The sequence below is a fragment of the Bos javanicus genome, chromosome 6, assembly GCF_032452875.1.
Source record: "Bos javanicus breed banteng chromosome 6, ARS-OSU_banteng_1.0, whole genome shotgun sequence".
Taxonomy (NCBI): domain Eukaryota; kingdom Metazoa; phylum Chordata; class Mammalia; order Artiodactyla; family Bovidae; genus Bos; species Bos javanicus.
In genome coordinates this window covers 85222207-85283154 of record NC_083873.1, presented here as the reverse complement: position 1 = coordinate 85283154, position 60948 = coordinate 85222207, and the positions used below count along the sequence as shown (strand labels likewise).

The 60948-nt window shown below is 37.5% G+C and overlaps 1 protein-coding gene and 1 pseudogene across 1 annotated transcript; both read left to right on the top strand.

Moving 5' to 3' along the window:
- The first annotated feature begins 2791 nt into the window (after positions 1 to 2791).
- Positions 2792 to 39816, top strand: LOC133249628 (UDP-glucuronosyltransferase 2C1-like). Its single transcript, XM_061420353.1, has 6 exons — positions 2792 to 3586; positions 14115 to 14263; positions 17964 to 18095; positions 35259 to 35346; positions 36940 to 37159; positions 39289 to 39816. The coding sequence occupies exons 1-6, from the start codon at positions 2866 to 2868 to the stop codon at positions 39566 to 39568; spliced, it is 1590 nt and encodes a 529-aa protein (XP_061276337.1). The 5' UTR covers positions 2792 to 2865; the 3' UTR covers positions 39569 to 39816.
- Positions 39817 to 51167: 11351 nt separating this feature from the next.
- On the top strand, positions 51168 to 55738 carry LOC133249169 (UDP-glucuronosyltransferase 2C1-like; annotated as a pseudogene).
- The last annotated feature ends 5210 nt before the right edge of the window (positions 55739 to 60948 follow it).

Genomic DNA, 60948 nt, shown 5'->3' with positions numbered 1-60948 from the left:
AGTTCCAAAGAATAGCAAGGAGAGATAAGAAAGACTTCCTCAGCAATCAATGCAAAGAAATAGAGGAAAACAACAGAATGGGAAAGACTAGAGATCTCTTCAAGAAAATTAGAGATACCAAGGAAACATTTCATGCAAAGATGGGCTCAATGAAGGACAGAAATTGTATGGACCTAACAGAAGCAGAAGATATTAAGAAAAGGTGGCAAGAATACACAGAAGAACTGTACAAAAAAGTTCTTCATGATCCAGATAATCATGATGGTGTGATCACTGACCTAGAGTCAGACATCCTGGAATGTGAAGTCAAGTGGGCCTTAGGAAGCATCACTATGAACAAAGCTAGTGGAGGTGATAGAATTCCAGTTGAGCTATTTCAAATCCTAAAAGAGGATGCTGTGAAAGTGTTGCACTCAATATGTCAGCAAATTTGGAAAACTTAGCAGTGGCCACAGGACTGGAAAAGGTCAGTTTTCATTCCAATTCCAAAGAAAGGCAATGCCAAAGAATGCTCAAACTACCACACAATTGCACTCATCTCACACACTAGTAAAGTAATGCTCAAAATATTCAAATCCAGGCTTCAGCAATACATGAACTGTGAACTTCCAGATGTTCAAGCTGGTCTTAGAAAAGGCAGAGGAACCAGAGACCAAATTGTCAACATCTGCTGGATCATCAGAAAAGCAATAAAGTTCCAGAAAAACATGTATTTCTGCTTTATTGACTATGCCAAAGCCTTTGACTATGTGGATCACAATAAACTGTGGAAAATTCTGAAAGATGGGGGAATACCAGACCACCTGACCTGCCTCTTGAGAAACCTATATGCAGGTCAGGAAGCAACAGTTAGAACTGGACATGGAACAACAGAGTGGTTCCAAATAGAAAAGGAGTACATCAAGGCTGTATATTGTCACCCTGCTTATTTAATTTATATGCAGAATACATCATGAGAAACGCTGTGTTTTAAGAAACCCAAGCTGGAATCAAGATTGCTGGAAGAAATATCAGTAACCTCAGATATGCAGCGGAGAAGGCAATGGCAACCCACTCCAGTACTCTTGACTGGAAGATCCCATGGACAGAGGAGCCTGGTGGGCTGCAGTCCATGGGGTCGCAAAGAGTCGGACATGACTGAGAGACTTCATGTTCACTTTTCACTTTCATTCATTGGAGAAGGAAATGGCAACCCACTCCAGTGTTCTTGCCTGGAGAATCCCAGGGACGTGGATCCTGGTGGGCTGCCATTTATAGGGTCTCACAGAGTCGGACATGACTGAAGTGACTTAGCAGCAGTAGCAGCAGCAGATATGCAGATGACACCACCCTTATTCCAGAAGGTGAAGAAGAGCTAAAGAGCCTCTTGATGAAAGTGATAGAGGAGAGTGAAAAAGTTGGCTTAAAGCTTGGCATTCAAAAACTAAGATCATGGCATCCAGTCCTATCACTTCATGGGAAATAGATGGGGAAACACTGGAAACAGTAGCAGACTTTACTTTGGGGGGCTCCCAAATCACTGCAGATGGTGAATGCAGCCATGAAATTAAAAGACATTTGCTCCCTGGAAGGAAAGTTATGACCAACCTAGACAGCATATTAAAAAGCAGAGATATTACCTTGCTAACAAGTGTCCACATAGTCAAGGCTATAGTTTTTCCAGTAGTCATGTGTGGATGTTAGAGTTGGACTATAAAGAAAGCTGAGCCCTGGAATTGATGCTTTTGAACTGTGGTGTCGTAGAAGACTCCTGAGAGTCCCTTGGACTGCAAGGAGATCCAACCAGTTCATCCTAAAGGAAATCAATTCTATATGTTCATTGGATGGACTTATGTTGAAGCTGAAACTCCGGTACTTTGGCCACCTGATGCAAAGAGCTGACTCATTTGAAAAGACCCTGATGCTGGGAAAGATTGAGCGCAGCAGGAGAAGGGGATGACAGAGGATGAGATGGTTGGATGGGATCACCGACTCTATGGACATGGGTTTGAGCAAGCTCTGGGAGATGGTGAAGGATGGTGAAGCTTGGCGTGCTGTAGTCCATGGGGTTGCAAAGAGCTGGACACAACTGAGTGTCCAACAGTGGAGACTTGGCAGGCCAGGAAAGAGTTGTTTGATTTGTTCAAAGTTCTGAAAGACAAAATATGTGACCTAAAATATTTTACTTGAAAATAAATTCCTTCTTAAATAATAAGAGATAATTAGTTTCCAGACAATCAAAATATGAGTGTGTATAAAATTATAGACAAATATTGGTGGTTCAGTGGATAAAGAATCTGCCATCAGTAAAAGAAATATTAGAGAGACCATTCTGTTCAATGAATATTCAAATCAAATCAGAGGAAAAGATCCAAAAAATCTAGTCTTAATTGAATATTCATCAAATGATGATGAACTTTCTTAACATTATTTAGAAATTACTATGAATTGATGTCTAACTTCATGTCCTCTGTTTTTGATATCCATGAAAAGAAGTTTTGAAAATCTCATTCTGAAGTTTTTTGTTTGTTTTGTTTTTTCTGTAGCTATTTCCTCCTGACCCTGGGATTGAATCCAGGTCTCCTGCATTGAGTGCAGATTCTCTACCATATGAACCACCAACGAAGCTCATAAAAGAAGTTTGGAAACTCACTCTGAGGTGTTTCTCTTTTTCCCTTAATTATTTTATTGACATTATCGACTGTTTCTTTTTTTTTTTTTTTCCATCAAGGCAGTTTCATTTTGTTTTCATCTTTAATACAAAGTACATAAATCAAAGTTCAATCCTACCTAGTATAAATTGATTGGGAGAGTCAAGGAGAGATGTTTGGATTTTGAGTTTCATGCACTTCGTCCAAGCCCAGATTTAGTTTCAGTGAGTTGATTATGAAGACTGTGAACGGCTTCTATGTCCTTTTCATGCTGCATCTATGGTTCTTTGACTCTGGAAGGACCGGAAAGATACTTGTATGGCCCATGGATTTCAGTCACTGGATTAATTTAAAGATTATTCTGGATGAACTCCACCTTGGTGGGCATGAGATAACTGTCCTCATACCTTCAACAAGTTCTCTGCTTGATCATACCCAGATTCCCTTTAACGTGGAGATCCTTGAAAGTCCAATAAGTAAAGAAAGTTTCATGGAAGAATTCACTGCTAATCTCTACACACTTTCTTTTGAACTGCCGAAAGTTTCATGGTGGGAGAGGCAAGTACGACTGACAAAAATGTTGAAAGAGTTTTTAGCAACAACCAGAAGCATTTGTGACAGTGTTGTCACAAACAAGGAGTTGCTCACCAGGCTTCAGGCAGCTAAGTTTGATATCTGTATTGCTGACCCTTTAAGCTTCTGTGGAGAGTTAGTGGCTGAGCTTCTCAACATTCCATTTATATACTCCTTTCGGTTTTCCTATGGGAATGTCATTGAGAGATTGTGTGCTGGGCTTCCTATGCCTTCTTCATATGTTCCTGGAGCCGTATCAGGACTGACAGACAGCATGACTTTTATACAGAGGCTGGAGAACTGGTTATCGTATACAATAAATGACCTGATGTATTCATATTTTGTATTTCCAGAATGGGATGAATATTACAGCAAGGTTTTAGGTAAGAGATATTTGCATGTAATAATGATTCTTATTTCATATGGAAAATGTAAATGTTTATCTGACTGTATGAAAACTTAAAAAAGCTTTTCCAAGCTCATATTTCTTAACTGTTTTGAGTAACAACATAATAACAATTCTTTATCTTTCTTTATTCTTTTCTTAAACTTTTTCTTTTTTGTTTTGTTTTAGATTACTGAGTACTAAAGATTTATCAGAGAACAAATATTCTCTATATTTATCCATAAATCCTATTCAATGCTGCTAATTTTTTTTTTTTTTCAGGATATCTACAAAACCCAAAACTGACAGTGTTTAAGTTCCATAACCTTGGGCTACTTCTCTCTTGTTTATTTCTCCTTTCATATGCAGGTTTCCCAGGTGGTGCTAACTGTAAAGAACCTGTCTGCCAATGCAGGAAACATAAGAGACAGGGGTTTGATGATTCCTGGGTCAGGAAGACCCCCTAGAATAGGGCACTATACCTTCCATTTTCTTTTTGATTAATCTGCTGTTTCTCAGGCCTTCTGTTTGCATCCTCTGAAGGCTTGGTTTGCTGATTCCCAGGCTCGTAAAGTGATGAGTAAAAAACTGGAAAATAAACATACATGGGTTTCATCTGCTCTTTGCCTTCCAAAAGAGAAAGAAACAAGAAATGTTTTTCTCTAACTAGACTTTTAAATGTATTTTATTGTTGCTGTTCCATTCATAATTGGATTAGAAGTGAACTATTGAGCTTTGATCCTGAGCTCAAAGATTTTATCCGTTTCAGCAAGTCTTTTTATGCTTTCATTTTGCATAACTGATATGCTTATTTTTTAAATAAAGTTTATATAATTGTGTTAAGGAGGATTTTGCAGAAGATACTTTGAGAAAGCCATTGATAGGGCCCACATGGGGTCTCATTGATAAGATGGATCCTTATGTCGACCTCACAAACAAAGAATACAGCACAGTGATCTGTGAGACTGACCAAATTGCCCAAATGACATCCGGTTATCTCACTGGCACCTATCTTCTAAAGCTGTGAGACCACCAGATTCCAGACCGCCAGCTATGTGACCATCCCTTTAGAGAATTTTTCTTTGGTTAGGTATAAGAAGGATTCCATCAAAAGGGAGAACGCTGGTTCTCCTTAAGAGCCAGTCACCCTCTCTTTTCCCTCTAATAAATTTCCCTTTTTTTGTCTGACTGCCCGGCTCACTCTCTTTTTCTCTGCACTTGCCTTACATTTTGGTGCCGAAACCCGGGAGGGAAGATCCACCGCAACTGGGTGGGCTCCTCTCACAAGCCCACCTCCGGTGGTCCCCTGCCTTGGACCTTGCCAAGAAACTGAGATGAGCTTTGGGACGGGACTCTCCACTCGCCTTGCTGGACTAACATCCACACACCAGCCCACATTTCATCCATCGGTCACCATCCAAGGGTGAATGAAATCCCATTCCCTTGGATCCTCTCTTTCTCGCCTCGTTTCTAAGTCCTAGCGATAGGCGGGAGGGGAGGATCCCCACGGCCCTCAGCCCCTCGGCCTTGTGCCCCGTCTACTTTGAAATGGGGGAAGCCCATTTCAAAGCAGACTATTATTTTTTTTTGTTTTTCTTTTTCTTTTTTTTCTAATTTTATTTTATTTTTAAACTTTACATAATTGTATTAGTTTTGCCAAATATCAAAATGAATCTGCCACAGGTATACATGTGTTCCCCATCCCGAACCCTCCTCCCTCCTCCCTCCCCATATCATCCCTCTGGGCCGTCCCAGTGCACCAGCCCCAAGCATCCAGCATCGTGCATCGAACCTGGACTGGCAACTTGTTTCCTACATGATATTTTACATGTTTCATTGCCATTCTCCCAAATCTTCCCACCCTCTCCCTCTCCCACAGAGTCCATAAGACTGTTCTATACTCAGTGTCTCTTTTGCTGTCTCGTACACTGGGTTATTGTTACCATCTTTCTAAATTCCATATATATGCGTTAGTATACTGTATTGATGTTTTTCCTTCTGGCTTACTTCACTCTGTATAATAGGCTCCAGTTTCATCCACCTCATTAGAACTGATTCAAATGTATTCTTTTTAATGGCTGAGTAATACTCCATTGTGCATATGTACCACAGCTTTCTTAGCCATTCATCTGCTGATGGACATCTAGGTTGCTTCCATGTCTTGGCTATTATAAACAGTGCTGCGATGAACATTGGGGTACACGTGTCTCTTTCCCTTCTGGTTTCCTCAGTGTGTATGCCCAGCAGACTATTATTATTCTCCAAGAAAGTCCTGAGAACGAGGAAGCTCTCAGGTCCGAGGTCTCCTCGCTTTCTCTCGCCCTTGTTTAACTTCCCTATTCGGCCACAATGGGAAATTCTCAATCCCAGCCTTCAAAGTCTACTCCTCTGGGATGATTTCTCCGAAACCTAAAAGCTTTGGGCTTCCAAGGGGAGATAAGACCAAACAGACTTACTTCCTATTCTAACAGTGTCTGGCTGCAAAACCAACTTGATAACAGGTCCCAGTGGCCAGAAAATGGAATTTTCGATTATATAACTTATGCTGCCGCAATGGCAAGTAGTTAGAAATCCCTTATGTTCAGGCTTTCTTTGCTCTTCACTCTCGACCCCTTCTCTGTGAATCCCCTTCTATTTCTCAAATACTCTTAGCCCACTCTGAACCACATCCTCCTAAACAATGTCTCCCAATCCTTGTTCAGACTTTCCTTCTTCTTCCTTCCACCTTTCCGACCACAGCCTACCCCCGATAGCTCCCAATCCCCTCGTAGCCGCTCTAGATCCTGTTCCACAACCTCCACCTTACGTCCCCTCCTCACTCCCTCCCTCTCAAGGGTAGGTCGCGGCCACCACGGCGCCCAACAACCCTCTCCTGCTTGTGCCTGAGATAAACCCTGAGACCTAAGCCCCACCCTCTGCCCTGAGGGTTCCAAGGCTTTACCCCAGTCTCCCTAGATCCCCTCTCCGAACAACTTTAAAACAGGAAACTTCACCAGAGGACCCCACTCCACTCCTCCCTTTACCTGAAGTAGCTGGAGCAGAAGACATTGTTCAGGTTCGTGTCCCATTCTCCCTCACCTATCTGTCTCAGATTGAAAAGCGTCTTGGCTCCTTCTCCTCAGACCTGGATAATTACTAAAAGAAACCTAGCATGATACTTACATCATACTTTCCTCCACTCTTCTTCCAGAAGAGAAGGAAGGAGTATGGAGTATGGCAAGCCTCTCAGGTGCATGCTGATGAGATAAACAGGGTACTAAGCCCATAGGGGCAATGGCTGTCCCCCGAGATGATCCCAACTGGGATTATCAGGTAGGGAGACCTGCCTTACTGTGGGCCTTCAAAAGGCAGGGCATAAAGTCATCAGCTTTGATAAGCTGCAGGAAATAACTCAAAGACTAGATGAAGACCTGGCACAATTTCCATCCAGGTTAATGGAAGCACTACAAAAATATGCAAAATTAGAACCCACTTCAGCAGAGGGCACCGTTGTCCTTAACACCCATTTTATCTCCCAGTCATTCCCAGATATCCGAAAGAAACTAAAAAAGACAGAAGAAAGCCTTCAAACCCCTCAACGAGACCTTTTAAATTTAGCCTTTAAGATTTTTCAAAAATTGGGAAGAACAGGCAAAGCTAGAGAAGGCCCAACCAGATCAGGCCAAATACCACCTTTTTAGCCACTGCCCTACATGGCTCCAAGCCTCCATCAACCAACAAAGAAAGGAAGCCAACTGGTCCCTGCTTCAAATGTGGCAAAGAAGGCCACTGAGCCCGCTCATGCCTAAAGCCAAGGCCCCTCCAGGTCCATGTCCCAGCTGTGGCATAAAGGGACATTGGAAGGTCGATTGCCCAAATACCCCTCCAGGGATCCAGATATCCCCTCTTGGTCCAGAGCAGGAGTCCTCTGACCCAGCTCTGCCCAGGCTCCTCAGACTTGGCACTGAAGTCTGAAGGTGCCCAGGGCCCCAGGCCCCAACTCTCATCACCTCTACGGAGTCCAGGGTAACTCTTACAGTGGCAGGTAAGCTGATCTCCTTTCTCATTGACATGGGCCACTTACTCTGCTATGCCTGCCTACTCTGGAAAAACCAAGGCCTCTCAGGTCTCTGTTATGGGGGTTGATGGTTTAACAGCTACACCACAAATAACAAGCCATCTTATCAATGAGACCCCATGTGGGCCCTATCAGCCATGTTCTGCTTGCATTACTAAGTTAGATTTTTTAAGATATAATTGACATGTTACTTTGTATTAATTTTAGGTGTCAACAAAATATTGTGAATCTGTAGAAAAAATTGAAAATTGTAATTGAGCCAACCTTAAGATTATAACCTGGGAGGCAGTTTTTTAGAAAGTTCTGAAATAAGTCCTCCCATTAGAAATCAAAACACAGTTATATGAGTTTTTGAGATAGAGGGTTATACATCAAAAGTTTATGTATCAGAGTAATGCCGGCAACTTACATAGGCCAAAGTGAGTGGTGGGTCACTGTGACACCTTATAGGATTAAGGAAGAAATGTTTTCTCCTAAAGAGTTACCTTGCTAGCAAAAGGAAATTGTTTTGTTCATTTGTTTGTTTGATGAGTTGGTATTCCTGTGTCTTCTAAGGAAACCTAATTAATGTGGAATATAGATATGCTGCTGCTTCTGCCAAGTCGCTTCAGTCATGTCCAACTCTGTGTGACCCCATAGACGGCAGCCCACCAGGCTCCCATGTCCCTGGGATTCTCCAGGCAAGAACACTGGAGTGGGTTGCCATTTTCTTCCCAATGCATGAAAGTGAAAAGTGAAAGTGAAGTTGCTCAGTCATGTCCGACCCTCAGCGACCCCATGGACTGCAGCCTACCAGGCTCCTCTGTCCATGGGATTTTCCAGGCCAGAGTACTGGAGTGGGGTGTCATTGCCTTCTCCGTATATGGAGATGAGATGAAGGCAAAGCATAAGTACAGTTTTAACAGTTGATGTATGGGGGTGAAGGCTGGTGCTCCCTCTAATATTCTTTCAACTCTTCTGTAGTTTGAAAGTTTCCAGATTTAAAAAGTTGGGGGAAAAGAATGTGTAGGATCAGAATAAAAACAGGAATCGTGGTTGCTGTCCTTTGGGCAGTTTGTAAGTCTAACTTGTCTAATCTCAATAGGTGAGGTAGATCTGAGAGCTCGATGACTGATAATAATAAGCCTAAGCGTACCATCAACATGCAAGTCCTGACTGACGGCCTGCCAAGGAGCAGCAGGGCGCTCAGCGCTGTTTGTACTGGGTCCACAAAGCACTCGCCCTGGGCATGGGAGCCAGTCTCCCAGCCTCCCCCGCCTGTGCTCAAGGCACCACCGTCTTCCCCGGACCCCTGAGCCCTCTCAAGCAGCCCACACCTCAATCAGTGGCCAAGGTCTCTGCTTCCAGTACTCTCCACCGCTCTCCCCTCTCCACTCTGAGGCCACCAACTGCCCCCATCCTAGGCCCACCTGCCCTCCCACCTGGACTCTGCGGCAGGAGTTCCACACAGCCCTTGCATATAGATATGCAATATACGCTAAAGAAGAGGGTGGTGAGTGGCTCAAATGGCAGAGAAAAATTTATGTTGCTTTTTTTTTGCCCTGCTTTAAATTCACTTTTTTTTAATCACAGGCATATAATGTAATTATTTTGTATTTATACATATTGTGAAGTGATCACCACAAGATCTCTAGTTAATGGTCATCACCTCACATAGTTACAACTTTTTAATTTTGAGATGAGAACTTTTAAGATCTACTCCCTTAACTCATTTCATATATACAATACAGTACTGCTAAATATAGTCAACATGTTGTACATCATATCCCCAGGACTTACTTATTTTACAAGTGAAAGCTTGTACGCTTTCACCACCTTCACCTACCTATTGTACCCACTTTCCAATCCTGGCATTTGGCAACCAACAATCTGTTCTCAGCTGCTATAAGTTCATTTTCTTTTTTGTTTTGTGTGTGTGTGTGTGTGTGTGTGTGTGTTTTAATATTCCACATTTAAGTGATTTCACATAGTTTTTGTCTTTACCTCTCTGACTTCTCTTACCATGATTTCCTCAAGTTCCATCCATATTGAGGCAAATGACAGGTTGTCTTTTTTTTTTTTCTTATAACTTAATACTATTTCACGGAGAAGGCAATGGCACCCCACTCCAGTACTTTTGCTTAGAAAATCCCATGGACAGAGGCGCCTGGTAGGCTGCAGTCCATGGGGTCGCTAGAGTCGGACACGACTGAGCGACTTCACTTTCACTTTTCACTTTCATGCATTGGAGAAGGAAATGGCAACCCACTCCAGTGTTCTTGCCTGGAGAATCCCAGGGACGGGAAGCCTGGTGGGCTGCCGTCTATGGGGTCGCACAGAGTCACACACGACTGAAGCGACTTAGCAGTAGCAATACTATTTCATGGTATATATAATTATATTTTCTTTATCCATTCACTCATAGAAAAACATTTAGAGTTTTTCCATGTTTTGGCTACCTTAAACAATGCTACAGCACTGCAGTGAACATGGGAGGTGGTAGTAGTTTTACAATGTTATTTGTTGATGGACCTACATACTGTTTTCCAGAGTATTGCACCAGTTTACATTCCTATCAACAGTGCACCAGGGCTTCCTTCTCTCCATATCCTCACCAGCATTAGTTATCTCCTGTCTTTTCATGATAGCCATATAAACAGGCATGAGGTGATATCTCATTGTGACTTTAATTTACATTTCCCTGATTAGCAGTGGGGAGCACCCATTTATGTACTTGTTAGCTATTTGATATGTTCTTTGGAAAAATGTCTATTCAGGTCCTTTGCTCATTTTCACTAGAGAAGGGCATGGCAACCCACTCCAGTATTCTTGCCTGGAGAATCCCATGGACAGAGGAACCTGGTGGGCTGCACAGTCCATGGGATCACAAAGAGTCGGACACGATTGAAGTGACTTAGCATGCATGCACACATGCTCATTTTTATGTTAAATTATTTGTTTTTTTTATTTTTGTACTGAGTTTTATAAGTTCTTTAGACATTTTGAATGCCAATCCTGTATCAGTTTATTGTCCCTAATTTTATAGGTTGCCTTTCCATTTTGTTGATCATTTATTTTGCTGTTCATAGTCTTCTAGTTTGAAGCAGTCCCATTTGCTTATTTTTAATTTTGTTGCTTATGCTTTTGGTATCATGTTTAAAAAATCACTGCCGAGACTCATATCAAGAAAAGTTTCTGCCATGTTTTCTTCTAGGAACTCTATGGTTTCAGATCTTACATTGAAATCTTTAATCCATTTCCAGTTAATTTTGTAGTGGAGTAAGATTGCAGTCTAGTTTCATTCTTTTCATTTGAATACCCTTTTTCTTTTTTTCCAGGATTATTTATTATTTATTAAATAGGATTATTTAAAAGATGATCTTTTTTATTTGAATATTTTGGCTCCCTTGTGAAATATTAGTTGATCATATATGTATGGGCTTATTTTGTGGCTTTTGATTCTGTTCCACTGGTTCATGTGCCTGTTTTTATGCCTATACCATATGGCTGTGATCACTATAGCTTACAATATTGCCTGAAATCAGAAATGTTATGTCTTTAGGTTGCTTTGGCTTTTAGGAGTCAGTTTTAGTTTTATATACATTTTAAAGTTGCTTTTTTTTTTTTTACTATTTTGGACAGAAATATCTCTAATAATGTGTCATTACTAAAAGATTAGTTTATTACTAAATTTAAAAATTTTCCTTTATAGTTGTAATCTTTTGTTTTATATAGATCTTTTCATTTTCCTTATTTTTAGCACATTTAAATTTCTATGAGAAATCATTTCTTCAACAATTCAGAAACAATGTGAGTGTTTCTAATGAAGTATTCTGCCCAGGAATATGCTGTGTGTTCAACAAGGCATAAGACTTAATCCAGGTGGACATGTAACATTGAGACAGTTTCTAGGCATTTTGTGACAGAAACAGGTGTTTATTTCTCTAGACTTGACCCTAAACATAGGCAGAAACTGTTGCACCCATCACTCACCTATGTCCAAAGTACAAGGTACAAAAGGCAAAACTGAGAAAAGGTCATTGACATCTCATCCCGGTAACATTTTCTGAACCGTGGATCAAGAAGTGACTGACCTACAGCTGGATCTAAGATTTTTGTTTACTCCTAGTTCCAGCAGTTTGATACTCAGCTTAGGAACATATTTTAGTGTGAAGTTAGTGACAGGACATAACTCTTGTCTCTGATTCTTTCCTAGCTCTTGGCACCTGAAATATTCTTTGGGGAATATATCAATAATCTGAAAAAAAATAATAAAGTCATAAAATAAAAGGAAAACATTTCTTTTACTTATAAGTTTAAAAATACTATTAGATATAGCCTGCCATTCAGAATAAATTTATAATCTCCATTGTATAATGAATTCCAAGCATATTTTTTCAAATTTAAAATATAACATAATTTATGTAATTATTAACTTTATTATGTATGAATTTGTTCTAATAATTGATGAGGAAACAGGTAAGATGGCGTCTGCTTCAAAATATTTTGAGAAACTATTTATAAACAGTTCTGGAGGAAAAAGAATGTTAGGAAAATACTATTAGGTTAGATACAAAAATAGTCAATGTTTAATAAGGCAATAAGATCATAATTTAGGAGATGATTTTTTCTACTAAATAGAAATATGCAAGTTAACATTTAACTTCACTTCAATCTAAAAACAAAAATCTGCAGTAAATCACTAACAAATAGCAATATAGAATGTAGATACATTTTTCTAAAGATATAAATAATCTTTGAATTGTCCAGTATCCAACAAATGCCTCATCATAATACAAAAAGTAGTATTGCTTTGGAACTTTGGGAAATGGTTTTCCAAATTTGAGATATTGGCTCACAGTCTTTATTCAGATCAATTATAGTTTTTGTACAATATTGTCTTCCTTTCAATAAGATGCTTGAAACACATTGGATTAATAACAAAAGAGTGCAGATTTTAACTAAAGAAGGTATTATTTGGATAACAAAAGAAGGCAAATCAATGATATGACCCCATAATTCTACTCATAGGCTTATAACAAAGAAAAATGAATGCATTTATCCACACAAACTACATACTTTAATGCTCATAACCACATTATTCATAGAGCCAAATATGAAAACAACACAAATATTCGACAATTACTGAATGGATTAAAAAAATGAAGTATATCTGTACAAAAGTATTATTCAGAAATAAAATATCTTGAAGTACTGATACATACGACCTTAGGAATCAATCCTGAAAACTTGCTAAATAAAAGAAGGTAGCATAAAAGACCACACAGTGTATTTAAAAGGAAGAATTGTATGGTGTAAATTGTATGTCAATAAAATTGTCATTAAAAGAGTAGAGGAGCAAAACATTTCAGAAAGAAAATAAAAGTATACCCATAGCTGACACCTAAGGTTCAAATATGAGGTCTATACTAGATCTGAAACTGGAATTTGAATACCTTGGACCTTACCAGAATCAGACCCCTAAATTACTGAGATTTGCTTGTGATCTTTTAAGCAGAGAGGTTTCCCTGACAATTCAAAAATCCCTCATATTTTTTAATCAAAACTTCAGCACTCTTAGAATATCAAGGAAAATATTTTTTAAAAAAATCATGTGGTGAGAATCCAGATAGCTATAGTTTCTTTTTATTGGTTATGTGGAGTACATATTTCAAAAGAACACTTACACTCTGAATAAGGTTCCTTATACCACAGTAATTATATAAATTCAGAAATGAAACTTTTGCTCCAAACTAAGGAACGTGATTTAATTCAGAGTCACTAATTTGAGCTGCTATTATGTTAATGTTTACATGCTTTCCACTTCTTTTGAAAGGGGACGCTTTTGTAAGGAAGTAGGTCAAAATAGCAAATATTTTGCCACCAGATTATGATGCAGTGCTCTATCTTCACCAAAGAGGACAAAGTTTTGTGAAACTAATTTTGTAAAGGAGATAATTACTTTAAGATTTTTATTATAAGATTTCCATTCTGGATAGGATGTACTTAGTAGTAACAGAACATTTCCAATACCAGAAAAGAAAACAATGGTTCAATTTAAAAAGCTGCTTATTTTTAAAGCTATCAGAAGCTTTTGGAGCAATGAGAATGAGATAAATTGGAATTCCAGAAGAGGAGGAGACTGTACCACAGTAGGCTGAGGATCACTGGCTGAGTTTCTTGTTCATTGCTAAGAGCACCTGCTGATTCTGAGCATGGAGTAGGGCTCAGGTGTAGCTCAAGCTGAAAGATTTTGTTGGTAGAGATAAAGCAGAAGATCTTTGGTTATTCCATCCTTATTTCTTTGTTTGGTTCTTCCTAGTCTCAGTATTTTGTACTCGTGGAGGAGGAAAAGCCTATTGATTTATCTTGGGTTGCATAGAATTAATATTGGTTCTTTAAAGATTCTTCACAGGAAATTTGATGGTAAAACATGTCCCACCTAGCATATCAAATGTTTTTCCCTTTATCATCTTTCATTTTTGTTCAGGAAAATCTACCAAATTATGTGAGATTATGGGAAAAGCTGAAATGTGGTTGATTCGAACTAACTGGGATTTTGAATTTCCTCACCCTTTCTTACCTAACTTTGAATTTGTTGGAGGACTGCACTGCAAGCCTGCAAAACCCTTGCCTAAGGTAATTAAATGTGTTTCTTTTTGCCTCTCTCAGTATTTACCTCCTGAAATGATTTGTAGTTTATTATTTCTAGTACTTGATATTCAAACTGAAAACCTAGACACAAGAATTAAAGGGACTTATCCACATTAGACTTTTATGCTACCATATTTTCTACATTATCATAGTAATCATTACTGATGCTAATCAAATATGCCAGATGTTTAGCTAAAATAAAATTCCCAGCCCCTAAGTTTAGTGAAATTGTCCAATATTCTCTGGGCAATGAGTATGAGCTGAAGAGGCATGTATAACTTCCATGTCCAACTCTTAATTGTCAGATGCACTTACTCCAGAGTTCTCTTTCCCTTTGTGATGTGAATGGCATGTGTCAATCTGAATCCTGATTAAAAATACATGTAATAATAGATGGATATATGGTAAAAGAAAGAAGCCATTGCTTTAGGGTACTAAGATACTTGAGCCTCTTATTTACGTATTTACTTTTGGCCATGCTACTGCAGCATGTGGGATCTTAGTTCCCTGACCTAGATTGCACAGGTACCCCCTGCCTTGGAAAGCAGAGTCTTCATCGCTGGGACAGCAGGGAAACCCCAAGACACTGAGATTTTTGAGTTGCAAGTTATTCAGCATAACCTAGTCTAAGAAATGGACATAATAGAGAAATTACGATACTTTGAGAAAAGATCAAATAGAGGTGTGATGGCTCACCCAAAATCCTGGCAGAACATACAGTAATCATTTGTTCGGTTTAAATAGAGGAAAGAAATTACCTGGAAAGATGACCATAGGATAAGTTATGAAAAAAGCAAATGAGCAATACTAAGTAGTCTTTGGGCTTCCCTGATGGCTCAGAAGGTAAAGAATCCGCCTGGAGTGGAGGAGACCTGGGTTCAATCCCTGGGTAGGGAAGATCCCCTGGAGGAGGGCATGGCAACCCATCTCAATTCTTGTCTGGAAAATCCCCATGGATTAGAGGAGCCTGGTGGGCTACAGTTCATGGGGTCACAAAGAATCAGACATGACTGAGCAGCTAAGCACAGCACAGTACAAGTATTCTTCACCTCAAATTTAATATCAATGACAAATCAATGTACAAGTTTTAAGCAATAAGGTGATACAGCTTACCACTTCATATAGTTTGGTTATTGAATTATTTGGAATGGAGTACAATTTAAATGGGCTGAGAAATAGGTGCAGTAGTTTCAGAAGACTTTATAGAAATCTAAATGCGATATGATAATAATTTTGAGCATAAGTGGAAAGATTTGGAGAATATTTACAAAGAAAGTCGGTAAGATTTTCAGATAGGCTGGAGGTGGCAGTTAAGAGTGACAATTTCAGAATTAATTCTTAGCTTTTTATTTCTTGTATATGTCATCCTTTATATTTACTATTTTGTGTGGGAATTTAGTAGAGAATATTGTCATTTACTAAGTGAAGAAGGAGAAAGGAGCAATTTTGAGGGAAAGTGGTCAATTCATGTTTGTATATGCTGAATGAGATACAATGAAGTATCTAGCAAGCAGCTATTAAACACACTGTTTTAATCACTGGAGACAGGTCAATTAAGTATTTATGAAGTTTTTTAAATTAATAAACTATTTTTAGAGACATTTACATTCACAGAAAAATCTTAAAGCACAATGTTCAATATTTTGAAAAGATAGATGATGTTGGATATCCATTCTACATTGTCGTAAGCCATTTTTTCAGCTTAGAAAGTAATCCTTTAAGTATTCTGAGTTTGTTTTTTTTTTTCTCCATAATTTTTAATAAAAGATCTATGCCTTGTAAACATTCAGTTCTAAAATCCTAGAAATCAAATGTTGGAATAGTGCGAGGCTTGCTTATAAACATATTAGATATATTTAATAGCTCAAAAATATGAAGAATTCTTCTATTGTCTTAGTATTGATCAATAACACATATGTATGTGTAATGTTTAATGTGTATGTGTATGTATGTGTAATGTGTGTATTTAAGTATTTATTTATCAATAATGTGGCACCAAGGATCAATCTGTTATTTTTTGCAGGGTGTCCAGGAAGTGTAAGGGCTTTGTAGATTTTCCAGTAAATCTATCTTCCTGTCTCCACCCACCAGAGAACACTAGGGCCCTGGGGACACTACAAAAGCACAATCACATCTCTGCAGTCATGTATAATGACATGCTCTCACACATATGAAAAACAAAAGATTCTTAAATCTATGATGTCAGTAGGATTCTTCATTGTAGCAAGCATTTTCATAACATTGAATTATTTGAACAATTTGTATTGCTAATGTTGGTTCAGTAATATCCCTAATTTAAAAAATTAGACAACAAAGGACACTAAATCAACATATTATATGCTAAATCAACATATTATATACAGCTACAAGAGTCAATGCAAATGTGCAAAGTGAGGCATAAAGAGGGTGAAGAGTAAAGTAATCATGAGGATTGAGGCTCTAATAGAAAGGAATATGATGGAGAACCTGGTGAAACTTGAACCTTTTCATGCACAAGAATAACTTTTGTGGGCTGTTTCAGAGTTAGTGCATGTACAAAGGTAAATGATGAGTAAGCCAATGACTTCAGTTCTCTTTATTACCTTTTAGCACCCTCTCCACAATGCTCCAAATGAATAACATTTGATTCTTAAGTAGTTCTGGTGCTTCACCTCATATTTAGCCATGGATGCTAATAAGATTTATCTTTCATTTTCTACTGAAGCACAGTCAACATAATGACATACTTTGGTACAGTTACTTTTTTCTGTTTTCTAAATTTCAGTTTTGTTTTATATTGCCTATTTTTTCTCTTGGTAGAAGGTTCCACAGAACATTTAGAAATGAGGTAGCTATATAACTTCCTGACTGGACAAGTAATGCAGAAGTTCTTATAATGCATACTCTGAGAATGACAGTAATAGACACATACAGCATCACATTCAAAGTAAAATGGCATATTTGATCCTGCTGAAGTAACTTAGAAATTTGGCTGTAACACCTACAGCTGTGTGAAAGTGAAAGTCACTCAGTTGTGTCTAACTCTTTGGGACCCCATGGACTGTAGCCTGCCAGGCTCCTCTCTGTCCATGGAATTCTCCAGGCCAGAATACTGGAGTGAGTAACTGTTACCTTCTCCAGAGGATCTTACCAACTCAGGGACCAAACCCAGCCCTCCCACATTGCAGGCAGATTCTTTACAGTCTGAGCCACCAGAGAAGCTCAAGAATACAGGAGTGGGTAGCCTATCCCTTCTCCAGCATATCTTCCCACCCAAGAGTGGAACTGGGGTCTCCTGCAATGGAGGTGGATTCTTTACCAGCTGAGCTACCAGGGAAGCTCTACAGCCTTGGACAAATTGCTTAACCTTTCTGAAATAGCTTTCTCATCTGCAAATGTACACATATTACTTTAGTTACCATGTATCAGAGTCAAGTGATACAAGTAAAAAGCTCAGCAATGGCAAAAGATACATATAGTCAATAATTTGTAAAGACATACACACATACATCTCTAATGTGCTAAAAGGGAACCTCCAATTTAAATCATTTTTAATTTGCCTATTAACCAATGATTTCAGGTCATATTCTGTACTCTGAAATGGTTAACATGAAAAAATAGAATCATTCTTAGTTCAGGCACATTGAGAAAAGTGTGTGACTCACAACTCTAAACTCTCACATAACAAAGACTGTTTTCTTCACAGGAGTTTGAAGAGTTTGTTCAAAGTTCTGGAAAAAATGGAGTCGTGGTGTTTACTCTGGGATCAATGGTCAAAAACCTCACAGAAGAAAACTCTAAAATGATTGCATCAGCCCTTGCCCAAATTCCACAAAAGGTCAGATATTTATATTTTTTGAGGGAGGGGCAGCTATTTTAGAATCTAGGAAAAACTCTTTAATTAAAAACTGTGCTTTAAAATGTATAAGTTATTGGTACTGTTATTGTCAATTTAACTGAGATATTAAAAAAGTATTAACTGTGAAAGCAACATATGTAATTGCTATCCTGGCATTGCTAACAGGAAAACATATTGCAGAATTTTCTTTAAACAATGAGCTAATACTGAATCATTCACTACTGTTAACCAGTAAACTTTGTGCCTAGATTTTAAACTTTCCATGTAATCTAACATTATTTTGTTGTTTGTATTGTTTTATCTTAATATGAGGCATATACACAAGTTACAACTGCCATGATTGAAAATAAAATAATATTTATTTTAGATATTTATTTTGAATATTTTAAAATATTTATTTAAATATTTTAAAGACTATAATATTTTAAATTATAGTCTTGATTCACAGGATGCCTTGGGACTATATTTCCTTATAATTAATGGATTTGGGTCAGTCAGGACCTGGTTGACCCTTGAAGTAACAGCATAGATTCTTGGAATACTCCTAAGCAATGATTCTTCTATTTACATAATTGAAGACTTTAATATTAAAACAATAAAGATTTATGTAGTTCACTCTATGATGTTACCCTAAATTATACTTTTTATTGATACTATTCTAGGTTATAACTGAATAATGTTCTTCTTAAACTCCCAAAGACATTTTCCGCCCTAGCTTTAGTGAAAACAGAGAATTACGTGTAATGTTAAGTTACAAATGCTCACAATAATTATTGTATTCATAGCCAAATTACTTTCAAAAATTGTTTTGTGGAAGCAGTACCTTCTAAATATTTAATGTAAAAAAGGATCTTCACAAGAATATTGAATTGTATTAAAATATACAATGCTTAGGGGTTAAACCAGGGCAGAATCTGAAGCACCAAGACCTCTCTCTCTGCATAAACAATATTGTTCCAGCAAAAGCTATCTGAAGTAATCATATTTAAACTCTGGACTCTAAGTACTTGCAACTCACAGTGGAAAGGCTGGGTGGAAATCAGCCAGCCTTACATTAGCCAACATGCCTGTATTCCTGGTGTAATTTGTGGCACCATGAGAGGCAGTAGACTTTAACCTCCAAATGCTGTGTGTCTGCAATTTAATCGCTGACTACTGCCTGTGATAATTGAGGTGAGGCACAAAAGTTGGCCACAGTCCTTTCAACCTTCATTAGAAGATGCAATTTCCAGGAACTTTAAAGGATAAGCTTATTTTTTTCAATTTCTCATTTTTGTCCACTTGGGAGCAAGTCACTGAATTAGGCCATCGAAAAACAACCTCACAGAGTGGAATCTAGAAAGCTATGTGCAGGTCCCTGAAAAGATAATGGTTCATAAAATATCTAGAAGGCCTAAAGCTTTAACCTTAGGCTGTTTCCTGGCAAAGAAAAATGCTTCAACAGTCAAACAAACAAATATACAAAGCAAACCCTATCAAAGGGGCGAATCAGATTTCCAGAGTTAGAATCGTGTTTAAAAATCCAGTGTACACATCTCAACCAATATCACAATACATAGAAAGTTAGATGAAAGTATAGCCCAATCAAAGGAATGAAGGGGAAAAAAGGAATAAAATAAATTGAGAAAAACAATTTCTGAGGGATGCTAGATTTTGGAATTACTAGAAACAAATACTTTAAAAACGTTGTCCTAAAGATGGACAAAGAAACAAAGGAAGACAATGATAAAGAGAAGAAAATGATACAGAGACAAAAGGAAATACTGGCAATGAGAAAGACATTATTTTTTAAAAGAATCAAAAAGAAATTATAGAGCTAACAGTTACAATAACTAAAGTGAAAAATCCACGGAAGGGGTTCTAAATCAGACATGAAGAAAAAGCATCAGCAAATGTTCAGCTCAGTTCAGTTCAGTTGCTCAGTTGTGTCCGACTCTTTGCGACCCCATGGACTGCAGCACGCCAGGCCTCCCTGTCCATCACCAACTCCTGGAGTTTACTCAAACTCATGTCCATTGAGTTGGTGATGCCATCCAACCATCTCATCCTCTGTTATCCCCTTCTCTTCCTGCCTTCATCTTTCCCAGCATCACGGTCTTTTCAAATGAGTTTGCTCCTCGCATCAGGTAGCCAAAGTACTGGAGTTTCAGCTTCAACATCAGTCCTTCCAATGAACACTCAGAACTGATTTCCTTTAGGATGGACTGGTTGGATCTCCTTGCAGTCCAAGGGACTCTCAAGAGTCTTCTCCAACACCACAGTTCAAAAGCATCGATTCTTCAGTGCTCAGCTTTCTTTATAGTCCAATTCTTACATCCATACATGACCACTGGAAACACTATAGCTTTGACTAGATGGACTTTTGTTGGCAACATAATGTCTCTGCTTTTTAATCTGCTGTCTAGGTGGGTCATAACTTTCCTTCCAGGGAGCAAGCATCTTTTAATTTCATGGCTGCAGTCACCATCTGCAGTGATTTTGGAGCCCCCCAAAATAAAGTCTGCCACTGTTTCCACTGTTTCTCCATCTATTTACCATGAAGTGCTGGGACCAGATGCCATGATCTTAGTTTTCTGAATGTTGAGCTTTAAACCAACTTTTGCACTCTCCTCTTTTACTTTCATCAAGAGGCTTTTTAGTTCTTCTTCACTTTCTGCCATAAGGGTAGTGTCATCTACATATCTGAGATTATTGATATTTCTCCCAGGAATCTTGACTCCAGCTTGGGCTTCATACAGCTGAGCATTTCTCATGATGTACTCTGCGTATAAGTTAAATAAGCAGGGTGACAATATACAGCCTTGACATACTCCTTTTCCTATTTGGAACCAGTCTGTTGTTCCATATCCAGGTTTAAATGTTCCTTCCTGACCTGGATACAGGTGTCTCAAGAGACAGGTCAGGTGGTCTGATATTCCCATCTCTTGAAGAATTTTCCACAGTTTATTGTGATCCACACAGTCAGAGGCTTTGGCATAGTCAACAAAGCAGAAATAGATATTTTTCTGGAACTCTCTTCCTTTTCCCATGATCCAGCAGATGTTGGCAATTTGATATCTGGTTCCTCTGTCTTTTCTAAAACAAACTTGAACATCTGGAAGTTCATGGTCCACGTATTGTTGAAGCCTGGCTTGGAGAATTTTGAGCATTACTTTACTAGCGTGTGAGATGAGTGCAATTGTGTGGTAGTTTGAGCATTCATTGGCATTGCCTTTCTTAGGGATTGGAGTGAAAACTGACCTTTTCCAGTCCTGTGTCCACTGCTGAGTTTTCCAAATTTGCTGGCATATTGAGTGCAGCACTTTCACAGCATCATCTTTCAGGATTTGAAATAGCTCCACTGGAATTCCATCACCTCCACTAGCTTTGTTAGTAGTGATGCTTCTAAGGCCCACTTGACTTCACATTCCAGGATGTCTGGAATGCAAATGTTAACTGGGGAGTGGAATGCAAAAGTAGGAAGTCAAGAAACACCTGGAGTAACAGGCAAATTTGGCCTTGGAGTACAGAATGAAGCAGGGCAAAAGCTAATAGAGTTCTGCCAAGATAACACACTGGTCATAGCAAACACCTTCTTCCAACAACACAAGAGAAGTCTCTGCACATGGACATCACCAGATGGTCAACACTGAAATCAGATTGCTTATATTCTTTGCAGCCAAATATGGAGAAGCTCTATGCTATTGCTGCAAAGTCGCTTCAGTTGTGTCCAACTCTGTGCAACCCCATAGACAGCAGCCCACCAGGCTCCCCTGTCCCTGGGATTCTCCAGGCAAGAACACTGGGGTGGGTTGGCATTTCCTTCACCAATGAGAAGCTCTATACAGTCAGCAAAAACAAGACTGAGAGCTGACTGTGGCTCAGATCATGAACTCCTTATTGCCAAATTCAGACTTAATTTGAAGAAAGTAGGGGAGGGGAGAAAAAAGAAAAAGAAAGTATGGGAAACCACTAGACCATTCAGGTATGACCTAAATCAAATTCCTAATGATTATACATTTGATGGCATCACTGACTCGATGGACGTGAGTCTGAATGAACTCCGGGAGTTGGTGATGGACAGGGAGGCCTGGCGTGCTGCAATTCATGGATTCGCAAAGAGTCGGACACGAGTGAGCGACTGAACCGAACTGAACTGATACAATTGAAGTGTGAAATAGATTTAAGGGACTAGATCTGATAGACAGACTGCCTGATGAAAAATGGATGGAGGTTCGTGACATTGTATAGGAGACTGGGAGCAAGGCCATCCCCAAGAAAAATAAATGCAAAAAAAGCAAAATAGCTGTCTGAGGAGGCCTTAGAAATAGCTGTGAAAAGAAAAGAAGCCAAAAGTAAAGGAGAAAAGGAGAGATACACCCATTTGAATTCAGAGTTCCAAAGAATAGCAAGAAGAGATAAGAAAGCCTTCCTCAGTGATCAATGCAAAGAAATAGAGGAAAACAATAGAATGGGAAAGACTAGAGATCTCTTCAAGAAAATTAGAGATACCAAGGGAACATTTCATGCAAAGATGGGCTCAATAAAGGCCAGAAATTGTATGGACCTAACAGAAGTAAAGGATATTAAGAAGAGGTGGCAAATGTTAATAAAGAATAATTGAAATTATCAAGTTTGAGGAACAGAAAAAGAAAAAAAAGAAGAAAAATGAACAAAGTCTATAAGTTGTGAGGATCCATCCTGTGAATTAGCATATATACTGTGGGAGTTCCAGAAAGAGAGAAATCAGCAGATAGCATACTAAAATAAATAATGGCTTAAAATAGCCCCAATTTAATAAAGGTATGAATCTATACGGAGCTTCCCAGATGGTGCTAGTGGTAAAGAACCTGCCTGCCAATGCAGGAGACTTAAGAGCTGTGAGCTCGATCCCTGGATCAGGAAGATCCCCTGGAGGAGGGCACTAAACCTGCTCCAGTAGTCTTGCCTGGAGAATCCCATGGACAGAAGAGCTTGGCAGGCTATAGTCTATTGGGTCACAAAGATTCAGACATTACTGAAGCAGATTAGCATGAATGAATCCATACCTCCAAGATGCTTAATGAATTTCCAGTAGGATAAACTCAAAGCAACCTACATTAAGACATATTATAATCAACTTCTTGAAAGCCAAAGATAATGAGTAAATATTGAAAGTAGCTAGGAAGAAAGAATACATTACATATATGGTATCTTTAATACAGTGATCAGCCAATTTCTCATCAGAAACCTTGGAAAGACAGTAAGTTGTTAAATTCAAAGTGTTGAAAGACAAAATTGTTAACAGAATTTTATATGATGAAAATGTCCTTAAAATTGAAGTACAAATTAGAACATTCCCAGAAAAGCAAAAGTTGAGGAACATCATTAACACTAGATTTTCCCTGTAAAAAATGCAAAAGGAAAACTTTCTGGTAGTAATAAAAGTCTGCTAAACAGTAACACAAAACTATATGAAGAAATAAAGATCTGCAGTGATGTGAAATAAATTGTGCAGTAAATTCAATTACAAAAGTTAGTATTTTTGTAGTTCTGGCTGTATATCTAACTTTTAAAAATCTCAAAAATTTATTATATAAATGTTTAAAAACAATTATGTAATTAGGAACACAATGCATAAATATATAAATTATGACAACAGTAAAAGAAAGAGGATTAATCTATAAAGAAGCGGAGCTATTTTCTGCTATTGGATCAATAGGTCAAGGAATAAGGCATGAGAGTAATTAGAAAATATCTTTTTAAATGAATGAAAACACAAGAGACAAAAAATATATGGTGAGAAAGCAAGGCCATATAAAAAATTTTAATTATTGAATTTGAATTTTAGTAATTAAGTAGTGTTCGACTCTTTTGGAACCCCATGGACTATAGCCCACTAAGTCCCTCTGTTCGTGGGATTTTTCAGGCAAGAATACTGGAGTGGGTTGCTGTTTCCTACTCCAGGGTATCTTCCCAATTCAAGGATTGAACCCATATCTACTGCATTGACAGGCAGATTCTTTACTATTGAGCCATCAGGGAAGTCCTTATAGCTTTATGTGACTACATCGAAACAGAGGAAAGATCTAAAACAAGCAACCTAAGATTATACTTTAAAGAACTATAAAAAGAAGGCTAGCTGGACCAACATGTAGCCAAAGCAAAGAAGTAATGATTATTAAATCAGAGATAAACAAAAAAATAGGTTAAAAATAAAACAAGGAAAATCAAAAAAATAAAAAGCCAGTACTTTTAAAAAGTCAGCAAAATTATCAAACATTTAGCTAAACTGGAAAAGAGAAAAAAGAGAGTTGATGCAAAAAATTAAAATTAAAATGATCCTAGGGAGATTACTAATGGATTTATAGAGATAAAAAGATTATAAGAGAATACAATGGCAGTGTGGCTCAGACAGAAGAGTAGAAAGACCCCAGCTCACCTTTTTCCTTAGGCACACTAAAATAGACCCTATTTACAGAGTAATTATTGATGAGAACAAGCAGAGACAGGCTGTAAAGATCTACACCTAAAGATATAAAGAAGGAACTACAATTAGATAGATAGGAAGGATGGAAAAGGAATACAGTCAAGACTCATATCCCCAAGTAGGCCAATTAGCAGAGGTGGTTCCCAAAGACTGAAAGGTTTGAGCCCAATCCTGGACTCCTTGGCCTAGGTATTCTGTGCTCAGAAGAGAATCCCTCAGAGCACTGACTTCAAAGGCAAGTAGGCATTACTTTCAGAGGAGCCAATGGCTTATAGTAGTCAATCAGATCTCAGGGAAATTTAGCAGGCAGTGGCTTGAATCAGGATGTCAATTCCCTAGATCAGATCAGATCAGTCGCTTAGTCCTGTCTGACTCTTTGCGATGCCATGAATCGCAGCACGCCAGGACTCCCTGTCCATCACCAGCTCCCGGAGTTCACTGAGACTCACATCCATTGAGTCAGTGATGCCATCCAGCCATCTCATCCTCTGTCGTCCCCTTCTCCTTTTGCCCCCAATCTCTCTCAGCACCAGAGGCTTTTCCAATGAGTCAACTCTTCGCATAAGGTGGCCAAAGTACTGGAGTTTCAGCTTCAGCATCATTCCTTCCAAAGAAATCCCAGGGCTGATCTCCTTCAGAATGGACTGGTTGGATCTCCTTGCAGTCCAAGGGACTCTCAAGAGTCTTCTCCAACACCACAGTTCAAAGGCATCAATTCTTTGGCACTCAGCCTTCTTCACAGTCCAACTCTCATTTCATACATGACCACAGGAAAAACCACAGCCTTGACTAGACGAACCTTTGTTGGCAAAGTAATGTCTCTGCTTTTGAATATGCTATCTAGGTTGGTCATAACTTTCCTCCCAAGGAGTAAGCATCTTTCAATTTCATGGCTGCAGTCACCATCTGTAGTGATTTTGGAGCCCCCCAAAATAAAGTCTGACACTATTTCCACTGTTTCCCCATCTATTTCCCATGAAGTGATGGGACCAGATGCCATGATCTTTGTTTTCTGAATGTTGAGTTTTAAGCCAACTTTTTCACTCTCCACTTTCACTTTCATCAAGAGGCTTTTGAGTTCCTCTTCACTTTCTGCCATAAGGGTGGTGTCATCTGCATATCTGAGGTTATTGATATTTCTCCCAGCAATCTTGATTCCAGCTTGTGTTTCTTCCAGCCCAGCGTTTCTCAAGATTTACTCTGCATATAAGTTAAATAAACAGGGTGACAATATACAGCCTTGACGAACTCCTTTTTCTATTTGCAACCAGTCTGTTGTTCCATGTCCAGTTCTAACTGTTGCTTCCTGACCTGCATACAAATTTCTCAAGAGGCAGATCAGGTGGTCTGGTATTCCCATCTCTTTCAGAATTTTCCACAGTTTGTTGTGATCCACACAGTGAAAGGCTTTGGCATAGTCAATAAAGCAGAAATAGATGCTTTTCTGGAACTCTCTTGCTTTTTCCATGATCCAGCGGATGTTGGCAATTTGATCTCTGGTTCCTCTGCCTTTTCTAAAACCAGCTTGAACATCAGGAAGTTCACGGTTCACATATTTCTGAAGGCTGGCTTGTAGAATTTTGAGCATTACTTTACTAGCATGTGAGATGAGTTCAATTGTGCGGTAGTTTGAGCGTTCTTTGGCATTGCCTTTCTTTGGAATTGGAATGAAAACTGACCTTTTCCAGTCCTGTGGCCACTGCTGAGTTTTCCAAATTTGCTGGCATATTGAGTGCAGCACTTTCACAGCATCATCTTTCAGGATTTGGAATAGCTCCACTGGAATTCCATCACCTCCACTAGCTTTGTTCATAGTGATGCTTTCTAAGGCCCACTTGACTTCACATTCCAGGATGTCTGGCTCTAGGTCAGTGATCACACCATCGTGATTATCTGGGTCGTGAAGATCTTTTTTGTACAGTTCTTCTGTGTATTCTTGCCATCTCTTCTTAACATCTTCTGCTTCTGTTAGGTCCATACCATTTCTGTCCTTTATCGAGCCCATCTTTGCATGAAATGTTCCTTTGGTATCTCTGATTTTCTTGAAGAGATCCTTAGTCTTTCCCATTGTGTTGTTTTCCTCTATTTCTTTGCATTGATCACCGAAGAAGGCTTTCTTATCTCTTCTTGCTATTCTTTGGAACTCTGCATTCAGATGTTTATATCTTTACTTTTCTCCTTTGCTTTTCGCTTCTCTTCTTTTCACAGCTATTTGTAAGGCCTCCCCAGACAGCCATTTTGCTTTTTTGCATTTCTTTTCCATGGGAATGGTCTGAATCCCTGTCTCCTGTACAATGTCACGAACCTCATTCCATGGTTCATCAGGCACTCTATCTATCAGATCTAGGCCCTTAAATCTATTTCTCACTTCCACTGTATAATCATAAGGGATTTGATTTAGGTCATACCTGAATGGTCTAGTGGTTTTCCCTACTTTCTTCAATTTCAGTCTGAATTTGGCAATAAGGAGTTCATGGTCTGAGCCACAGTCAGCTCCTGGTCTTCTTTTTGCTGACTGAATAGAGCTTCTCCATCTTTGGCTGCAAAGAATATAATCAATCTGATTTCGGTGTTGACCATCTGGTGATGTCCATGTATAGAGTCTTCTCTTGTGTTGTTGGAAGAGGGTGTTTATTATGACCAGTGCATTTTCTTGGCAAAAGTCTATTAGTCTTTGCCCTGTTTCATTCCGTATTCCAAGGCCAAATTTGCCTGTTACTCCAGGTGTTTCTTGACTTCCTACTTTTGCATTCCAGTCCCCTATAATGAAAAGGACATCTTTTTGGAGTGTTAGTTCTAAAACGTCTTGTAGGTCTTCATAGAACCGTTCAACTTCAGCTTCTTCTGCGTTCCTGGTTGGGGCATAGACTTGGATTACTATGATACTGAATGGTTTGCCTTGGAAACGAACAGAGATCATTCTGTCGTTTTTGAGATTGCATCCAAGTGCTGCATTTTGGACTCTTTTATTGACCATGATGGCCACTCCATTTCTTCTGAGGGATTCCTGCCTCAGTAGTAGGTATAATGGTCATCTGAGTTAAATTCACCCATTCCAGTCCATATCAGTTTGCTGATTCCTAGAATGTCGACATTCAGTCTTGCCATCTCTTGTTTGACCACTTCCAATTTGCCTTGATTCATGGACCTGACATTCCAGGTTCCTATGCAATATTGCTTTTTGCAGCATTGGACCTTGCTTCTATCACCAGTCACATCACACAGCTGGGTATTCTTTTTGCTTTGGCTCTATCCCTTCATTCTTTCTGGAGTTATTTCTCCATTGATCTCCAGTAGCATATTGGGCACCTACTGACCTGGGGAGTTTCTCTTTCAGTATCCTATCATTTTGCCTTTTCATACTGTTCATGGGGTCAATTCCCTAACCAGATATTAAACCAGGTCTAGGCAGTGAGAGTACTGAGTCCAGGCTATTAGGCTGCAAGGGCCAGTAGCAAGTGAAAAGGCCCTGGCTTGTTAGCTTTGTAAAAATGAATTTCAACAAAGAGACAGAAATTAGTGAAACAATTGAAGTGTTTATTGGGAGAAAAAAGAAGAGTACGTGTGAACAGACACACATGGGCAGGTTCAGAGAGAGTGTTGTGATTCGTGGTAGCCTAAATCACTCCATGGATCATTTCTTTCCAAATTTCATCTGGCTGATATTCCTCTGCCTGGCTCTGAGTCTTTTCTGGTATAACTCAAAATCTTCCCCTCTGTATGCATGCATCACTTAGCTAGGATGGATTCCATCTCAGAGGCCTGTAGGAAGGTTTATACTACCTATTATGGGGGGGCATTCCCTCTCTTTTTGACCCCTAAGAAGACTTTCTGCACATGTGTAATTGAAAAGGTCTCCTTGACCTCAAGAATGAAAAATATGTGGTCTCTTTATCTGAGCAGAACTCAGCTCCTCTCTGCCCCTGTATCATCTTTATCTTGGATTATTGGTCCACAGGGGACAGACTTCAACTGCTCAGCCCGGGACCCATCTCTCTGCTGCCTCAAACCCATAACAGAAGGATGCATGCAGCCCAAATAGGGGCACCCCAGTAGCTAATGACAAGACCCTGGCTTGTCTGCTTTGTAAAAATGAAGTAACCAGAGGAGTTTACACTGCTTGGATGCACAGGATGTCTCCTACAAAAGGTCTCTTCTCCAAGATCAAGCAATGTAACCAAACTATAAAATACATAAAATACAACAGAAAGTAAGTTGTCGTAAGGTGATAGAAGAATATGGTCAAGTGGAACAACAATATAAAACTCCAGAAAAAAGAACTAAGTGAAATGGAAGCAGGCAATCTACCTGATGGAGAGTTCAATTATTATGGTTGTAAAGATTTTCAAAGAACTTGGAGGAAGAATGGATGAACAGAGTGAGAAGTTAAAAATTTTTAACAAAGAGAAAATATGAAGCACCACCACATAGAGATGAAGAATATAAAAATTGACATGAAAAATACACTAGAAGGAAAAAACAGTATATTAGATAATGTAGAGAAACAGGTCAGTGAGTAAAAAGATAAAGTACTAGAAAACACTGAAGCTGAAAAGAAATAAAAAAGAATAAAAAGAAATGAGGGCAGCTTAAGAGACCTGCATGACAGCATCAAGCACACTACATTAGTATTATAGGGGACCTGAAGAAGAGGGAGAAAGGGGCAAAGAACATATTTGAAGATATAATAACTAACCTGCAAAGGGAAACAAGCATCCAGTTGTAGGAAGCAGAGACAATCTCAAACAGGACCAATTCAAAAAGGACCACATCAAGACACATTGCAATTAAATGGAAAAAAATGAAGATAAAGAAAAAAAATTTTAAAGCAGCAAGGGAAAAGAAACAAGTTATGTACAAGGAAACTCCCTTAAGACAACAGCTGGTTTTTCAGAAGAAACTGTAAAGGCCAGAATGGAGTAACTTGACATATTTAAAATGATGAAAGGAAAAACCTACCTCCAAGAATACTCTATACAGAAAGGTTCACATTCAGATTTGATGGTGAGATAAAAAATTTTGCAAGCAAGCAGAAGCTAAAGGAGATTGGAGCCACCAAACCATGTATACAGAAATGTTAAGGGAACTTCTTTAAGTGAGAAAGAAAAGGTCAAAACTGGAAATGTGAAAATTACAAAAGGAAAAATCTCATTGGTGAAGAGAAATATACCACAGTGCTAGTAAATCAGCAAGGTATAAGGCTAGAAGAAAGGTTAAAAGACAAAAGCAGTACAATCAAGTATACTCATAATAAGTAATTAAGGGATACACAAAACAAGAAGACTTTTAAAATATGATATCAAAAACACTAAGTGTGGTGGGAGGAGTAAAAACACAAGGTTCTTAAAATGCATTTGCACTTAAGAGATCCGCAACTTAAGATAATCATATATTTTACATATATTTGTATGCATTTTGCCAAGTACAGTGTGGGGAATGACTATGTAATATCTTTATATGTTGTAACTACATCTATCATGATGATCACTTTGAAATGTATAGAAATATCAAATCACTATGTGGTCTAACAGAAACTAACATAGTGTTGTAGGTCAATTATACTTCAAAACAAAAAAAAAATTATAGAAATTCATAGAAAAACAGATCAGATTTTTGGTTACCAGAAGCATGGGATTGGGGAAGGGGCAATAGAAGGAAGGTAGTTAGTAGGTTCAAACTTCCAGTTATAAGATAAATACCAGGATGCAATATACATCATAAATTTAATTAATGCTGCTGTATGTTATACACAGAAATTGTCAGGAGAATAACTTCCTGATTTCTCAACTCAGGATTTTTTTTCTAATTAATTTTATACATATATAAACTGATAGATGTTCACTAAGCTTATTGTGACAGTCATTTCCTAATATATGTAAGTTGAATCGTTATTCTGTACAACTTAAGCTTACACAGTGCTGTTATGTCAATTATTTACACAGTGCTGTTATGTCAATTATATCACAACAAAACTGGAGGAAAAAAGTGATATAAAAATTGCAGAACAAAATTAGACAAACTAGAGGTGATGAATAAATATCTTGAAAAACTCAATTTACTTAAGGTGATTTTTTCTCTTATTTATAATAATTTATTTTTACAGCAAATATTGAATTACTTTGATTATTCATTTACATAATAGTACTAACTCTCAGAGAAGGCAATCGCACCCCACTCCAGTACTCTTGCCTGGAAAATCCCATGGACAGAGGAGCCTGGTAGCCTGCAGTCCATGAGGTCGCTAAGAGTCGGACATGACTGAGTGACTTCACTTTCACTTTTCAGTTTCATGCATTGGAGAAGGAAATGGCAACCCACTCCAGTGTTCTTGCCTGGAGAATCCCAAGGACTGGGGAGCCTGGTGGGCTGCCGTCTACGAGGTTGCAGAGTCGGACACGACTGAAGCGACTTAGCAGCAACTAACTCTCAATATTACGTTTTTATTACCACATCTGCTTTTACTGTCTTAGTAGAAATCTGACAAAATGGTTGAATCAGAATGTGACAGTTGAACATGTCCTATTCAATTACACCTGAAATACACCTGAAATATTCCCAGTGAAATGTGTTATGCAAATTTGCACCATAAAAATCCATAAATGTCAAATTATACACTTCTTTTTTAAAAGACTTTAGCAATATTTTTATAAGAATTTAAAAATTTCTCTTCCATTTTTATTGAATGTTATTTAACTCTTTAACTGTCTTTTGCACCTTCTGAAAAATGTGTTGTATAAAAATCACACATTTCCAGTCATCTATAATTGCATGTCTATGACCCAAGAATCATTAAATTAATTAATTTTTTAAAAATTATACAAATTTTAAGGGTTACTTTCTATTTATAGTTACCACAAACTATTGTCTGTGTTCCTCATGTTGTACAATACATCCCTGAGCTTATCTTATACCCAATATTTTGTGCTTCCTACTCCCCTAGGCTTATATTACCCTTCTTCCGTTCCCCACTGGTAACCACTAGTTTCTTCAATATATCTGTGAGTCTGATAAAAAAAAAAAAAAAAGAAATAGATTATTTCAACAGACATATCAAATTAAGAGATTGAATTATCATTATAATAAAAAATCTCTTCTAGAGGAAAAATCCAGGATAGATCATATCACTAGTAAAGTCTATCAGACTTTTAAACAATAAAATAAACTAATCATTTCCAAATTTTCAAAAAATTTTAAGGGAACACTAAATAATTCTATGAGACCAGATTCACCCTGATACAAAAGCCACATAGACACATCACAAAACATAAAATTATAGACCATGATCAGTTTAAAATGTAAATATTAAAATATTCAAGAAAATATTTTCAGATCAAATCCAGTAGAATATTGAAAAAGAGTATTCACCATAATGAAGTGTTTAATTTCCTCATATGAGGATGGTTAAGCAAAAGTAAATCAATCAGTATAATAACTTGATATGAGTGTAATGATCAGACTCACAGTTACAGAGAAGAAAATCATGGCTACCAGTGGCGAAGGGCAGAAGGGTAATATATGCGTAGGGGAGTAGGAAGCACAAAATATTGGGTATAAGATAAGCTCAGGGATGTATTGTACAACATAAGGAACATAGCCAATACTTTCTGACAACTATAAATGGAAAGTAACCCTTAAAATTTATACAGTTTTTTAAAAGTTAATTAATTTAATGTTATTTGGTTTGTAGACATGTTATGCATGACTGGAACTGTGTAATTCTGTAAAATTTACTGTAAAAATTTAATTTAATGTTATTTGGTTTGTAGACATGTTATGCATGACTGGAACTGTGTAATTCTGTAAAATTTACTGTAAAAATTACAGTAACCCATTTTTCAGAAGATGCAAGAGACAGTTAAAGAGTTAGGTGACATTCAATAACAAGGGAAAACAAAACAAAACAATCATTACAAGCTACACATTAAAGAAAGCTGACAAAATCCAATTTCTCTCATGGTAAAAATTCTTAAGAAACTAAGAAGAGTGAAAAAAGCCCTCAACATGATACAGAGTATTAAAAAAAAAAAAAAATCTAGTATCAAGCTCAATGATGGAACCTGAAAGCTTTCCTCCTAAGATCAGGAAAAATACAAGAATGGCTACTTTCACTACTGCTATTTAACTTTTACTAGAAGTTCAGCATGGAAATGATACAAGAAAAAGAAATGAAAGCCATTCATGCACATTAGAGTGACAGGTAAAACAATGTGTATTTGCAGATGACATGATCCTATACATAGAAAATATCCAAGAATTCACAAAAAGCTGCTACTGCTGCTAAGTCACTTCAGTCGTGTCCGACTCTGTGCGACCCCATAGACGGCAGCCCACCAGGCTCCCCTGTCCCTGGGATTCTCCAGGCAAGAGTACCTACTAGGGCTAAAAACCAAATTTAACAAAAGTGTAGAATACAAGATTCACACACAAAAATTGGTTTTGCTTATTATGCACACAGTATCAATGAACACACTGACTGTGAAATTTTAAAACTTCCTTTACAAGAACAATGAAACAATTTAAATACTTAAGAATGAATCTGACCGAGGAAGTTACATATTTACATGTGGAAAACTACAAAACATTATCATTATAAGGAATTAAAGAATGCCTAAATACATGGAAAGTCATCCTATGTCCATGGATAGGAACATTTAGCATGTTAAAATGTCAACACTATCCAAAGTAATCTATAGATTTATTAAATGCCTATCAAAACTCTTTAACAGCCTTTTTTGTAGAAATGAAATATCCAATTAACAACCTCATATGTAATTTCAAGAACCACAAGTAGACAAACAATATTGAAAAACAAAAAAGTGAAAGGACTCACGTTTTCAAACATTGAAATTAGAAACATTATAAACCAACAGTAAATTAACAGTGTGGTACTAGAAGGGTAGACATATAAACCAATGGAATAGAAGACAAATTGGAATTAACCTTCATATATATGGCTAACTGATTTTCAACAAGTGTGAAAGACCATTCAATTGGAAAAGGACAGTCACTTCTTGACACATTGTACTAATAAAACTCTGATATCCACATGTAAAAGAATGAAGACATATCATATATATATAAATTACCTCAAAATGGATCAAAGTATGAAAATTTAGAAGTAAAATTACAGCAATTTATAAGAAAATCCTAAGGGAAAACTTCATTACATAAATTATGTTATGATTTCCTAGGTATGAGGCAAAAAGAATAGGTAATAAAAGAAAAGAAAATCAGATTTCATCAAAGAATTCTCCAGGGCACAACACTGGAGTGGGTAGCCTTTCCCTCCTCCAGGGGATCTTCCCAACCAGGTATCAAACCCAGGTCTCCTGCATTGCAGGTGGATTCTTTACCAGATGAGCTCTCAGGGAAGCGCACTGATATTGGAAGAATACTGGAGTGGGTTCCTATTTCCTCCTCCAGGGAATCTTCCTGACCCAGGGATTGAATCTGCATCCCTGCCACTGCAGGTGGATTCTTTAACAGTTGAGCCACTGGAGAAGCCCAAAATGATGCATGTGAAAGGGAAAGTGTCTTTTTGACTCTTTGTGGCCTCATGGACTGTAACCCACCAGGCTCCTCTTTCCATAGAATTCTCCAGGCAAGAATCCTGGAGTGAGTTGTCATTCCCTTCTCCAGGGGATCTTCCCAATCCAGGAATCTATCCTGGGTTTCCCACATTGCAGGCAGATTCTTTACCATCTGAGCTACCAGGGAAGCCCATGGGCTGTGGAAAACATTTTGTGTTTTCTCAGAAAGTTAAACATGGATATATCATACAAACCAGTCATTCTAATTCTGGCTATATATCCAAAAGAATTGAAATCATGGGCTCAAACAGCTACTTGCACACCAGTGGTCACAGCATCATTATTCACAATCATGAAATGACTGGATAAAATGTGACATATACACACAAAGAAATATTATTCACCTTTTAAAAGAAGGAAATCCTGATATGTTACAATATGTATGAACTTTGAGACATAACATTAAGTGAAATAATGTTAAGTCGGAAAGTACTGCATGATTCCACTGAGATTACCAGAGTAGTTAAATCTGCAGAGACAGAAAATAGAATAGAAGTCACCGGGGGTTATGAAGTGAAGGGAATAGGGAGTTACTGCTGAATGATACAGAGTTATGCAGGGATGATGAAGACATTTGGGATGCTGATAGTGCTGATGGTTTCATAACATTGTGGATTGTAATGCCTAATGTAAGTTCTAGTCACACAATACCTTAAAATTATAAATATCATTATGTATATTTTATTATAATAAAGACAATACTCGATTCTATATCACTACCAAGTATATAACAAAGGTCAGAGTGCTAACAAGCTCTTAGGTAAATAACATCCATCCCCTTTACCTCTGAAAATTTTGTTGCGAAATCTCCTTTACCAGAATAACCTAGTAATGCCAACACATAATTGTTTCAGGTAAAGATTTTCCTTGTTTCCTTCATCTTTTAAGTGAGAACTTGTTAGTATATAGATTAGGATTATTGTAAGCATTTGAAAATATGATTGTAATGTCAATGGTTTAAAAACATTCGTTAATCACTAAGGCATCATTGCTTGTTTAATACCTGGAGGCATTAAACCTGATTAATTCTAAGTTAACTGCCTCCTTCTGACAGGATATGGTTCTAAAAATCTTCAAATGAAGTAAAGACACTTGCCTTAACAGGTTCTGTGGAAATATGGAGGAAAGAAGCCAGAAAATTTAGGAGCCAATACCCGGATATATGAATGGATTCCACAGAATGATCTTCTGGGTAAGACCAAAGAGAAGAAAATCAAACAGAAATAAATAAGGGATAATCTGAATAATTACTCAATAACAAATAAATCCAAAACATTTGTTTTCAAAATAAAAAATAAAAACCTTGATGGCTTCTTCACATTTCTTCTGGAGTTTGTTAAAGAAAAATTATCCATGACACTTGTTAAAGACTAAACTGAAGTGCAGTGCAGTGAAAGTTTCTCAGTCATGTCCGACTCTTTACTACCCCATGGACTATACAGTCCACGGAATTCTCCCAGCCAGAATACTGGAGTTGGTAGCCTTTCCCTTCTCCAGGGGATCTTCCCAACCCAGGGATTGAACTAGGGTCTCCTGCATTGCAAGTAGATTCTTTACCAAGAATCCTGAGCTATCAAAAAAAGCCCCAAAAGACTGTAAAGAATACTTTATCCAAGGCCATCAGGATGAATACTACTGCAATAGACTTTCACAGCAAATCAGAGATTGGACTCCATCTGAGTCAAAAAGGAAAAGTGGAAAATTTATAGACAAAGTACAGAGTGGATGGTCATTAGATAAAAAATTAATAAGAGTAAGCATCACAGACAAGGGGTGGGGATTCTGGAAAAAACAACTGAATCAGATTCTTGCTGAAGGCAGGTCAGAGTGATCAGGTATCAAATAGGGGGACGGTGAAGGATGAATCAATAATCAGAGAGGTGATCAAATATCAAGGTTTCAAGAGTCTAGGGAAACTGACTTCATAGGATGCTTGCTAAAATTAGGTAACGCAGAGATAAAAAAGAAACTCCCAAACCAGGACCTAGCTTAGAAGAGAGTTCAGAGGAGCCTGACTAGACTTTGGTCAAGGATAGAATCTTTTTCAAGCTCTAACATAAATATGGGTTTTATAATTCTTCCACTTATGATATAATCTCTGCCTGTTCAGAATCAGGGTAAAGGAAAGTACCTTTAGATAAGGCTCTCATTACTTTTTGTATAGAATATGGCAACACCTTTCTGACTCTGTGTATCCATTTTCTCCTCTGTGTCCATCCGCCTCTCTGGACTTTCCCTGCAGTAACTATTTAGGGGGAAAAAATCTGGCAAACCATTTCGTCATCTAGCATATTACAAATGGCTCCAGATTACTATAAAATTACGTGCACAATTCTGTTTTCTTAAACAGGTACTTAATGAACTTGCCTTGGTCTATCTTTCTATCCTGTGCTGCCAACATTCTCACAGTGAAACCCTGCATATCTCTCCTCCCATGTCTCATTCACAGAAGCATTTTTTCTTAAATCCCTCGATCCTGTTTATTAAAGCATCATCATCCCAATTACTTGTCCAATGGCAGGTACTCTCCATCATTTAACTCTGCACAAATTTTTCATAGGTTTATGGAATGACTCACTTGCTGGAATCACTAATTGCTGCTTAGCCTGGAATAATCAATTGCTACTTTCTTTAGCACCTATAGGAATCTATATATGGCTTCATTGTACACAATCATATAGAAGATGCTACCTAACTGAATTAACTATTTATAAAGATATTATGGCTTTCTGTTTCTAAAACTCTTTCAATTTAGAATACTGATTTTTTTTTTTTTTCTTTTTAGGTCATCCCCAAACCAGAGCTTTTATCACTCACTGTGGAACCAATGGGGTCTATGAAGCTATCTACCATGGGGTCCCTATGGTGGGAATCCCCCTGTTTGGTGATCAGTATGGTAATGTTGCTCGTGTTAAAGCCAAAGGAGCAGCTGTCGAATTAGACTTGCAAAGAATGACGAGTTCCGATCTGCTTAACGCTTTGAAGGCAGTTATTAACAACCCTATGTGAGTATAAAGTATACAGTTTTCTGAGAAACATTGGTATTTTAAAAGGAGTAATTGTTTCATTCAGTTTAATTCAATACTTTTATATAATCACTAGGACATATCTAACATCAAATAAATTATTGTCATATATTTCTCAAATTCTATGAAAATATTTACCTATTGTTACTGGAGAATAGATTTCATCCTCAAAGAAATGCTAAATTTATTTAAATAAGCTAAACTATTTTTAAAGAGTCACACATACTTTTGCTAATATTATTTTTTGTTCATGTGCATGCTCAGTACTAAGTCATGTCGGCTCTTTTGCAACCTTATTGACTTTAGTTCACCAGTCTCCTCTGTCTGTGGGATTCTACAGGCAAGAATACAGGAGTGAGTTGCCATTTCCTTCTCCAGGGGAAATGGAGGTTTTTATATATAAAAACCTATATAATCCAGGGGCTCTTCCTGACCCAGGGATCCAACCCACATCTCCTGCATTGGCAGGCATATTCTTTACCACTGAGCCACCTGGGAAGCCATTTATTATGTCTTTAAAATTACAAATATTACTACTATAAAGAATTTAGGTAATGTGACAGAAATATAGAGAAATAAAGTTGAAAAAAATCACATAGCTCTCTTCAGGTATCTATAACCTATTACCAGTATAGAAATATTACTTCAGATATTTCTTTGTGCTAATTTACAAATAGAAAAGAAAAAAATGTATAAAAATGGGACCAGGCTACATTTTGGGACTTCTCTGGTGGCTCAGATGGTAAAGAATCTGCCTGCAATGCAGGAGAGGTTTGATCCCGAGGTCAGGAATATCTCCTGGAGAAGAAAATGGCCACCTACTTCAGTATTCTTAGCTAGAGAATTCCATGGACAGAGGAGCCTGGAGACCTACAGTCCATGGGGTTGCAAGAGTTAGACACAACTGAAGCAACTTTGCACAGCATGCTTGGTATATCTATTCCTGAATGATTTGTTTTTATTAATTTTTTATCTGACAATTTTTTTTTTCTGTGTCTTAGAGCTATTGTTTTTTCCTTGTTTTCCTGAAATGTATCTAGAGGTACTTATTCATTAAATTCTTGTATATTAAGAAAGACCTGTCTTTTTTTTTTTAAACCAAATGGTGACAGGGTTTTGCATACTTTTTTATTTTGGCCCACAATTCTGTTTCTCAGAACTTTCTACATATATTTCATTATTTTTCTCCAATTTAATGTTCTGTACTCTCTATCAATGATAAGTGCACTTCAGTGTGGGAGAATAAGCTTCCTCCTCCATCTCCTTCACAAACCCAAAGGAATACTTCCTCTAAGTGAGCCATTAAGAACCCTAAATCTAGAGCCTATTTTACAGAGACAAATAACTCGGAAAGAGAAAAACAAAATCTAGATTTTCAGAATCTAGAAAAATGGTACTGATGAACCTGTTTACAGGTGAGGAACAGAGACACAGATGTAGAGAGGATGGTATTGTGGACTCAGCAGGGGAAGAAGAGGGTGGGACAAATTGAGAAGAGTAGCACTGACATACCATCGACTTACTCTCAGCCCTTACTTCTTGCCCAGAGGATCACATCAAGCTTCTTGTTTTCATCTGAAATGTCAGGGCCATGAAAATCTCAGACTGAAATCTTTCCTGCTGTTGTTGAAAACTAGCTTCTTTTAGCACTAATACTGAACCAGGGAGAGGGAAGAGAAGTACAGGAAGAGTTATTTTCTCATAGCTCTGCCCCTTAAATGCTGCTTCTGTCACTATTATGTTCCCAGCACCACATTCAGCAAAAGAGATAAAAATTCTGTATTCTCAAATGACATATTCTACATTCCTCTTTCTGAATCTTTAAAATGCTACTTTTAGTTAGAAATTCTCCCCTACCTCCAATTATTATAGAGACTATCCAACAAATATAGGAATATCCAACAAATTTCAGTTAATAAATTACCATATCTAGAAATATCTCAAGAGGAAAAAAAAACTTTCATGTATATTCTGTGCTCTTGGTGATATCATTTATGACATAATATATTCATAATTATGTAATATACTTTTAATAGTATATAACAATTTTAGGTATATCATGTCCTTAACAAAATTTTCAAGTGGCTATCTATATATTCAATCCTTAGCTATAAAGAGAATGCTATGAAGTTATCAAGAATTCACCATGATACACCAGTGAAGCCCCTTAAACGAGCAGTCTTCTGGATTGAGTTTATCATGCGTCACAAAGGAGCCAAACACCTTCGACCAGCCTTCCACGACCTCACCTGGTACCAGCACCACTCTTTGGATGTGATTGGCTTCCTGCTAGCTTGTGTGGCAACTATTATATTCCTGGTCACTAAATGTTGCCTGTTTTGTTGTGGGAAGTTTGGTAAAATTTCAAAGAAGAAAAAGAGAGAGTAGTTTTTGTTTTTTTGTTTTTTTCAACAGTTGGACTAGAAACCTTGATGAAATCCATCTGAATTATCCCAGGCACTGATTTGAACAGATTTCTACTCACTTGGGTTCTTGTCCATTCCTCAGCTTTTTGAGTCAAAGGTCAAACTCTCACTCCAAAAATATGCCACATGATTTATAATTATGATATAAAAGAATCTGTTATTTAAAAACAGAGGATAAACAAATAAACACATAAAAGTTGCTACCATTAACGATGTAGTGGTTTACTTCATTCATTGCTTTCAGTTCAATCAGTTGAGATGCTGTTTGAGGCCTTACGAACATAACAAGTAATTCTATTTTCAGTACTAACCATATTGAATATTTCCTTAATATCTGACATGATTTTGGGTTCCACATTCTAAAGGAACTAGACAAGGAGTAATGTAGAGCACACTCTAGTCAGAGCTTTCCTTCCAGTCAGGATGATCAGGAACTCGTATGGTTTCTACTCCTCTGTAAAGCACATTTTACACCATCAATTTTCTTTCATATCATACATTAGATGTTGTCCCTCTTGAAATACAAAGCTTTGCTTTGTATTTGATTGAAGATTGCCCTTCATTTGGATATTAGTAATGATAACACTCATTTGATGATAATAATAGTACTTAATTTGTATTGTAACACTTTATAGCTTCAGAGAACTAGTGATTACCATATATTAGCATGGTTGTTGGTATGATGGAGCAAAAGTAAATGGCTGGAATTTAATACCCATCCTTTCAAAGTAACAATTTTTTAAACATTTATTTTAATTAATTTATTTATTTATCTTTCACTGTGTTATGTCTTCATTGCTGCACATGGGCCTTCTCCAGGTGTGGTGAAGAGGAGCTACTCTAGTTGCAGTCTGTGGGCTTTTCATTGAGGTGGTTTCTTTTACTGCAGAGCACAGGCTCTAGGATACGTGAGTGTCAGTAGTTGTAGCCTGTGGGCTCTAGAGTGGGAGTTCAGTAGTTTTACTGAACAGGCTTAGTTGCCTCATGGCAGGTGAGATCTTCCTGGACCAGGGATTGAACTCGTGTCTCCTTCAGTGGCAGGTGGATTCTTAACTACTGGACCAACAGGCAAACCCTAAACTAACTTAAACATTTTTTCCCCTATTAATTTTACTTAGAACATATACATTTGGAGAGAAGGAGCAAACTTCTTAGAGCTATACTGCATATTCACTGGGGAAAATGCATTTCTCAGAAATGCTATTTGCTGTGGGGAATGATTTCTCCATTTAAAGAGAAATTCAGTGGATTTTCTCATTTCTTCCTTCACTTCCATCACTTCCCCTGGTCTTATAAATGGTCCTTTGATCACTATTACAAGCACAAGTACTTAGGCTTCTTACTAACTAGCATCTGCTGGAAATCTGCAGTAAGCTTGAAAACACAGCTTGAATTTTAATAAAAAGAGTTATCTCTTAAAAAAAAAAAAGGAACATTCCCTTTCTTTCTTCTCTAATCATATAGGATCAGTTTTGGGGGGTCTGGACAATGATTTTGAATTACCCAATACTCCCTTTTAAAAAAGATGTCTCTAATATTCTTTTCTAAAAGTCTATCTCCAAAAAGTTATTTAACATAATACACAGTTGTATGGGATCACCAATTCAATGGGCATGAGTTTGAGTAAACTCCGGGAGTTGGTGATGGACAGGGAGGCCTGGCATGCTGCAGTCCATGGGGTCACGAAAAGTCGGACGCGACTGAACTCAACTGAACTGATATCAACCAGATTTAATAATAATTTATCATCAGTTCAGTTCAGTTCAGTTGCTCAGTCATGTCCGACTCTTTGCCACCCCATGAATCACAGCATGCCAGGCCTCCCTGTCCATCACCAACTCCCAGAGTTCACTCAAACTCACGTCCATCGAGTAGGTGATGCCATCCAGCCATCTCATCCTCTGTCATCCCCTTCTCCTCCTTCCCCCAATCCCTCTCAACATCAGAGTCTTTTCCAATGAGTCAACTCTTCGCATGAGGTGGCCAAAGTACTGGAGTTTCAGCTTTAGCATCATTCTTTCGAAAGAACACCCAGGGCTGATCTCCTTTAGAATGGATTGGTTGGATCTCCTTGCAGTCCAAGGGACTCTCATGAGTCTTCTCCAACACCACAGTTCAAAAGCATCAATTCTTTGGCGCTCAGCTTTCTTCACAGTCCAACTCTCACATCCATACATGACTACTGGAAAAACCATAGCTTTGACTAGATGGACCTTTGTTGGCAAAGTAATGTCTCTGCTTTTAAAAATGGGGCCACCCAAAATGGACGGATCATGGTGGAGAGGTCTGACAGAATGTGGTCCACTGGAGAAGGGAATGGCAAACCCCTTCAGTATTCTTGCCTTGAGAACCCACTGAGCAGTATGAAAAGGCAAAAAGATAGGACACTGAAAGATGAACTACCCAGGTCCATAGGTGCCCAATATGCTACTGGAGGTCAGTGGAGAAATAACTCCAAAAGAAGAAAGGGATGGAACCAGAGCAAAAACATTACCCAGTTGTGGATGGGGCTGGTGATAGAAGCAAGGTCTGATGCTGTATGTTAGGTCCATCAATCAAGGCAAATTGGAAGTGGCAAAAGAAGAGATGGCAAGAGTGAACGTCGACATTCTAGGAATTACCGAACTAAGATGGACCTGAATGGGTGAATTTAACTCAGATGACCATTATATCTACTACTATAGGCAGGAATCCCTTAGAAGAAATGGAGTAACCATCATGGTCAACAAAAGAGTCTGAAATGCAGTACTTGGAGCAATCTCAAAAACAACAGAATGATCTCTGTTCATTTCCAAGGCAAACCATTCAATATCACGGTAATCCAAGACTATGTCCCAACGTTGAAGAAGCTCTAGTTGAATGGTTCTATAAAGACCTACAAGACCTTTTAAAACTAACACCCAAAAAGATGTCCTTTTCATTACAGGGGACTGGAATCCCAAAGTAGTAAGTCAGGAAACAGCTGGAATAACAGGCAGTTTTGGCCTTGGAGTTCAGAATGAAGCAGGGGAAAGGCTAATAGAGTTTTGCCAAGAGAACGCACTGGGCATAGCAAACACCCTCTTCCAACAACACAAGAGAAGACTCTACACATGGACATCACCAGATGGTCAACACCAAAATCAGACTGATTATATTCTTTGCAGCCAAAGATGGAGAAGCTCTATACAGTCAGCAAAAACAAGACCAGGAGCTGAATGTGGCTCAGATCATGAACTCCTTGTTGCCAAATTCAGACTTAAATGAAAGAAAGTGGGGAAAACCACTAGACAACTCAGGTATGACCTAAATCAAATCCCTTATGATTATATAGTGGAAGTGAGAAATAGATTTAAATGACTAGATCTGAAGGACAGAGTGCCTGATGAACTATGGACAGAGGTTCATGACATTGTACAGGAGACAGGAATTAAGACCATCCCCATGGAAAAGAAATGCACAAAAACAAAATGGCTGTCCGAGGAGGGCTTACAAATAGCTATGAAAAGAAGAGAAGTGAAAAGCAAAGGAGAAAAGGAAAGATATAAGCATCTGAATGCAGAGTTCCAAAGAATAGCAAGGAGAGATAAGAAAGCCTTCCTCAGCGATCAATGCAAAGAAATAGGGGAAAACAACAGAATGGGAAAGACTAGAGATCTCTTCAAGAAAATTAGAGATACAAAGGTTACATTTCATGCAAAGATCAGCTCAATAAATGACAGAAATGGTATGGATCTAACAGGAGCAGAAGATGTTAAGAAGAGATGGCAAGAATACACAGAAGAACTGTACAAAAAAGATCTTCACGACCCAGATAATCATGATGGTGTGATCATTGACCTAGAGCCAGACATCCTGGAATGTGAAGTCAAGTGGGCCTTAGAAAGCATCACTATGAACACAGCTAGTGGAGGTGATGGAATTCCAGTGGAGCTATTTCAAATCCTGAAAGATGATGCTGTGAAAGTACTGCACTCAATATGCCAGCAAATTTGGAAAACTCAGCAGTGGCCACAGGACTGGAAAAGCTCAGTTTCCATTCCCATACCAAAGAAAGGTAATCCAAAGAATGCTTGAACTACTGCACAATTGCACTCATCTCACATGCTAGTAAAGTAATGCTCAAAATTCTCCAAATCAGGCTTCAACAATACGTGAACCATGAACCTCCAGATATTCAAGCTGGTTTTAAAAAAAGGCAGAGGAACCAGAGATCAAATTGCCAACATCTGCTGGATCATAGGAAAAAGCAAGAGAGTTCCAGAAAAACATCTATTTCTGCTTTACTGACTATGCCAAAGCCTTTGACTGTGTGGATCACAATAAACTGTGGAAAATTCTGAAAGAGGTGGGAATACCAGATCATCTGACCTATTTTTTGAGAAACCTGTATGCAGGTCAGGAAGCAACAGTTAGAACTGGACATGGAACAACAGACTGGTTCCAAATAAGAAAAGGAGTGCGTCAAGGGTGTATATTGTTACTCTGCTTATTTAACTTATATGCAGAGTACATCATGAGAAACACTGGGCTGGAAGAAGCACAAGCTGGAATCAAGTGCGTCAAGGGTGTATATTGTCACTCTGCTTATTTAACTTATATGCAGAGTACATCATGAGAAACGCTGGGCTGGAAGAAGCACAAGCTGGAATCAAGTGCGTCAAGGGTGTATACTGTCACTCTGCTTATTTAACTTATATGCAGAGTACATCATGAGAAACGCTGGGCTGGAAGAAGCACAAGCTGGAATCAAGATTGCCTGGAGAAATATCAATAGTCTCAGATATGCAGACTACACCACCCTTATGTCAGAAAGTGAAGAGGAACTAAAAAGCCTCTTGAGGAAAGTGAAAGAGGAGAGTGAAAAAGTTGGCTTAAAGCTCAACATTCAGAAAACGAAGATCATGGCATCTGGTCCCATCACTTTATGGGAAATAGATGGGGAAACAGTAGAAACAGTGTCAGACTTTATTTTTCTGGGCTCCCAAATCACTGCAGATGGTGATTGCAGCCATGAAATTAAAAGACGTTTGCTCCTTGGAAGGAAAGTTATGACCAATAATACTCTTTAAAAACCATAATTGTTAATTAGGTTCCATTTGTTTATTTTTACTTTTATTTCCAATATTCTGGGTGGTGGGTCATAGAGGATGCTGCTGTGATGTATGTCAGAGAGTGTTTTGCCTATGTTCTCCCTTAGGAGTTTTATAGTTTCTGGTCTTACGTTTAGATCTTTAATCCATTTTGAGTTTATTTTTGTGTATGGTGTTAGAAAGTGTTCTAGTTTCATTCTTTTACAAGTGGTTGACCAGATTTCTCAGCACCACTTGTTAAAGAGATTGTCTTTAATCCATTGTATATTCTTGCCTCCTTTGTCGAAGATAAGGTGTCCATATGTGCGTGGATTCATCTCTGGGCTTTCTATTTTGTTCCATTGATCTATATTTCTGTCTTTGTGCCAGTACTATACTGTCTTGATAACTGTAGCTTTGTAGTAGAGCCTGAAGTCAGGTAGGTTGATTACTCCAGTTCCATTCTTCTTTCTCAGGATCGCTTTGGCTATTCGAGGTTTTTTGTATTTCCATACAAATTGTGAAATTATTTGTTCTAGCTCTGTGAAGAATACCGTTGGTAGCTTGATAGGGATTGCATTGAATCTATAAATTGCTTTGGGTAGTATACTCATTTTCACTATATTGATTCTTCCAATCCATGAACATGGTCTATTTCTCCATCTATTAGTGTCCTCTTTGATTTCTTTCACCAGTGTTTTATAGTTTTCTATATACAGGTCTTTAGTTTCTTTAGGTAGATATATTCCTAAGTATTTTATTCTTTCTGTTGCAATGGTGAATGGAATTTTTTCGTTATTTTCTCTTTCTGTTTTCTCGTTATTAGTGTATAGGAATGCAAGGGATTTCTGTGTGTTGATTTTATATCCTGCAACTTTACTATAGTCATTGATTAGTTCTAGTAATTTTCTGGTGGAGTCTTTAGGGTTTTCTATGTAGAGGATCATGTCATCTGCAAATAGTGAGAGTTTTACTTCTTCTTTTCCAATTTGGATTCCTTTTATTTCTTTTTCTGCTCTGATTGCTGTGGCCAAAACTTCCAAAACTATGTTAAATAGTAATGGTGAAAGTGGGCACCCTTGTCTTGTTCCTGACTTTAGAGGAAATGCTTTCAATTTTTCACCATTGAGGATAATGTTTGCTGTGGGTTTGTCATATATAGCTTTTATTATGTTGAGGTATGTTCCTTCTATTCCTGCTTTCTGGAGAGTTTTCATCATAAATGGATGTTGAATTTTGTCAAAGGCTTTCTCTGCATCTATTAAGATAATCATATGGTTTTTATTTTTCAATTTGTTAATGTGGTGTATTACATTGATTGATTTGCGGATATTGAAGAATCCTTGCATCCCTGGGATAAAGCCCACTTGGTCATGGTGTATGATCTTTTTAATGTGTTGTTGGATTCTGATTGCTAGAATTTTGTTAAGGATTTTTGCATGTATGTTCATCAGTGATATTGGCCTGTAGTTTTCTTTTTTTGTGGGATCTTTGTCAGGTTTTGGTATTAGGGTTATGGTGGCCTCATAGAATGAGTTTGGAAGTTTACTTTCCTTTGCAATTTTCTGGAAGAGTTTGAGCAGGATAGGTGTTAGCTCTTCTCTAAATTTTTGGTAGAATTCAGCTGTGAAGCTGTCTGGACCTGGGCTTTTGTTTGCTGGAAGATTTCTGATTACAGTTTCAATTTCCGTGCTTGTGATGGGTCTGTTAAGATTTTCTATTTCTTCCTGGTCGAGTTTTGGAAAGTTGTACTTTTCTAAGAATTTGTCCATTTCTTCCACATTGTCCTAATTAACCTTAAAGGCTTCTGCCCATCAAAGGAAACTATTAGCAAGGTGAAAAGACAGCCTTCAGAATGGAGAAAATAATAGCAAATGAAGCAACTGACAAACAACTAATCTCAAAAATATACAAGCAACTCCTACAGCTCAACTCCAGAAAAATAAATGACCTAATCAAAAAATGGGCCAAAGAACTAAATAGACATTTCTCCAAAGAAGACATACAGATGGCTAACAAACACATAAAAAGATGCTCAACATCACTCATTATCAGAGAAATGCAAATCAAAACCACTATGAGGTACCATTTCACACCAGTCAGAATGGCTGCGATCCAAAAGTCTACAAGCAATAAATGCTGGACAGGGTGTGGAGAAAAGGGAACCCTCTTACACTGTTGGTGGGAATGCAAACTAGTACAGCCACTATGGAGAACAGTGTGGAGATTCCTTAAAAAACTGGAAATAGAACTGCCTTATGATCCAGCAATCCCACTGCTGGGCATTCACACTGAGGAAACCAGAAGGGAAAGAGTCACGTGTACCCCAATGTTCATCACAGCACTGTTTATAATAGCCAGGACATGGAAGCAACCTAGATGTCCATCAGCAGATGAATGGGTAAGAAAGCTGTGGTACATATACACAATGGAGTATTACTCAGCCATTAAAAAGAATACATTTGAATCAGTTCTAATGAGGTGGATGAAACTGGAGCCTATTATACAGAGTGAAGTAAGCCAGAAAGAAAAACACCAATACAGTATACTAACGCATATGTATGGAATTTAGAAAGAGGGTAACAATAACCCTGTGTACGAGACAGCAAAAGAGACACTGATGTATAGAACAGTCTTATGGACTCTGTGGGAGAGGGAGAGGGTGGGAAGATTTGGGAGAATGGCATTGAAACATGTAAAATATCATGTATGAAACGAGATGCCAGTTCAGGTTCGATGCACGATACTGGATGCTTGGGGCTAGAGCACTGGGACGACCCAGAGGGATGGTATGGGAAGGGAGGAGGGAGGAGGGTTCAGGATGGAGAACACATGTATACCTGTGGTGGATTCATTTTGATATTTGGCAAAACTAATACAATTATGTAAAGTTTAAAAATAAAATAAAATAAAAACCATAATTGAATCTTTCACCATTTTATGCCAAAATCAAGATATCTTACATAATATAAAATTATGTTAACATAAGGAACTTAAGTAATTCAAGGTTTTGATACCTTATTTCTGAATTTTCTGTTTTTTTCAAAAAGAACTACTCTGATAAATAAGTAAATTTATTCTATTTTATAGAAACTGGAACTTCTCTTAAAGACTAATATTTGCCTATTTAAATCATCTATACATCATTGTATTAAATAAACAATTTGCTAATAATTTTAGGTATGCAGAGCCTAAGCCTTTGTAACATGCTTTATTTTTCCAGTTTAGTTTTAATAGGCAATTTTTTTTTCCTGGATATTTATGATGTCTGGCTTTCCTCAGATCAGATCAGTCCCTCAGTCGTGTCCAACTCTTTGCAACCCCATGAACCGCAGCACTCCAGGCTTCCCTGTCCATCACCAACTCCCTGAGTTCACTCAGACTCACATCCATCGAGTCAGTGATGCCGTCCAGCCATCTCATCCTCTGTCGTCCCCTTTTCCTCCTGCCCCCAATCCCTCCCAGCATCAGAGTCTTTTCCAATGAATCAACTCTTCGCATGAGGTGGCCACAGTACTGGAGTTTCAACTTTAGCATCATTCCTTCCAAAGAAATCCCAGGGCTGATCTCCTTCAGAATGGACTGTTTGGATCTCCTTGCAGTTCAAGGGACTCTCAAGAGTATTCTCCAACACCACAGTTCAAAAGCATCAATTCTTTGGTGTAAAGTCTGTTATAATAACATGTTCTAAAATACTTTATATTTAAACTAGTTACATCTCATACATCATTATGTTAGGAAATCCTGCTCAAATTTCTTCCATATCAAGACTTAATTTAAAATAAAAATTTTAAATTATCACAGGTATACACAAATATTTTATACATATGTGCATATATATATGAACACAATGTCAAGTTCTATGTGTCATAAATAAAAAATGATCCATGAAATTCTGTGCTTTGATTTCTAAATGTGGCTGTCTTTTATGGTGAAGGAGGTATTTATTTCAGCTATATTCAACATATTTTACCAAAAATAATGATTCATCTGTAATCTCAGATCTAACTTATCCATGTATTTATGAGGATATCAACCGTAATATTTTAAAAAGCAGTACAGTTGGGGCTTAGAATAATATGCAGTCTATGGAGCAGAGAAACATCAGTTCTGCAATTCACGTTGTATTGCCATTGACCTTTTGTTTCTCAATTTTGTTTCCTCCCTAGGTTCTTTGCTTCTGATTCCCACTCCATTTCTATTAATGTTCTAGATTCTGGCTCTAAACTTGGCTGAGTAGACTGAGATCCTAAAATCACATTCTCACTTCCTGGCATTTATTTCCCTGAGAGATGTCCTTTTATACCCTTACATACAATTCTCTCGTATATAATATCAGCAAATCATATGACATGATGACATACAAGTACCTATTTTCACCCTTTTCATACTTTCAAAACTCAACATTCAGAAAACTAAGATCATGGCATCTGATCCCATCACTTCATGGCAAATAAATGGGGAAACAATGGAAACAGTGACAGATTTTATTTTGGGGGGCTACAAAATTACTGAAGATGGTGACTGCAGCCATGAAATTAAAAGACACTTGCTCCTTGGAAGAAAAGTTATGACCAACCTAGACAGCCAATTAAAAAGCAGAGACATTCCTTTACCAGCAAAGGTCCATCTAGTCAAAGCTATGATTTTTCCAGTAGTTATGTATGAATGTGAGAGTTGGACTGTAAAGAAGGCCGAGTGCTGAAGAATTTATGCTTTTGAACTGCAGTGTTGGATAAAACTCTTGAGAGTCCTGTGAACAGGAAGGAGATCTAACCAGTCCTTCCTAGAGGAAATCAGTCCTGAACATTCATTGGAAGGACTGATGCTGAAGCTGAAACTCCAGTACTTTGGCCACCTGATGCAAAGAGGTGACTCATTTGAAATGACCCTGATACTGGGCAAGATTGAAGGTGGGAGGAGAAGGGGATGACAGAGAATGAGATGGTTGGATGGCATCACTGACTTGCTGGACATGACTTGAAGTAAGCTCTGGGAGTTGGTAATGGACAGGGAAGCCTGGCATGCTGCATTCCAGGGGGTCACAAAGAGTTGGACATGACTGAGTGGTTGAACTGAACTGGTTCTAACAGTGTTAGCTGATATATCAAAGTGCCTATGATTTGCATTTCTGTGAGGGTTAGAAATACAGTTCAATTTTTTTGTTGGGCATATATATATTTTCTTTGGAAAAATTATTCAGTGTGTCTGATCAGTTTTAAATCAGATTATTTTACTATTAATTGTATGAGTTTTTTAAATTAAATTTTATTGGAGTATAGTTGATTTACATAATGTTGTGTTAATTTCTGCTGTCGTTGTTGTTCAGTTGCTCAGTCATGTCTCAGTCTTTGTGACCCACTGAACTGTAGCTTGCTAGGCTCCTCTGTCCTTGGAATTCTCCAGGCAAGAATACTGGAGTGGGTTGCCATGTCCTCCTCCAGAGGATTGTCCCAGTCCAGGAACTGAAACTTTGTCTCCTGCTTGGCAAGCGGATTCTTTACCACTGAGCCACCATTTCTGCGGTACAGCAAAGTAAATTGGGAGATTGGGTTTGACATATGAGTTCTTTGTATTTTGGGGCTATTAATGCCTTATTGGGTATGTGGCTTGCTGATATCATCTGTCAGTTGCCTTTTCTTTCTTTCTTTTTTTTTTTTTTTGCTGTGCAGAACTTATTATTTTGATGTTGTCCCACTTGTTTACTTTTGTTCTTATTGCTGTGCTTTGGGGGTCAATCCAAAAAACTGTTGCCAAGACCAATATCAAGGAACATGTTCCCTATTTATTCTTCTAGGAATGCTTTAGGTTTTTGTTTTTATGTCTAATTCTTTATCCATTTCATGCTAAGTTTGTGAGTGGCATTTGGTAGAGGTCCAGTTTCATTCTTCTGGACATGGTAATGTGGTTTTCCTACATTGTATTTTGAAAGGATTATCCATTCTCCATCTATTGTTATTGGAACTCATGTTGAATATTGGTTGCCCATATTTCTTACATTTTTTTTTAACTCTCAGCTCTTACATTTTTTTTTAACTCTCAACTCTGTTCCAGTGGTCTTTGCCCATATTTTTTGCCAGTGTCATTTCAGTTCATGATTGCTATTTCTTTGTAACATAACTTGAAATCAGGAAGTGTAATATCTTCAGCTTTGTCTTTCTTTTGGGGATTGTTTTGGTTATTCAGGGTGTTTTATGGCTCTATAAAAATATTAGGAGTGTTTTTCCTATTTTTGTGAAAATGCCTTGAAAATTTTATATTAACTGTTTTAAATAGTAATAGCAGTGTAGTGTTAGTTGCTTGGTCATGTCCAACTCTTTGTGACCCCACAGATGACCTCCCAATGTCTCTTCCACATTGATTTCTCCCTCTTGTGGGGGATTTATTTAAGTTGTGTATCTCCTTTTGATCCCACAGTACCAGCCCCATGTTGAGAGTTTCCCATTTGTCTTCTTAAGGATAGAGTCCTGAAATGTTCAAGGTTGTGAGTATTCTCCCAGTGCTACAAATATGGGTCAGATTTCTGCATTTGCTAACTCTTGCTGTCCATGGCAGTGCACAGAGGAGATGGTTCTGTGGGTCAGGGAGGAGGAGCAGAGTCGTGTGGGTGAGATAGATGAAGCACTGGGGAAGCCTGTGGCCACTCAGACTGGTCTGCAGATGAGGTGTCCAAGGAGATGGTGGGAAGTCCACATGATGGAGTCTGCAAATTTTTAGTAAGAAGAACCACAAAGTGGTTAGTGGTATTGCTTTGAGGAGTTCTAAGACTCAGCAATGATACCAGCCTCTTGTAACCCCTTAGCTTTGCAGATCACTCAGTAATCTTGGCAAGGTAAAAAAAAAAAAAAAAAAGGCATTCCTTATTGCTGGGACACCATGCACTGACTCATACAATTCATACAATTTCACTTTCCCCATATGGGAGAAATTCCATTTTACATGGATCTTTTGTGGCACTGAACCATGATAATTGGGAAGAAGTGACAGAAAAAGCAAAACTGTTCATCTTACCCTCTTCAATGCATACATTCTTGGTCTTATTTGCTCCCATGGTGGGCTGAAACTTCTCCATTGGGCTTTCAGATTCCCAGAAAGTTATGCTCATCCTGAGGTAACTACCAAAATCATTGTTCTGTGGGGATGACAGTAGAGATATCCTATTCTGTAGTCTTGCTGACGTCATTCCAGAGAAGAAATTCTTGCCATGAAAACCTCAAAAAAAGCTGATATCAATGGAGAAGGAATGTGGAACAACCTAAGACTAAAAATCAAGTCAGCATCTTGTAGGCCATTTCAGAGAGTATAGATTTTAATATCTATACAAGACGTAGTTATCAAAACATTTGACTGAAGTAAGATAATTTGTGAAAGAGAATTAAAAAAAAAATCAGTGAAGTTTCTCTAGCTTCCCAGGTGACTCAGTGGTACAGAATTTGCCTGCTAAGCAGGAGATTCAGTAGACACTGGTTCATTCCTGGGTCAAGAAGATCCTCTGGGGAAGGAAATGGCAACCCATTCTAATATTCTTGCTGGAATAATCCCAAGGATAGAGGAGTCTTGCGGGCTACAGTCCATGGGGTCCCAGAGAGTCCCAGACACAACTTAAACTTCAGCAAAATTTCTCTATGGAAAGTGAATTGCATGTGTGAAGAATTTGAAGCAGTGAGACCATAAGGGTTCTGTAGTAATTCCAGATTAGGTATATAAATGACTGTAATGGTGAAGTCTACAAATGTAAATAGATTGACTTATAATTTTGGAGTAGAATGTGTAGAAATAGTAAACAATTGGATAATTACACAATTATATTTTTGTTGCGACAATTATTCTTATGACAATGTTATCATTATATATTCCTATTGTTTAATTGCTTAAAGAAAATAGACTTTTTAAGCAAATGTCCCTAAATATCACTGGATTCATTTATACAGAATGTAGTGAATTCAAGTTGCAAAAATTCAAGCAAAAAATGGAATTTTATATTATAAAAATTATTTTAGAACAAGAAGGCAAAGATAGTACAATTAGATTTGCTGGATAGAAGGATAATATTATCAAGTTATGTTCTTCATGACTTCCTTTCTTCACTCTATTAATAAAGTATCTCTTCTCAACATAACATAAGTCTGATGAGAACTAGAGCTTGAATAGGCTTCACTAATAGTGAAAAGATATATTTATCTGTTTCTCTTAAAGGTAGATGTGATTTAGCAGGAAGAGTACTGAATTCAGCATCAGAACATTTGGATCTAAATCTCTCTGCCTTTACACATAAAAGGATGCATTGTCACTCCATCTGGCAGTAAGTGATGGCCTCATTCTTATCTGAATATTTAGTAGATTTATCAGTAAGAAAAACACTACAGAGACTATCCTGTTCAAACAAACATTCAAATAAAAGCAGAGAAAAATATCCAAAATATTAAAAAAAAAAATCTCAGTTCAGTTCAGATGCTCAGTTGTGTCCAACTCTTAGTGATCCCATGGACTGCAGCATGCCAGGCTTCCCTGTCCATCACCAGCTCCCAGAGCTTGCTCAAACTCACATCCAGCGAGTCGGTGATGCCATCCAATCATCTTATCCTTTGTCGTCCCCTTCTCGCCTCACCTTCAGTCTTTCCCAGCATCAGGGTCTTTTCCAATGAGTCAATTCTTTGCATCTGGTAGCCAAAGTACTGGAGTTTCAGCTTGAGCATCAGTCCTTTGAATGAATATTCAGGACTGATTTCCTTTAGGATGGACTGGTTGGATCTCCTTGCAGTCCAAGGGACTCTCAAGAGTTTTCTCCAACACTGCAGTTCAAAAGCATCAATTCTTCAGCACTCAGCCTTCTTATAGTCCAACTCTCACATCCATACATGACTACTGGAAAAACCATAGCTTTGATTAGATGGACCTTTGTTGTCTAAAGTAATGTTGACCAAAGTATTGTCTCTGCTTTTTAATATGCTGTCTGTGTTGTCATAGCTTTTCTTCCAAGGAGCAAGTGTATTTTAATTTCATGGCAGCAGTCACCATCTTTAGTGATTTTGAAGCCCAAAAAAATAAAGTCTCTTCCTATTTCCATTATTTCCCCATCTATTCACCATTTATTTATTTATTTGCCAAACAAATTTAGTCTTCATTGAATACACATGAGATGATGATGGATTTTCTTAACATTATTTGGAAATTATTATGAATTTATGTTTAACTTCACATGCCCTTTTTTGATATCAACTAAAGACTCATTGGAAAAGACCTTGATGCTGAGAAAGATTGAGGGCAGGAGGAGAAGGGGACGACAGAGGATGAGATGGTTGTATGGCATCATCGACTCGATGGACATGGGTTTGGGTGGATTCCAGGAGTTGGTGATGGACAGAGAGCCTTGGCGTGCTGCAATTCATGGGGTCACAAAGAGTCAGACACGACTGAGCATCTGAACTGAACTGAAAATAAGTTTGGAAACTCTCACTCTGAGGGGTTTCTTTGTAACTCATTTTATTGACTTTAGTGATATTTTTCTTTCCGTCAAAGCAGTTGCATTTCCTTTTAATCTTTAATGCAAAGTACACAACTCAAATTAAAAGATGCTTACTCCTTGGAAGGAAAGTTATGACCAACCTAGATAGCATATTGAAAAGAATAGACATTACTTTGCCAACACAGGTCCATCTAGTCAAGGCTATGGTTCTTCCAGTAGTCATGTATGGATGTGAGAGTTGGACTGTGAAGAAAGCTGAGCACCAAAGAATTGATGCTTTTGAACTGTGGTGTTGGAGAAGACTCTTGAGAGTCCCTTGGACTGCGAGGAGATCCAACCAGTCCATTCTGAAGGAGATCAGCCCTGGGATTTCTTTGGAAGGAATGATGCTAAAGCTGAAACTCCAGTCCTTTGGCCACCTCATGTGAAGAGTTGACTCATTGGAAAAGACTCTGATGCTGGAAGGGATTGGGGGCAGGAGGAGAAGGGGATGATAGAGGATGAGATGGCTGGATGGCATCACTGACTCGATGGACATGAGTCTGAGTGAACTCAGGGAGTTGGTGATGGACAGAGAGGCCTGGTGTGCTACGATTCATGGGGTCGCAGAGAGTCGAACATGACTGAGCAAATGAACTGAATTGAACTGAACTGAACTCAACTTAAAGTTTAGTCCAACCTTCTAGAAATTGACTGTGAATCTTTGGATTGTGAGTTTCATGCACTTGGTTTAAACCCAGATTTTGTTTGAGCACAGTTAATGTCGTGAAAACTGTAAAAGGCTTCTGTGTCCTTTTCATGTTACGTATATTGTTTTTTGACCCTGAAAGGAAGGACTACTGGGAAGGTACTTGTATGGCCCGTGGATTTTAGTCACTGGATTAATTTAAAAGTTATTCTGGATGAACTCCATTTTCATGGGCATGAGCTAACTATCCTGGTACCTTCAACAAGTTTTTTGTTTGATGATCCAAGATTCCCTTTAATGTGGAGATTCTTCAACTTCCAGTAAGCAAGGAAAGTTTCATGGGATAATTCAGTGCTGGTCTCTACACACTTTCTTTTGAACTGCCAAAACTTTCATGATGGGACAGGCAAGTAAAACTGATAAAAATGATCAAATTTTTTTTTTTTAGCAACAGCCAAAAGAGTATGTGATAGTGCTGTCACAAAGGAGTTACTCAGCAGGCTACAGACAGCTAAGTTTGATATCTGTATGCTGACCCTTTAAGCCTTTGTGGAGAATTAGTGGTTGAACTCATCAATATTCCATTTATATATTCTTTGCAATTTTCCTATGAAAAAGTCATTGAGAGATTGTGTGCTGGGCTTCTTATGCTTTCTTCATATATTCCTGATGTTACATCAAGACTGACAGATAGTATGACTTTTATACAGAGGCTGGAGAACTGGTTATTGTATACCATGAGTGATGTGATATCTGCACATTATTCATTTCCAGAATGGAATGAATATTACAGCAAATTTTTAGGTAAGAGAAATTTGCATGCAATAATCATTCTTATTTCATATGTATAATGTGAGTGTCTATTTGACTGTATGAAACCTTTGAAAAGTTTTCTTTTAAGTGAGATACAAGATTCTGTTGCTTAACTGTTTTGAGTGAAAATAATAACTTTTTCTTTAATTTTTCCTTTTTTTAAGCTTTTGGTTTTTTGTTTTGTTTCAGATCACTGTGTATTAAAATATGTATCAAAGAAGAAATATTCTCTTTATTTCTCCATATATCCTGTTTGATGTTACTTATTTTTTCAAGTATCTGGAAAACTCAAATCTGACAGTGTAACTATTTCTGACAGTGGATTATTTCTCTCTTTTTTACTTCTTTTTTTATATACTCTGTTTTCTTTCTGATTAATCTTCTCTTTTTTCAAGCTTTCTATTTGCATCCTGTCAACACTTGGTTGGCTGATTCCCGGGCTTGGAATGTGGTGAGCATGAAACTGGAAAAGAAATAGTTTCTCTACTCTTGTCTCCCAAAGGAGAAACATGGAAGATGTTTCTCTAAAGGACCATGTTTCTAGATGTTTAAACTTATCTCATTGTCATCCTGTTGTTATTGTTCTGTTCATAACTACATTAAAGTCAATTAGTGAGCTTTGACCCCAACAAAAAGATTTTCTCTATTTCAGTAAGTCTGTGGGCCCCTTTGTTTTTCATTTTTCATAACTGATTTTTTAAAAGCTGCATTTATTTAATTTATTTAATTGTGCTAAGGATGATTTTGCACAATATACTAATTATCTTAGAGGAGGCAGTACCCTACTTGCATTATTTAGATTTTTAAAAAATATAATTAACATATAATATTGTATTAGTTTCAGGTGTGGATGAAGAAATTAGCCAATAGTTAACCTAAGAAACAAGTGGAAAATTTTATTTGAGCCAATGTGATTATAACCCAGGAGAGAGTCTTTCAGAAAGCTCTGGAGAGTATTTCACCAATTAGAAGTCAAAGAACAGTTATACGTTTTTGAGATAAAGGGTTTTACATCAGAGTAATATACTGACAGTTTACAGAGGCCAATAAAGTGAGTGGTGGGTCACTGTGACCTCTTGAGAGATTAAGGAAGGAATGTTATCTCCTAAGGAGTTACTTTGCTGGTGCCAGGAGGAAATCGTAATTTTTGTTTGTTTTTGTTTTATTGTGAGTAGACATTCCTGTATCTTCTAAGGAGATCTTGATAATGTACAATGGAGATGAAAAATGTATATTAAAGGGAAGCAGGGTGTTGGCTCAAATGGCAGAGAACTTTTTATGTTAAATTTTTCTTGTCCTGATTTAAAACCATATTGTTTCATCGCAGGTATACAACATAATGATTTTATATTTGTACCTATTGTGAAACGATCACTAAGGTAACTTTAGTTAACATTCATCACTACACATAGTTAAAATTCTCTTCTCCTGTGAGACAAGAACTTTAGACTTATTCTCTTAGCACGTTTCAAATATACAATACAGTATTAACAACGATGGGCTTCCCTGTTGGCTCAGTAGTAAAGAATCTACCCGCCAGTACATTTGATCCCTAGGTCAGAAAGATCCTCTGGAAAAGGAAATGGCAACCCACTTCAGTATTCTTGCCTAGAAAATCTCATGAAGAGAGGAGACTAACAGGATACACTCCATGGGTGGCAAAAGAGTCAGACAGTACTTAGTGACTAAAAAACAACCACAATTATTAACTGTAGTCACCAAGCTGTACATCAGATCCCCAGAACTTGCTTATCTTCTGTCCACCTTCACCTTTGTGTCTATCCTTTATCCCTAGGATATGGCAACCACCAGTCTGTTCTCTGTGACTTTGTTTTCTTTTTTGTTTCACTTTCTTTTTAGATTTCATATTTAAATAATATCAAACAATATTTGTCTTTCTCTGAGTTACTTCACTTACCATATTTCTTTCAAGTTCCATTCTTGTTTAAGCAAGTGGCAGATTGTTCCTTTTTCTCATGACTTAATAATATTATTTTTTTTTAATATATATAACCATATTTTCTTTGTCCATTCACTCACTGAAAAACAGATTGTTTCCATGTTATGGGTATTGTCAATAATGATGCAACTGACATGGGAGTGCCGTAGTAGTTTTATTTAGAAGTTTTTGAGGAACAACCATACTGTTTTCCATTGTAGCTTTACCAATTTACATTCCCACTAACAGAGCACAAGAGTCCTCTTTTCTCCACATCCCCACCAGTATTTGTTATCTGTTCTCTTTTCAATGATAGCTATCCTAATAGGTGAAAGTTGATATCTCATTGTGGTTTTGAGCTACATTTCTCTGGTAATTAGTGATGTTGAGAACATTTTTATGTAGTTGTTGATTATTTGAGTATCCTCTTTGGAAAGATGTCTATTCATGTCCTTTCTTCATTTTTTAATTGAATTATTTGGTTTTTCCATTGTTGAATTCTTTGTCTTCCTTAGACATTTTATATAGTAACAACAAATGAGATACATGGTTTGCAAATATTTTCTCTCATTTCATAGGTTGCTTTTTCATCTTGTTAATCATTTCTTTTGCTGTTCAAAAGCTTTATAATGTGAATTAGTCTTTACTTTTTAATTTTATCACTTATGATTCTGTTGTTGTATTTAAAAAATCATTGCCAAGATCCATGTTAGGTTTTCCGCTATATTTCCTCCTAAGAATTTTATGGTTTCAGGACTTCCATTTATATTCTTCTTAATCCATTGCAAGTTAATTTTTGTAGTGAAGTAAAATGGTGTCTAGTTTCATTCTTTTGTATGTAAATATCCAGTTTTTTCAGCAAGAATTATTTAAGACTGTCTTCCTCCTCTGAATATTTTTGGCTGTTTTGTGAAATGTTAGTTGGCTATATATGCATGGGCTTATTTATGGGCTCTTGAGTTTGTTCCATTGATCAGTGGGTCTGCTTTTATGCCAGTATCATATCATTTTGATTGGTACAGCTCTGAAGTATTGCTTAAAATCAGAAACTATGATGCCTCCATCTTTGTTCTTCTTTATCATGATTGCTTTGACTATTTGAAGTCTTGTAGTTCCACATGAATTTTAAAAGTGTTTTCTTTGTTGCTATTTTTTAAACAGAAGTATCAATATCTCTAAAACCCTATCATTACTAAAAATTAAGCTTATTCCTAAATAATTAACAGTTTTCTTTACACTTTTGATCTCTTGTTTATGTAGCCACTTCATTTTTCTCAAGATATCTGTTCAAAATTTCCTCTGAGAAATTATTTCTTCTACAACTCACAAACCATATGAGTGCTTCTACTGAAGTATGCTGCCCAGAAATATGCCACAGATTCACAAAAGGTATATGACCTGCTGCTGCTGCTAAATCGCTTCAGTCGTGTCTGACTCTTTGCGACCCGTGGACTGTAGCCCACCAAGCTCCTCCATCCATGGGATTCTCCAGGCAAGAATACTGGAGTGGGTTGCCATTCTGTATATCTCTAGAATCAACCCTAAAAAATGTGGACAAAACTGCTGCAAAGTGAGAGTCCAAGCTGCAAAAGGCAAAGTGAAAAAAGAAAACAAAATCTTTTGGTGACATTTTCTGAGTCATGGATCAAGCAGTGACTGATCTACAGCTGGACTGAAGCTATTTGTTTACTTCTGGTCCCAGCAACTTTGTACTCAGTTTTGAAAACTCTTTTATAGTAAGGAATAGTGATAGGATATAACTCTGTCTCTGATTTATTCCTAACTCTTGGCACACTAGAATATTCTTTTGGGAAATATATCGATAATCTAAGAAAGAATAATAAAGGCTTGGTAAATAGAAGAAAAACATTTCTTTGACTCTCATAAATTTTAAAATGCTATTACATATAGATTGCTATTCAGGATCCATTGAGGATCTTCATTATAAAGTATATTTCAAGTATGTTTTTCAGATTGTAAAAGGATAACATAAATTATACAATTATAAACTGAATCATGTCATAGATAAGTTCAACTAATTGACAAGGAAATGAGTAAAGTGGTATCTGTTTCAAAACGTATATTGAGGAAATATTTATAAACATTTATAAACAGGAAAAGAACTGTTAGGTTAGACACAAAAATGGTCAATGTCTAAAAGGGTAACAGAATCATAATTTAATGGATGATTTTTTCAGAAATATATAACTCAAGTTTTTAACTTCACAGTATCAGAACACAAAAGTCCACAACAAATCAATAATAAATAACACAACAAAGCATAGGCTCACTTTCCTATGCTTTTCTTAAAGGATATAAATAATTCTTTAATCATTAAAAATTCAGAATGCCCCAGCATTATATCAAATGTAGCATTGCTTTTGGAAATTCGGAAATGCTTTTCCAAATTTGAGATATTGTCTCACAATCTTCTTATTCGATAAACTGCTTTTTTATTTCTCCTACAATATCAGATTCATTTCAATAAGATGCATTAAGTGTGTGCATGCATTCTAAGTTGCTTCAGTCGTGTCTGACTCTGTGGGACCATAAGGAATGCAGCCTTCTAGGCTGCTCTGTCCATGGCATTCACCAGGCAAGAATACTGGAGTGGGTTTCCAGTGCTTTCCTCCAGGGGATCTTCCTGACCCAGGGATTGAACCCGCATCTCTAAATATCTAATCTGTATTGAAAGGTGGGTTCTTTACCACTCTAGATTACTAAATCAGGAGTGGAGAATTAACAGGAAAAAGATGTCATCTGATAATATGAAGGTTAGTGAAATAATCATATGACCCTGCAATTCTACTCCTAGGTTTAAAATCAAGAAAAATGATGGCACATGTATACAGAAAACATATACATGAATGCTCATGTATTCAGCATTATTCATATTCATTATTCATCAGCATTATTCATAGTAGACAAACATGAAAACAGCCCAAAAGTTCACCAACCAATGAATGAATAAACAAAATGAAGTATATCTCAACAAAAATCTTTCAGCAACAAAAAGTAATGAAATACTGATACATACTACCATGCAGGTGAACCTTGAAAAACACTAAGTGAAAGAAGGCAATGAAAAAGACATAATAATGTATGAATTCATTTATATTAAGGGAAATAAAATTATTTTGGAATAGGCAAACAAAGAAAAAAAATAGATTAGGTTTAGAAATGGAGAATGATGGCCAATGGATACAGGATTTCTTTTGCGAGTAATACATTTGCTTTTGAATTTAATAGTGATGTATATGCATGCACATGTGTGCTCAGTCATGTCCCACTCTTTGTGACCCCATGGACTGTAGTCCGCCAGGCTCCTCTGTCTATGGAATTTTCCAGTCAAAAATACTGGAGTGGGTTGCCATTTCCTACTCCA

Excerpts from the sequence above, each read along its gene's own strand:
- LOC133249628 (XM_061420353.1), top strand. The coding sequence starts at position 2,866 with ATGAAGACTGTGAACGGCTTCTATGTCCTTTTCATGCTGCATCTATGG. Across the intron at positions 3,587-14,114 it reads ATATTACAGCAAGGTTTTAG|GAAAATCTACCAAATTATGT; the intron begins GTAAGAGATATT and ends ATTTTTGTTCAG. Across the intron at positions 18,096-35,258 it reads TTGCCCAAATTCCACAAAAG|GTTCTGTGGAAATATGGAGG; the intron begins GTCAGATATTTA and ends TTGCCTTAACAG.